The sequence below is a fragment of the Monodon monoceros genome, unplaced genomic scaffold (assembly GCF_005190385.1).
Source record: "Monodon monoceros isolate NGI ecotype Baffin Bay Population unplaced genomic scaffold, NGI_Narwhal_1 Super_Scaffold_13, whole genome shotgun sequence".
NCBI classification, from domain to species: domain Eukaryota; kingdom Metazoa; phylum Chordata; class Mammalia; order Artiodactyla; family Monodontidae; genus Monodon; species Monodon monoceros.
In genome coordinates this window covers 6,123,117-6,185,402 of record NW_021703769.1, presented here as the reverse complement: position 1 = coordinate 6,185,402, position 62,286 = coordinate 6,123,117, and the positions used below count along the sequence as shown (strand labels likewise).

Genomic DNA, 62,286 nt, shown 5'->3' with positions numbered 1-62,286 from the left:
TACTGGGCATGTCATTCCAGGAATGCCTAAATCTTGTTTTAGCCCAATCCACTCCTTCCCCTTAAGGTCCACCCACTACCAGAGGCGAAAGCAAATTAAAAGTCGGCTTTATTATTATTATTTTGGCCGGTGCTGCATGGCATGTGGGATCTTAGTTTCCTGACCAGGGATAGAACCCATGCCCCCTACAGTGGAAACATGAAGTCTTAACCACTGGACTACCAGGGAAGACCAGCTTCATTATTATTAACTGGACTTCTGGCAGAACTCTGGTGATAAAATGAACTCTAATTGTTGATAAATAGGGGGGTACCTCTTGGCTTAGATGTGAAGATGAAGAAAAAGGATAGCCTTTCATCTCCTGCCAACTACCAGTCAACTTCACCTGGCCACCGGGGGTGAATCACGCCAAGGGATGAGAAACAAGGATGTAGAACTTGAAAGCTAGAACTGCTGGGGTCAGGAGCTGCTGTTTTAAGTGACAGCGACCTGGCCCATTAGTAAATCATACTCAAGCGTCTTAGAATTTGACCCTATTAGATTTGTAAGTCTTCCTCCCTGAAGGGTAGGAGGGAGGAACTACAAGAGTTCAAGTTGAAAAATCCCAGGGAAGCGCTCTGATTGGCTCAGCTTGGGTCACATGGAAGAGACAAGGAGAGAGAACCCCAATATGCCCCCCTGCCAGAGAATTCTGGGTAAATAAACGATTATTCCAAATACCTCCTTACTCATTTTAAGATGCTGTGACATAATAAGAAATACATATTTTGTCTCTGCCCCCCATTTCCAGGCACAAAGCTCCTAAAACCCTTGGAATCTCAGGAGTGAAAAATGTCTTTTTGTATGCTAATGAGATGGCTGGTGACTAGGGCTCCTGGGTAGCCTCAGGATGGGAGGCTGGGGTGGGGTTGGTTGCCAAGGGGAACTAACCACCTGCTTAGAGGGATGGAACTTCCAGCTCCACCCACGGACCTTTGGGGAAGGGAGGGGGGCTGGAAGTTACTAGCTGGCTGCCAATGATTTACTTAATCGTACCTACATAATGGAACCTCCATAAAACCGGCTGAAGGATGGGATTCAGAGAGCTTCTGGGTTTGTGAACACCTGGGGGTGCTGGAAGTGTAGGATGCCTGGAGACGGCCATAAAAAATAATAATAAAAATATATTCTTTAAATATAGACTGACAGTTCCTGAAATGCTAGTTTCTGAAAAGGAGGGGTTAGGCATGGCGATGTACTTTAAATATGGGGGATTTGTCTTGAAGCAGTGTCTTCTGAGAAAGCACCCTCTTTATTTTGAGTGTATCCTTATTTGGATTGCCTTGCCATGGGGGTGCTGATGGAGATGGGGTGGGGGCGATAACCCCCAATAATAATAGCCAAACATCATGCGGCACATAGGACGTTTCCTATATACTTCATAAGTATAAATTCATTTAAACCTCAAAATGACCCTATGAGGTAGGTCCTTTGCAACCTTTCTAAGGCCGCACAGTTAGCAAGAGTCACAGGACCTTGAGCATCATGCCCTCCTTGCCTTCAGAGAGGCTTGGATTCTGGCTTTGCAGCTCCCGACCAGGCAAACTGGGGTGCTTACCATTCTTATTCTTTTTTTCCGTACGCGGGCCTCTCACGGTTGTGGCCTCTCCCGTTGCGGAGCACAGGCTCAGCGGCCATGGCTCACGGGCCCAGCCGCTCCGCGGCATGTGGGATATTCCTGGACCGGGGCACGAACCCATGTCCCCTGCATTGGCAGGCGGACTCTCAACCACTGCGCCACCAGGGAAGCCCCTGCGCCACCAGGGAAGCCCACTTACCATTCTTTAGCCTTGGTCCTCCAGCTGCAGAACAAGGGTAATTCTGGAGTAGGGCAGCGATGAAAGCACCTGGCTTCGGTGCACCCCAGAGGAAAGGGGTGATACTTATGCTGACCTACAGCTGCAGCGGGCCTGGTGCCAGGATCCGGGTTTGGTTGGTTGCATCTCCAGACTGAGCTGAGGTCTGTGCAGGGAGCAGCTGCCAGTGCCCTGCCCAGACACAGCGTGGCCGCATGTGGAAGGATGGAATAAGTCACTCTGGAAGCTTCTCCCCTTGAAACGCCTGACATTAAGGAATCTTCCTCCTTTGCTCTCTTTCTCTCCTCCCCTCCTTCCTTCCTCCCCCCCCTCACCCCAGCTTTTTTTTCTTTAAATTCCCAATGTCAGTTGATGCCTTTTCAAAAGAACCTAACTAAGCCCGACAAGCAGTGTGAGCACAGGCACTAGGCAGTATTAAGGGAAGATTAAGATCCTTTGTCAATTTCTCCTCTTCTCTGCAGAGACAAGACCTGAAGTGTTGCTAAAGAATCCCCCTGGTGGGCTTCCCTGGTGGCCCTGGTCCGGGAGGATCCCACGTGCCGCGGAGCGGCTGGGCCCGTGAGCCATGGCCACTGAGCCTGCGCGTCCGGAGCCTGCGCTCCGCAACGGGAGGGGCCACAGCAGTGAGAGGCCCGCGTACCGCAAAAAAAAAAAAAAAAAAAAATCCCCTGGAAACCACTTTCTCTGGGGCCTCCTTTGGATTGCCTCTGACTGGGTGGAGCTCCCACGTGTGCAGCCTTCACGCGGAGCGAGCTGCCAACCTCGGAGCGGGTGAGCCAGGGCGTTCGCCTTGGGTTGGGTCTCCATTCCGGGGCCAAGTCGACTCATCTCTGGGGCCAGTTGCTTCAGACCTCAGAGACAAGCCACGTCCTGCCAAGAGACGTCTGCTTCCCAAATGCAGGGCCCAAGGGTGCGGTCCTGCGGGCAGCCCCGCTTGCTCCTCCCTGGGTCCCCTTCTTCCTCCGTTTCTCCTGGCTTATGGAGGAAACATACAACCTGCTCTTCTGACCTAAGGCCGGTCCCCCATCTTGCTGCAGGTCCCACCCTTCGTGACTTTCTCCAGGATTTTAAGTCCTTAATTATTCCCTCCATTCTCCCAAATTTTCCATTTCTCTCTCCTCTGCATCCCATCAGCCTGCGGCACTGCTTCCTTATTAGAACGAGAACAGAACCCTCTGACCTCTGTGAGCCCCACCAGCGTCCACCCTCATTTATCTGTTTTCCTTCACAAACTTTTCTCCGTTTCCTCAGTTCCCACCCGTTCTCCAGACCTCTGCCCCACCCCCGGCTTCTCTCTCACCAAGGGCACCTCCAACCATGTTACAATATACAAAGGACCCGCTCATGTCCTCACGTGATGAGGCTTCTTAGCTGCACTCCACACAGCTGACCACTTTTTTCTTCCAGAAGCTCCCTCCTTTCTTTCCTTCCGTGACACACTCGCGGTTTCTCAGCCTCCACCTTCGGCCCGCTCCTCGCCGCCCTCAAGTGCTGGCCTCCGCACGGCTCGCCCTAGTCCTCTTCATCACTGGGCTCTCACGGGACGACCTCATCCACCGCCAAGGCTTTAAATGTGCCCTAGCGGCTGAGGGCTCCCACGCTTACCCTCGGGTCCCGCTGTCACCGCACAGATTGATCGCCTACCTGACACCCCTACTTGGATGTCTCGTGGGCTTTCCACACTGAACGTGTCCAAATGAAACCTCGCGTTGTCTTCTTCCCCACCTGTCTCCGCCCCAGGCCCCCTCAGCTCCAGGAATGGTACCGCTCTTCAAGCCAGACACCCGAGCCCATGACACCCTTGCTGCTACTGCTTCTTCCTCCCTTAAGCTCCCGTCCAGTCAGCCACCAGCTGGCCATTCCAAGGCCACTTTCATCGTCCTCACTGCCACCTGAGGCCAGGCCACAGTCAACGCCCTCCTGGGTGATGTGACAGCCTCCTGCGTGATCCCCAGCCCTCATTTCTCACACTGCTGCCCTTGGCATCTTTCTAGAACGAAAAGTCGAATCAGGTCAGTCCCCGCTTAAAACCATTTCATGCTCCCTAGAGCTCTGAGGGGAGGTCTAACTGCCTCAACTCAGTTTACACAACCCTTCAGAGCCTGGCCCCTCGCTGCCTCTCCCGACTCCAGGGCCAACCCCGCAGGGTGCACTCTGTGTCCCTGATATGCTGACAGGCTCTCAGGTTCCAGAATGTTCTTTCCACTCCAGGCCTTTGCACTTGCTGCTGCCTTCTTGGGCTACCCTTCCCTACCCTGCTCCCCGCCTCTGGTTAGCTCCGACTCATCCTTCTGGCTTGACTTAAATGTCCCTTCCTCCAGGAAGCCCTCCCTGTCTCATCCTCCCCAAACAAAACAAAATCAAATCAGACCTAAAAACTGAGTCATAAGCTCCTTTCTTCCCCGAGGAGGGATCACGAAAGCTGTGTTTACACAACAAGCACACCGCTTTTACTTGCCTTCCTTGTTACAGGTTCATAGAAATGGGGTCTCAATATCAACAGTTGCATAGCACTAGAAAAACACAAATCTTGGGACTTCCCTGATGGTCCAGTGGTTAAGAATCCACCTTCCAGTGCAGGGGACACGGGTTTGATCCCTGGTCTTGGAAATAGGGTGCCACGTGCCGTGGGGCAACTAAGCCCGCGCGCTGCAATGACTGAGCATGTGAGCCACAACTGGAGAGCCTGTGTGCCACAACTACAGAGCCGATGCGCTCTGGAGCCCACGCGCCACAGCTACTGAGCCCGTGCACCACAACTAGAGAGAAGCCTGCTCACTGCAGCTAAGCGCCGACGCAGCCAATAAATAAATAAATATTTAAAGCAAAACACAAATCTTTACCTGATGTGTGACTGACGTGATTAGCTGATTGGGACAGATCATCAGAAAGTGAAGTAAAAGCAGAGACTTGATTAATAAAAAGTATACCTTGCTCCCGTAAAAAGATACTTAACTGGGTTTTATAGAAACCAAGTTCTTTTCTTCCACATGGGTAGTCATTTATTCCAGTGATAGATTACAGAATTGGCTTCTGCCTTTCACGTATTAAATCACAACACCGTCTTCCAGAATTGTAAACACATCCTTGGCTAGTTTCATTTCATTCATATCATAATTATCACCATCGTCACTTAGGACGGCTTGAGAAATGGAGGAGGAGACTGGCTATAGCATATTTTGACCCCCCTTGACCTCACTATGAGCTGTATTCCAAGTGTTTGGCCCCTACTAGGGGCTGGTTCAATACCGATGAATGAATGAGTGAGTGAATGAATGGAATCGCACTCAAACCAGAGTTCCAGGTTCCATGTTGTTGGCCTCCAGCTGTTCATTTCAGCACACAAAGACCAAGCATGGCTCTCGCCCTCCAAATCATGGAACCATCGGATGACAGGATGGCAGGGTCCCCGGAGCACCCATGGCCCTTCTCCGAATGCATCAGTTGAGCTGGCTGAGCCATCGCACGGAGCAGGCAGGCTGCAGGCTGGGTGGAAGAAAGCGTAGGGGGAGGGCGCAGCGGCCAGGTCATACCTGGGCCTGTGGATTTTATTCTCCGTATGGTGAGAAGCCCTGGGGGAATCAAACACATCACCTGATCTGATTTCCTTTTTGTTTGCTTTGCTTTTTTAAAGATCGCTGCAAATCTCTGGAAAACCAGATCCAGGACTGGAGAAAGTAAAGGTAGGAGAGTGTAAACACACGATTGTGACACCAAAGGAGGCCCTCCCCACCCTTAATGGCAATGCCTAGAGTCAGATCGCCATCTTGTGGTCAAGGCTAGAAACTGCACCCTCCCGTCTTCGTTTCCGGTGCTCCTCGCAGTGGAGGGGCCCGGATTTGGACCCCCAGTGACTTGTCCTACCAGCGTCTGGGGTCTGAAAGCCTATGCTCAAGTCCTGGTTTGACCACCCCCAGCTGTATAACCAAAGAGGATTCAGGTTTCTTTGTTTTTTTAATATAGATTTATTTTATTTATTTATTTATTTGTTTTTTGGCTGTGTTGGGTCTTTGTTGCTGCACGCGGGCTCCCTCTAGTAGTGGTGAAGGGGGCTACTCTTCGTTGTGGTGGCTTCTCTTGTTGCGGAGCACGGGCTCTAGGCGCGCGGGCTTAAGTAGTTGTGGCACGTGGGCTCAGTAGTTGTGGCTCGCGGGCTCTGGAGCACAGGCTCAGTAGTTGTGGCGCACGGGCCTAGTTGCTCTGCAGCATGTGGGATCTTCCCAGACCAGGGCTCGAACCCGTGTCCCCTGCATTGGCAGGCGGATTCTTAACCACTGCGCCACCAGGGAAGCCCGGATTCAGGTTTCTTATCTGAATCGTGGAGATAGCAAAGCTCTCATCTCTGTGGGTAAAGGCCCAACAAGAAATGAGATTGTCGCTGTCACAGGCTTTTGTAAACTCTCCTATGTGTGCTTGATGGGTATTGCTTTCGGAGGGTGCAGTAAGAACGTCTTCCTTCAGGGTTACCTTAAAACGAGAACATAAGATGTCTGCGTGGTTTGGATGTTTTAGCCCTGGAAGGGGTTTGGGAATCATTAGGTGTGACCTCCTTGTTTCAAAGAGGAAGAAACTGAGGCTCAGGAGAAAAGAAAGCAGAAGCCGAGACTTTCCAAGGCTCATATTGTAGGACTCGGCCTTGCTGCTTCTTGGTTTAGCAGTGAGTCGAAAGCTCTGGCTTCAGACGAGGACCCTGGAGGACAGAAGGTCCCAGGTGGGCACCGCAGAACGGGGTTCAGGAATGTGGCCAGTGAGGACGGAAGTCGCAGCCCTTTAGAAGCGGCATCTTCAACGTGCTGATAAAGAGGCTCCCAGGGAACCTGGGAGTGGGGCTGGGGGCTCCGGGCAGCACCCGGGTGTGCAGAATTTCTGGCATTTAGTGAAGACCTTGGCTCAAACCCCGTTACTTTACAGAAGGGGAAACTACGACACAGCGGGAGGGGAGCGGCCCTGCCCTCGGCCGGGCAGCATTTTCAGTAGCTGCTCCATCCCAGCAAACTGTAGGGCTGCGGGCCCGGCCCTTTGTCTGATTCTGACCAAATACCTGTTCTCTTAGAGGGATCATGGAACTCTGCACTTTACTGCCTTATTATTCTGTTGGATCCTCCCAGCAGCCCTGCAGATAGGTTTCTTCCCATTTTGCTGATGGGGAAACCAGGGCTCAGGGAGATGGTGTGATGCGGGAGGTCCAGAGTTGAACCCGTCTCTGCTCAACTCAGGAAACTGGGTTCACAGCCACTAATGTGTACGGTGTCACCGGGAGCTGTGAGCTCTCGAGGGAGGGGGTGTGTTATAAAGAGGTGGTGAGGCAGATGTCTTCTCCTAGGAGGGCCGTCTTCAGAGATTACTTAGATCTCTGTGACTCAGAGCAAGCCATCTGCCCCCACTCACTGCTTTGTAAAAAATGAAATCAAGAACACCAAATGGTGGGCATCAGGCTCCTGCCTCAGTTCCTGACACACAGTCAGGACCCAAATAAAGGCATTTTCCTCCATGGATCCCACCCACCCCCAGCTGCTTTAGAACCCAGATGGGGCTTCGCTGGTGGCGCAGTGGTTAAGAATCCGCCTGCCAATGCAGGGGACACGGGTTCGAGCCCTGGTCCGGGAAGATCCCACATGCCGCAGAGCAACTAAGCCTGTGTGCCACAACTACTGAGCCTGCACTCTAGAGCCCGCAAGTCACAACTACTGAGCCCACGTGCCAAAACTACTGAGCCTGCGCTCTAGAGCCCGCAAGTCACAGCTACTGAGCCTGTGCTCTAGAGTCCATGCTCCGCAACAAGAGAAGCCACCGCAATGAGAAGCCCAGGCACCAAAGAAGTGTAGCCCCTGCTCACCGCAACTAGAGAAAGCCCATGTGCAGCAACGAAGACCCAACACAACCAAAAAAAAAGAACCCAGATGAATGAAACCTCCAAAGATGGGAAGGACTGAAGTGTGAATGCCTCTAGGGATTCTTCCTACCCGCTTAAGAGGATACCTATGTGAAGAAGAGAAGGGACATCCCTTGCTGGAAATACCCCAGCTCCCTGAGGGGCAATGGCAACCCCATCATTTAATGGAGAACAAAAACCTGCCCCAGGAGTTCTGAGTGGGGCAGGAGGGGCAGATGCCATCTGAGGCTCCCTGGGCCTGAACCCCCAACAGAGGCAGGTCCCAAACCTGAGCTGCTTGGTGGGCAGACCTTCCCGGAGCGTCCAGATGCTAGGCTACCTGGTGTCCCCAGCCTGGGCCTTGGGTCATCCTCACCATAGTGTCTTCGACCCTATGGACACGAAAGTCCCGGTTTGACTCTGCCGTTGTTTCTGCATTTCCTTCCAAGTATTTCTACCTAAGCCTGGGGATCAGAAACAGTAGGAACCCTTTCATAGATTGCAGACTGGACCTGGGAGGAAGATTCTCAAAGGATGAACAAATGAGGGGATGAAGAATGATGAATCTGGGTGCTTTCTTTCTGACCCCGCTGTCTCTAGGTTCTTTGGAACCCGGGGTCCTTTTATCCCCCACAGTACCTCGTGCCTGTCTTAGACTGGTTATCTATCTCGGGGGTCCAGTTGAAGGTCTTGTAGGGCCCAGGTAGCCAAACCGTACTCAGTGCCACCCCACAAACTAGAAATCACTTTAAAATGCGCCCTCCGCACACATTCAAAGATGTTCTGTGGTGTGAATGAAGAGAGATTTTACAACTGAGTTTTGCCAGGAACAAATTGCTCACTTTGTCCTTGTGATGCAGATTTCATTATGTTTAAGTCCAATGCTATATAAAGAAAATGCCGAATATCTTATATGTTTGTAAATTTAAAGACAAACCTGTAAATAATTCATGAGTGAAAGAAGAAAGGGCAAGGTAGGGGAAGGGATTAAGTGGTACAAACTACTATGTATGAAAAAAATAAGCCACAAGGATATATTGTACAACACAGGGAATATAGCCAATATTAAGTGGTACAAACTACTATGTATAAAAAAAATAAGCCACAAGGATATATTGTACAACACAGGGAATATAGCCAATATTTTATAACTTTAGAGTATAATCTATAAAAATATTGAATCACTTTGTTGTACACCTGAAACTAATATAATATTATAAATCAACTATACTTCAATTTTAAAAAAAGAAACTGGCAAAAAAACAGAGGAAGTCATAATATAAGTGAGAGAGTATTATAACTAAACAGCAATGAAAATCCTATCTAGTTAAACTTGTGGATTCAGCTATGGTAGTAACTATAGGGAAACATGGCCTTAAGTGCACATATATAATAAAGAAAAAAGGCTGAAATTAATAAGCTAAATATCCAATGCAACAAATTAGAGAAAGGATATCAGAATAAACCCAAGGAAAATGGGAGGAAGAAAAGGATAAAAATAATAAAAATGAATCAACTCAGAGTATCACAAACCAAAAATTGGCTATTCAAAAATAAAAACAAATAGGTAAAACCCTGATGATATTACTTATAGGGAAAGAAGAAGATACAAGTTTTAGGAATGAAAAGAAGTACACTACAGATACTGTAGAGGTTAAAAAGTAAGCCAACACTTAGAAGCAGATTTATACCAATAAATTAGAAAATTTAGAAGAAACTGTCAATTTTCTGGAAAAATATAACCTTACAAAATCACTTAAGAGGACCGCAGTAGACCTGTATTTGTTACATTGTATCAGTAGTTTAAAGTACAGTGAACAGAGACTCTGCAGGACTCTGATGACAGGAAAGTTCTTAAAAAGCCCAGATAATTCCTATATTGTTCCAGAGGATAAAAAATGAACGAAAACCACTCAATGCATTTTATGAGGCTAGGTTTACCAGAGACAAATGTGTGAAAAAGAAAAACCATTGTTGATATTTCTTGTGAACATAAATTCAAAACTCCATATACATAAAGTATCATCAAGTCAAATGGAAGTCAATATGCAGAATGTACCTGAGGACGGAGGCCCATGGAACAGGGTGGGGTAGCAGTCCAGCAGGGGGTTGCGTCTACCTAATGAGGGCGTCCTGAGAGCCAGTGGCCCAGCGGTTCAGGAGATTTGCTGAACACAGAACACAGGGGACTGAGAAAATAAGTAAATATGCTGAGAATAATGAGATCCATGTGTCTTACTTTAAGGGAGAGGAGGTCCAAATATGGAAGGAAGGAATACTGGAATGAATCCTATGGAACTGAATTAGAATTGGAAGGATTAATATGAATGCATGGTTTTCCAGTATAAATAAATATAGATGTATATCTGTGTACATGCACACACACACTCCCTGTCTTTGTCCACTAAGAGGTCCTGGGAGCAGTAACACCCCAATAGCAATGAGCACACCTAGCACCCAGATATTGGTTTCTAAATGCTGCTCTGCACTAAAAGAAGCCAGGACTCCATGGAGAACTGGCTGGTTCTAGGGCCGAGGCAGGAAAAGAACAAGATGATCCTAAACTTTCTTTTTATGCTAAGGAATCTCTCAAAGACTGATGCAATCATATCAAAAGCCACTAAACCTGTCTTGAACCGACTCCCACTTCCAAACCTGGGACAACAAGAACTTCAAAATAAGTAATGACAGAAATGGATTAAAACCCACTGAATAAAACAGGAATCCTTGAGTTCACCCTGACATAAATTTTAATTTATTTATTTTATTATTTACTTATTTTCGGCTGCATTGGGTCTTCATTGCTGTGCGTGGGCTTTTCTCTAGTTTCGGAGAGCAGGGGCTACTGTTCGTTGTGGTGCGCAGGCTTCTCATTGCAGTGGCTTCTCTTGTTGCGGAGCACGGGCTCTAGGCGTGCAGGTCTCAGTAGCTGTGGCTTGCGGGCTCCAGACGGCAGGCTCAGTAGTTGTGGTGCACGGGCTTAGTTGCTCTGCGGCACGTGGGATCTTCCCGGACCAGGGCTGGAACCCATGTCCCCTGCCTTGACAGCTGGATTCCCATCCACTGCGCCACCAGGGAAGCCCTGACATAAATTTTTAAATGAATAAATGATGAAAACAGGAAGCTCTTCCTAACACTACAATGCAAACTAATTAAATGTAGAGAGAATGATGGAATTAGAATATTACTCTTTGGCAGTCATCATAGAAATAATTCAGACAAGATACATCCATGGATGCTAAAATTAGTGGGTGAAAGTAGAATAGGAATGGGAAATTAAGTATCTCCCCCTGAAATACTTCTTATTAAATACAGAAGAAGAAAAGTAACTTTACTGTGGAGGAACTTGGCCAAAGCATCTTAATCAAGAGATCAGTGCTCACGTCCTCAGTCACGGGGCAAGTTGAAGTCATGTGCTACCTGACAGGAGACAAGGAGAGGAACACAGCATCCCTTCTGTGAAATTCCGGGCAGACATGTAACCAGAGTCTCATCATAGGAAACAGTGGATGAACTCAAATTGAGGGTCATTCCACAAAATACTTGTCCCATAATCTTCAAAGATGTTAAGGTCGCGCTTCCCTGGTGGCGCAGTGGTTGAGAGTCCGCCTGCCGATGCAGGGGACACGGGTTCGTGCCCCGGTCCGGGAAGATCCCACGTGCCGCGGAGCGGCTGGGCCCGTGAGCCATGGCCGCTGGGCTTGTGCGTCTGGAGCCTGTGCTCCACAACGGGAGAGGCCACGACAGTGAGAGGACCGCGTACCGCAAAAAAAGAAAACAAAAAAAAAAGATGTTAAGGTCATGAGAGTTGAGGAAAGACTGAAGAAATTCTCCAGATGGAAAAGACGGAAGAGATAAGAGAACTGGGTGTGAAGTGTGATCGAGTTTGGATCCTTTTGATATAAAGGACAGTATTATTAGGATGATTGGCAAAACTGAACGAAAAGTATATGTAGGCTAAGTCTAGCAAAAGAAGTGTAAAATCTTTATAAAAAGGAAGCATAAAACTTGACCAAAGGGCATAAACTTAGGCTTCAATCAGTGGGAAAATATCATGATCGTGTTGGCTTGGTAACGAGTTAATTTACCTCGACTGGACTTCATTTCCCACAGTTCCCTTCCCTATATGTTTATGGTTAGAATGGCCCTAGAGATTCTGGTTCAAGGCTCGGCAGAAAGCAGCAGCCTTATGTTTTTTTATGCTCATACAACTGGACCACAGTCACCAGGCTCTTCTGTAGCTCATGTACCTTGTCACTCACCTGCTGACATACCCCTGCCCTACTCAGCATGGGGCCAGCTCCCTCTGCCTATGTTGGGCTCATGTATGGGCTTCTTTGCTTACAGGTGCCCATTGGACTCTGACTTCCCAGAGGCCAGGGACCTCTTTGATTTTTCTCCAGGTGTTCAGCAGCAGGGCCTCTGGTCTTGGGCAAAGACCCTCGCACACAGTAAGTGGGCTTTTAGGATTGTCAGTTGAATATTAACTGAGCACCCAGAGTTGGCTCCATTCTTTTTTTTTTTTTTGCTGTACGCGGGCCTCGCACCGTCGTGGCCTCTCCCGTTGCGGAGCACAGGCTCTGGACGTGCAGGCTCAGCGGCCATGGCTCATGGGCCCAGCCGCTCCACGGCATGTGGGATCTTCCTAGACTGGGGCACGAACACGCATCCCCTGCATCAGCAGGCGGACTCTCAACCACTGCACCACCAGGGAAGCCCTGGCTCCATTCTTGAAGACTGTGTCAGGCACAGCTCTGAGTTCTGGCTCACCGAGCCCCGAGCCCACAGATCTCCAGTCCTAGGCTAGTGGTTCTCAAAAGTGTGGTCCTTAGACCTGCAGTGTCAGCACCACCAAATTCCTGCCCACCCCTCCCCCTCAAGAGCTACTGAATCAAAATCAGAAGCTCGTGGGTTATGCCCAGCAATCCACCATTTAACAATCCCTCCAGGCGATTCTCATGCACATTAACAATTGAGAATAGCATTGAGAACACGTGAGTTCTAGAGTTTTGGAAGACTGCCAATAAGGGTAGTTGGGTTAATTCCCCGGCAGGAAGAAGGAAGAGAGTTTTCTGAGGCCCACTATCATTCCCAAAGGGATCGTGCATTTCCAGTTGCCCACCTGAGGAGCTAGACCCTGCAGATGGTGCATTTAAGGCTCAAGTCAGATTTTCCCATTGTAAATCTCTGCTTTCTTGATTTATTTTTATTTTTCCAAGTAGGACTTCATATGATTTATTGGATAACCATTTCTTCTTTCGCTGATAGGAAAATGATACCCTTTATCATATACCAAATCTACATGTATATTTAGGTGTTCCCTATTTGAATTTTCATTTTATTTTATTTTTTTAAATTTTTTTTACTTCTTTATTAGAGTATAATTGCTTTACAATGGTGTGTTAGTTTCTGCTTTATAATAAAGTGAATCAATTATACATATACATATGTTCCCATATCTCTTCCCTCTTGCGTCTCCCTCCCTCCCACCCTCCCTATCCCACCCCTGAATTTTTAAATGTTTCAATCTATTGAATTTTTCATCTTTGAACTAGAATCATATTGTTTGTTTCAGAAAACAAATTGTTTTATTTTGTTTTCAGAAAAAATCTTTTTTGGAATAATGCTAAAAATGAGTATCATTTCAAAAGTATTTGAACATGTCAATTATATCTCAATAAAACTGGCAGAAAAAAAATTGTTTGACAACGTTGAAATAACAGCCAGTAATTTCCCACCCCTCCACCTTCTCAATCTCAGGCCCAGAGGCTAAGGTCTGGGTTAGGGTTCCCAGCAGGATTAGCGAACAAGAACCCAGTGAAGATGCCAGCATTTCAAAGACAGCAGCGTGCCCAGCCTGGGGACCAGAAATGGGGATGTTTGCATCTTTCCCCCAAACTTCCGGTGGTCCTGACCCTCTTCTTAGGAGGGTGGAACCTCTGGCGTTTGAAAGGGCACCTCCATCCTCCAACAATCCCACCGTGGCTGGTGTGGCTCCAGAACAGACGCTGCCTGCACTGCACGCACATCACACATCACGGTATCTGTCTCGGTGGTGTCTGGGAAGGTCACCAATCCCTATTTTAGAAAACAGTGTTGAGGGACTTCCCTGGTGGCTCAGTGGTTAAGAATCCGCCTGCCAATGCAGGAGACAGGGGTTCGAGCCTTGGTCCGGGAAGATCCCACATGCCGCGGTGCAACTAAGCCCGTGCGCCACAACTACGGAGCCCATGTGCCACAACTACTGGAGCCCGTGCGCCTAGAGCCTGTGCTCCACGACAAGAGAAGCCACCACAATGAAAAAACCCATGCACTGCAAGGAAGAGGTGCCCCCGCTCACCGCAACTAGAGAAAGTCCGTGCGCAACAATGAAGACCCAATGCAGCCATAAATAAATAAATAAAATTGAAAAAGAAAACAGTGTTGATACCTAGACTGAGCGAGAGGCACGTCCGGAACCTGAGAAGAAACAGCGACCGTGGAGAAGGAAGGTCGGACCCAAGGGGCCTCAGTTCCCTCAAGACCCCCTTCCCTCAGATCAGAGACAAACATGGCATGTATCCTTGGAAAGCATTTTTTCAGGATGTACAACTGGTTGTGTGAATTAAGAAATGAAGTGTCGGCAGGATGTGTTATGTACCAATGGCAGACAGTAGTGGTGTAAATGAGATTCACCTGGTTATCCCAGTAACTCATGCTTTCTAGTCTAGCCTGAGAAAACGAACAGGGAGCAGTTCCCCAGCTCCTCCATTTCTAACCTCACTGTTGAGATGTATTTATTAAGCACCTGCTCTGTGCCAGGCACTGCACTGGGCTCATTGCACAGTAGCTCTCCTTTTATCAGCACAGTAACTTTACAAGGCAGTTATCTGTATCATCCTTGGTTTTTTTTTTGTTTTTTTTTTTTTTGCGGTACGCGGGCCTCTCACCGTTGTGGCCTCTCCCGTTGCGGAGCACAGGCTCCGGACGCGCAGGCTCAGCGGCCATGGCTCACGGGCCCAGCCGCTCCACGGCATGTGGGATCTTCCCAGACCGGGGCACGAACCCGTGTCCCCTGCATCGGCAGGCGGACTCTCAACCACTGCGCCGCCAGGGAAGCCCTATCATCCTTGTTTTATAAATGGAAAGACTAAAGCTCAGAGGGTTACTTAGTAACTCAGCCAACATCACCCAGCCTGGAAGTGGCAGGGGAGGGATTCGAACCCAGGTAGTCTAGTTCCAGACTGTGTTCTAGCTCCTCTGCTGCTCTCTGCTGACCACTCTCACATAGTTTGTCTCTTGAATGTTTGGCGTATTTGTTTCTTATGGCTGCTGTAACAAATTATCATAAACTCAGGGACTTAAAACAGCACCTATGTATTCCCTTACAGTTCTGGAAGGCAGGAGTCTAAAACGGATGCAGAGCTGCATCCCCTCTGGAAGCTTTAGGGGAAAATCCATTCTTTGCCAGTTCCAGCTTCTAGAGGCAGCCTGCATCCCTTGGCTCAGGGCCCCTTCCTCCATCTTTGAAGCCATCACCCCAACCTCTGCCTCCATCATCACATCTCTTAACTTCTGACTCTCATCTCCTGTCTCCCTCTTATAAGAATCCTTGTGATGACGTTAGGTCCATCCCGACAATCCAGGATGCTTTCCCACCTCAAGACCCTTGATCACACCTGCAAAGCCCCTTTTGCCGTGTAAAGCGACATATTCACAGGTTCCGGAGATTTGGATGTGGGTATCTTTTGGAGGCCATTACTGTGCCTAGCACATTTGGTTACTTCCATTTTGTAGAATAACAGCACAAAGCATTTTTAACGCCTTCCTAGACCTTAATCCCACTGGTTTAATTCCGCCAGAAAAACCTGCCGATCGAGCAAAGCTGGTTTATTATACCTCCTGCAGTAAAGGAAAACACCACCTCAACAAAGTCTCAGATTAGGGAAATTAGGGAATGGTATTTATAGGGTTTTAGGGCCCTGGTTGGGTGATTTTAAAGCAGTTTTGCAAGGCAGCGAACTGGTTGGAATCGGGCCGTTTCTGACACAACAGCTTTGGAATGGTGGGCCCAGGGAGGTGAAGTTTTGAAAGCAGAGCTGAAGCATAATCTTATCTTCTAGAATCAGATATTTCGTGGAACCGGCAGCAAGTGATTTTTACCTGATCCCAGCATTGCTTAACACGGGGATTATGTGAGTTTTAGTTCTCACTAATTACAATAGTAATAGTTCGCATTTTTTGAAGCTCCTCCTACGGCCAGACAACTTGCGTACATTTTGGAAAGGACAACAACCCTAAAGGCAAGTATTTCAGCCTAATCTCAGGATAGCATAATAATCCCCCTCATGGATTTGGGAGTCAAAAAGTCCTGCATAAAAATCCTGCCTCTGCAAATACGGGTGGTTTCTTCATCTGTAAAATCAGGATAACGCTTCCTGCTCTGAGGGTGAAGGCGAGTATGCAGTGCTCCGGCCGGTATACACCGTGTGTTCACAAGAGCAGGGGTCAAGCATCCTTGTTCGCCCACAGGAGACCTGGGTCATGCCTGGTCTCCCAGCATCATTATTAAAAGTGTCCTTTTTTTTTTTTTTTTTTTTCCTGCACTGTGCAGCTTGCAGGATCTTAATTCCCCGACCAGGAATCAAACCCAGGCCCCCTGCAGTGGAAGCTGAGTCCTAACCACTGGACCGCCAGGGAATTCCCTAAAAGTGTCCTATAGATGAAAACTTATACGGGCACTGTTCAATACAGTGAAGCTATGGTTATTATTTCTACTCTGTAGGTGAAAGGGGGAGGTTCAGAGAGGTTAGGTGATCAGCTCAAGGCCACACTGCTGAGTGGGCAGAATTCGCCACGTCAGAGGTGCACGGCTGGCCAAATGCTGTTCCTTCTGCCTGGAGGACCACCCCCATCCTAAGCCCGACCCAATGCCACGCTTTGTGACTGTATATTTGTGCGATGTTTTAATTAAATCCATCCCCCCTAGTAGATCAGGAGCCCCATGGAAGCCAGATGGAGGTGAGTCTCGTGAGTGACCGTAAGGCAGCGCCTAGAACAGAGGGAGCGCCGTGGGTCCTCCGCAGGGGTTTGTCATTTGCATGCAGATGACCAGCCTGCTGCCTTGTGAGGATTCTGTAAGCAAGGCAGCTTTTCTCTTCCTGAGACCCAGGCTCAGGAGCCGCCCCAGAGTGCTGGGAAGGCCCATCACCCCAGCCGGAAGAATGCACTCAGTAGCGGACAAGACCTGTTCCCACTGTTAATCGGGGGCCTCCCTGTAGATACCCCAGAACTGGTGAATAACAGAGCTTTCACCATACTTCCACCTAAAACGGCTCTGATAACCATCCACCTTCCACAGTAGGGTAGACACAGGAAGTAGGAGAAACTGTGCCCATGCACTGGGCTCTCTTGAGTATGGTTTACACACTAGGCTGACCCCAAATGTCCCCAGTGAAAAGGATTGTTTTCCTGTAATTACTGTCCTTTGGGCTTGGCCCTCACAAAGACATCGCATGCAATTAGCTGGGATTTCTTGGCTCTGATAAAACAGTGTATCCTCTTAATAGTAACAGATGTCCAGGAACGCTTTAGACATTGGTCTTCCCTGCAGGGGAGGAAATTAACATACATATGTATATGTACTTATTTCGATTCAGGGAATATCTGATCATGGTATTAAAAGTTCCACCACTGGAGAAGAGTTTTAACAAGACAAATCTGAGCTGACCCCGTGACTCAGCAGTTTCAATTCCTGGGACCTCATCTTCAGAAACAAGCATCAGGATGCTCCTTTTATCTCTCTTTGTGACGACAGGAAAAACTGGAATAACCTAAGGGCCCATTAAGGGGGAAGAGGTTCAGCTTCAGCAGGGTGCATCCATACAATGGAATGTCTCCCAGGTGCTTAAAATAATGAGGCAGAAGCCAAAGATGACATCAAGGGCTGTGGAGAGAACAAAGCCAGTGTTAAGTTATATGTGTTTGTGAATGGATACTCAGATGAGAGCCTAGAAATGCAAATAGGTTCAGTCTGTTCCCCCTCCGGAATTTAAAAAAAGAAAAAAAAAGATTGTATTCAGGTATTACTCGGGTCATTTGAAAAACACACACAGCATTAAAACGAACAAGAAAGTAGCAACTTTTAACAGTGGACCTTAGCCCAGCACAATTCCACTGCAGGTAAATGCTGGTGTTAACAGCTCAGCTGCTTCCTTGGTAAAGTTAGACGGTTGTGCCAGAGACTGGCGGCGGGAGTACTAAATTAAAATTAAAATCTCACCCAGATCCCTCCAAAAAAAAGCTGAAAAATCAACCCCAACCCCACTCTGCATCAGATGAAAAGTCTTAACTAGGTCAGGGGTTCCCATTCTTGGCATTGCTGACATTTGGGGCAAGAGACCTCTTGGTGGTGGGGAGAGGGGGTGGTGTCTTATATACTGTAGGATGTTTAGCAGCATCCCTGGCCTCTACGCACTAGAAGCCTGCAGTAAACACCACCGCCCCCCAGCTGTGACAACCAAAAATGTCTCCAGACATTGCCCAATGTTCCCTGGGGGCGAAATCGCCCTCACCCCCGCCCCTGGCTGAGAGCCGCCTGACTAGGGTGATCTGTGTTCAGGTTTCCTTGAGATCTTTCTGATTGCCATCTCCTGAGCTGGGGGAATTACTAACATCGACCCCTTTGATTCTCAAAAACGCCCTGTCTGATAAAATATGTAGTCACCCTGGCTCTGACCCTTCTTCCCACAAAAATGCACCTATGCTTGTGACATCATCCTCCTGACGTTTGGCCCCCAGTCTCCTTGGGGGATAAAGAAATTAATACGTAACTAACACTTACTGTGAGCCTCAGTCAGAAGCATCTTTAGTTAGATTGCCACCTCACTCTTATTTCACGGTCCACTTGTATTTTTCAACTTTGCCTTAAGGCCAAAGTAAAATTGGGAAGCCGTGAGGAATGGACAAAGCCCTGTAACTTATTTGAATGAAGTTCCTTTGAGGATTTCAGCCAGTTCTAGGTTTTTACACTTCAAATACATTTTTTTTTTTTTTTTGAGACCTCAGCACTGCTAGAGGGTGAGGGTTCCTCTTGCAATTCTATGAATACAGAGTGATTGGTTGTGTCAGGCACAGAAGTAATCCCTAGGGGTACAGCAGTGGACCAAGGACAGGCCCCCTACGTCCTGGGGCTCTTATGCTGGAGTCAGGGCGTGGGGTGTTGATATTGACCAACAGGCAATAAAAGAAAACTGACAAATGAACAAAACACTGCAAATTGTGATAATTCAAATACCCCTCGGGAGGTTCCCCCGACCCTCCCACCTGCCTTATTCTCTTCCCTGGTGCTTGGCATCTCCTGACCTTCTCTATATTTGACTCATTAGTTTATTAGGTCCTTTCAGTGGAACGGAAGCCCCAGGAGGACAGGGTTTTTGGTCTGTTTTGTTCCCTGCTCTATCCTTAATGCCCAGAATAACGCTGGGCACGTAGTACATGCTCCATAAATAGTTATGAAATGAAAGGGAAGAGACAACTTGGGGCAGAGCTGGGAATCACAGGGTGGAGGGACGTCGTGGACCCAGGTGATGGGGGTGGGGTGGGGGAGGCCAGTTTGAGAAGATGATGGGTCTGACTCAACCCTGGTCCGAGAGGGGACCAGGTAGTCAGCGCTTCTCACGGGCCGATGCTACGGAACCGTACATGCTGAGCACACCCCAAAGCGAGTCCCCTTTTTTCTTTTTTTGGCTGCACTGGGTCTTCGTTGCTGCACGTGGGCTTTCTCTGGTTGTGGTGAGCGGGGGCTACTCTTCATTGCGGTGCGCGGACTTCTCATTGCGCCGACTTCTCTTGTTGTGGACCACGGGCTCTAGGCGTTCGGGCTCAGTAGTTGCAGCACGTGGGCTCAGTAGCTGTGGCGCACTGGCTTTGTTGCTACGCGGAGTGTGGGATCTTCCTGGACCAGGGATCGAACTCGTGTCCCCTGCATTGGCGGGCGGATTCTTAACCACTGCGCCACCAGGGAAGTCCCGTGAGTCCCTTTTTAAAGTCAAGGCTGCCACTTTGGACTCTCATTAGGGGCTTTGCACATACTGCTTCTCACCCCTCCCTTCCCCAAACCCCAAGAGGTTGAGCATGTTGTTTCTATTTTAGATGTGTGGAAACTGAGGCACGAGAGGTGAGGGAACTTGCTAGTGGGGGATGAAGATGGGACCCCAGGCCTCCCTCCCTGCATGGACCCGGGCAGCGTGTGGGCCCGATGGTCTGGTCCAGGCTCTCTCAGCCTCCTGCTGGCTCTGACACTGACCACGCCCCTGGCCTGACAGAGCAGAGCCTGGGAAGGTGGAGGTGAGGCACTCAGATAGGCAGACACAGCTGGCTGGGAGTCCTCATCTCCAGTGGAAGGGTCACGGCCACCCAGAAGCTCCGCTGACTTGTTGGCACCCCAGGCTGGGCACAGCTGGTCACCTCTGACTCCCTAATCCCGCTGGGAGCTCTAATCCAGACCTCTGGGAGGTGGAATTAGATAGGGAGTGGGAAATTGTACCCTTTATCTGTTGTTTCAAATTCATTTACCATAAACATATATCCTTTCTTTTTTAAAAAAATATTTATTTGGCTGCTTCGGGTCTTAGTTGCGGCACATAGGATCCTTGTTGCGGCATGTGGGACCTTTCCCTGTGACACGCGGGCTCACTAGTTGTAGCGCTCAGGCTTAGTTGCCCTGCTGCCTGTGGGATCTTAGTTCCCCGACCAGGGATTGAACCTGTGTCCCCTGCAATGGAAGGCAGATTCTTAACCACTGGACCACTAGGGAAGTCCCATGTATCTTTTCTTTTATAATACTGATGATTCCAGCCTTTAACCAAAAAGTAAAATAATCTAGTACTAGAAAAGCAGACAACTCAGTAGGAGTTTGAGAAATGGCAAAAGGTATCAGCTCCCATGAGCAGAGAAAGAATTGATTATTCAAAAAATATTAATCAAAGACTTAAAAAATTTATGCATCATTTTTTAGTCCCAAAGAAGGACAGATATAGCCAAGAAGATGTATAAGGTGAAGTCATAGTAAAAAATAGCAGAAAGAAAAGAGAAACGATGATTGAAACACCAGGACTATGAAGAAAAAGGTGGACACATTTTACTATGTAAGAATGTCAAATGTGAAACATTTCAAGCATGAAGCAAGAAGAGGGGATAATAAATACCATGGCTTCCTGCTCGGCTCCTGTCTCACAGAGGACAGCAGAGCGCATTGAAACCCCGGGTCGTCTTCCATAGCCACCCCACATGTGAACTGTCCCGAATTTGTAAGAGATGTTTTTTCCTCCCCTCCGGCCTCAGTAGTGGCTGACAGTGACGTACATTCGGTGCCAGCCTGTGTTAAGCTCCCCCACGTAGGTCACTTTATTTACTGGCCAAACGTGATGACATTGGGCACCTTGGTGCTGCCCATGTGACAGATGAAATGACCGAGGCCAAGCTGCCAATCTGGAGGGTCCTTATTAAGAGGCAGCCTTGGCCACTCACTCGTTAGTAATCTGCATTAAACACTTGTGTTTGGGTTGATCTTTCATAATTTTTTACTGCAGAGATTCGGGGAGAGTGGGTGCTGGCCTACATCCTGTCCTCAGTTGCACCCACTCCCCAGGTGGGTGCCTGGATTGACCGTGGGCAACCTCAAGGCAGGGAAGAGCCACAATTCAGGTTCTGGGTCAGAGCCCTCCTGCTGGGAATTAGCCCATTTACCTGAACTGGGGACCAGGTTTGTGCTGCCTTTTACCCAATACTTTTTTTTTTTTTTTTTTTTTTTGGCCGCGCAGAGCAGGGACCTTAGTTCCCCAACCAGAGATCGAACCCAGGCCTCCTGCCGTGGAAGTGCGGAGTCCTAACCACTGGAACACCGGGAAATCCCCATTACCCGATACTCTTGAATTGAACATTGACCACCTCAGATTCCTTTTAGCACAAGGCCTGCAACGTGGAGGTTCTTACTGAAATAAGGAAGAGAAGGAGATGGTCTCTGTACTCAGGGAGGCCAGAGTCTGGTGGGGAGACCCACAAGGAAAGAATCACAGAGGAGCCCCTCCCCCCTAGAGGGTGGGAGCTCCCCTGTGACTGAACATCCTGGGTGCAGAGGGCAAGGGTGGGCTGCGGTGGGAGGGGGCAGGGGGCAGAGCTGAGTCTTGTGCTAAGGCCATTCCTGTTGGGCCTTGATGTCCTTGCTTGTGTGTTCGGTCTTATTTTTTTTAAATATTTACTTATTTATTATTATTTATTTGGCTGTGCCAGGTCTTAGTTGCATCATGCGGGATCTTTAGTTGCGGCATGGCATGTGGGGTCTCTATACTTGCGGCATGCGAGATCTTTTTTTTTTTTTTTTTCAGTTGCAGCATGTGTACTCAGTTGTGGCATGCATGTGGGATCTAGTTCCCTGACCAGGGATCGAACCTGGGCCCCCTGCATTGGGAGCGTGGGTTCTTAACCACTGGACCATCAGGGAAGTCCCTGTTTGGTCTTATTTTTAATAAAATAATTTTTTCTTCCAGTTTTATTGAGATGCAATTGACATACAGCCCTGTATAAGTTTCAGGTCCACAGCATCATGATTTGACTTACATCCATCATGAAATGATTTACCATGAGAAGTCTCGTTACCATCTGTCACCATACAGAGAGGTTCCATTATTAATGACTGTCTTCCCCCCATGCTGTGTAGCATCCCCAGGACTCATTTATTTTGTAACTGGAAGTTTGTACCTCTTAAATAAAAACCAAAATAATTGGGTTTTAATTATAAAAGTAAGACATGCCCATGATCCAAATAAGTCAATGTACAAGACCACACAAAGACAGAAAACAAAAAGTAGACACTTTCATGCCCGTGTCACTCACCTCCCGATTTTATTTCCTATGGTTTTGTAAATTTTCAAGTATTTGATTCGCAGTTAATTTGCAAAACAGATGACCACATGCCATGCTTATCCCCATGCCTGGGGCAAGCCCCCTTTGGAAAGCTGTGGTCTAATGTTCCATCAAGGCTCTAGAAAGCGCCTCAGAAATATACCTTGCAGTTGTCCCCCTGCCCCACACACCATCCATCATCAAATAAAAATTCATGCATTGCATTGGCCTTAGTCTCTGTAACCTAGAACAGTCTCCCATCCAGTACCTCCCACACCTGGCTAGGGACCCTTACAATGGGCTACACTGTGCTTGTCTCATTGGTCCCTGGTGGTGTCTTTAACTCAGTCCCTCTCTTTTCTGTAAACTGGAAGTTGGGTTTACAGGCTTAATTAGATTCAGGCTAAACTTTTTTGTCAAGCATTGTTCATAGGTGGGGTTGACAGAGATATCAAATAAAAATATAGGCTGCCCTACATTTCAATTTCAGGTAAACAAGGAATACTTTTTTTAGTGTAAGCTATGCACCATGCTATATATATATATATATATTTTTTTTTTTTTTGGCTGCATTGGGTCTTTGTTGCTGAATGCAGGCTTTCTCTAGTTGCAGTGAGCGGGGGCTACTCTTCGTTGCGGTGCACGGGCTTCTCACTGCAGTGGCTTCTCTTGTTGTAGAGCACAGGCTCCAGGCGTGCGGGCTTCAGTAGTTATGGCACGTGGGCTCTAGAGCACAGGCTCAGTAGTTGTGGCATGCGGGCTCAGTAGTTGTGGCTCACGGGCTCTAGAGCACAGGCTCAGTAGTTGTGGCGCACGGGCTCAGTTGCTCCGCGGCATGTGGGATCTTCCCGGACCAGAGCTTGAACCCGTGTCCCCTGCATTGGCAGGCGGATTCTGAACCACTGCACCACCAGGAAGTACCCCCATGCAATATTTGTAGAATTACTTATACTTCGAAAAAGGTATTTGTTGTTTATCCGCAATTCAAAATTAACTGGGCATCCTGTATTTTATCTGGCAAACCTGTTAAAATCACGATGCCACTGTATGCTTTGTAGGGCCTCTCTGGGTACCACGGTTACTGACGGCGGATGTGGTCACCAGGTTACAATGGTGACTTTCAGACCTCTTGACTACTTGGAATTGACCATGTCAGGTATGGCATCTTGGTACTCCCCATTTGACAGATGAAATGACCGAGGCCAAGGTGCCGATCTGGAGAATCCTTTTGCCCCGGGAACGGACCTCCTGGGGTGTCTCTGGCTGCTTTCAATTCTCCTCTCTCCACCCTGCACATACGTGGAGCTCCACCAATGTCCAGGTTTTTGCTGACTTTCCCGGGGTACGCATGGAGGGTTAGCAGAAAGATCACAGACTCTGGAGACTGACAGGTCTGCTTTCTATTCTGACACTGATGTCTCCCGGCAGGGTGGACTTGGAAAAGCTAAATGGTCTCTCTGAGCCCCATCTGTCCACTTTACAGATGAAAAAGCCAATGTCTGAGCCGTTGGGTTGCTTTGAAGATGAAAACAGAATTCATTCAATAAATATTTTTAGGCTCCTTGATTATATCTGTGGATGCAGAAAAGCCATTCGATAAAATTCCATACAATTTCAAGTTTAAGCAAACCAACAACCTTTTTTCTATAAGAGCAATTGAGCCTGATAAAGGGTATCCACCACAAATCTAGAGAAAACACATTTTTGTTTGTTTGTTTGGGGTTGGGGGGGCTGCAGAGTGCAGCTTGTGGGACCTCAGTTCCCCGACCAGGGATGGAACCTGTGCCCCCTGCAGCAGAAGCACACTGACCACTGGACCTCCAGGGAATTCTTAATGGTGAAAATGTTTCAGTAAAGTTAGGAATCAGACACAACCTTCTCTGTTACCGCTTGTATGCAACGCTGCACCAGAGGTCCTGGCAGGGTCCTTTCTGTGCTCTTGTACACTGATTTATGTGGATCACGGGTATATCTTTTTAAAAATAATTAAAAACCAATCATTTTATTAAAAATACAGCCAAACACACAAGCAAAGGCCTAAAAGTCCAAGAGAAATGGCGTTAGTACAAGCCTTAGCTCTCCTTACTTCCCAGTTCCAAGCCAAGCCCACCCCTGCTGAGAAAAAAAGAAAAAAGAAGGAAGAGATTATAAGGATTAAAAGGAAAGAAACAAAAATGTCATTATTCAACGATAACATGACTATATCAAAAATCCAAGAGAGGGCTTCCCTGGTGGCTCAGTGATTAAGAATCCGCCTGCCAATGCAGGGGACACGGGTTCGAGATGCAGGGGACACGGGTTCGAGCCCTGGTCAGGGAGGATCCCACATGCCGCGGAGCAGCTAAACCCATGTGCCACAACTACTGAGCCTGCACTCTAGAGCACGTGTGCCACAACTACTGAAGCCCGTGCACCTAGAGCCTGTGCTCCGCAAGAAGAGAAGCCACTGTAGTGAGGAGCCCGCGCACCGCAATGAAGAGTAGCCCCCGCTCACCACAACTAGAGAAAGCCCACATGCAGCAACGAAGACCCAACGCAGCCAAAAAATAAATAAATTAATAAATAAATTAATTAAAAAAACAATCCAGGAGATTCAACAAACCATTACAACAAGTAAAAGAGATGCATAAGATTACTGGAAAAATGATTAATATTTTAAAAATCTATAGAATTTCTATACACAAGGAAATAAGAACTAGACACATAGTTAAAAATAATGATATAACAAAAAATGATAGAGCAACAAAAACAGTTAGGAATAAATCTAATAAAAGGCATGTAAAGGGCTTCCCTGGTGGTGCAGTGGTTGAGAGTCCGCCTGCCAATCAATGCAGGGGACACGGGTTCGTGCCCTGGTCTGGGAAGATCCCACATGCCGTGGAGCGGCTGGGCCCGTGAGCCATGGCCGCTGAGCCTGCGCATCCGGAGCCTGTGCTCCGCAACGGGAGAGGCCACAACAGTGAGAGGCCTGCGTACCACAAAAAAAAAAAAAAGAAAGAAAGAAAAGGCATGTAAAAATTTTTGGAGAAATTTATAATACTTTGCTAAAAAACTCAAAGGAAGTTTTACATAAAGATCAGTTTTCCTCAAAATAACTTCCAAATTCAAGGGAAGCCAATAAAAATACATTAGTAAATTGGCCCAAAAACTTGGCAAGGGTGATTTTAAATGCATAAGTTCTTTATGGATTTTAGACTCTAGAGTCTGGATTTTAGCCTTTGGAATTTTGTTACTTTGTAAAAGATCAAAGAAGAGTCAAGGCAATTTTGCAAAATAAAACAAGAAAGAACATATCTTAAAAGATTTTAAACTTCCTCTAAAGCTAAGTGGGAAGTACAACAGGCGGTATCAGACTAATGTACTAGCATGGAACTCAGAGAAGACCCACACTTCTGTGGGAACCTGTATATGACAGGGGTGAATGGACAGCTTGGTAGAGAGGAAATGGATTAGCTGGCAAACCGTTATGTGTAACTGGCTATTATAAAAAGATAAATTAGATTCCTGTTATTAGATCATTCACTAAATAAATTTCAGGTGGATTAAAGAACTAAATATGCAAATGCAGCACTGAAAACTTTTAGAAGAAAACAGAAAATATGATATTAGGGTAAGGAAGGATTCTTAATCAAGATAAAAACAACAAAACTATAAATAGAATGTTGACACACTCAATTGCATTAAACAGGGTTTCTTTTTTTTTTAATTAATTAGTTAGTTTATTTTTGGCTGCGGTTGGGTCTTCATTGCTGCGTGCGGGCTTCTCATTGTGGTGACTTCTCTTGTTGCGGAGCACGGGCTCTAGGCACGTAAGCTTTAGTAGTTGTGGCATGCGGGCTCTAGAGCGCAGGCTCAGTAGTTGTGGCACACGGGCTTAGTTGCTCCACGGCATGTGGGATCTTCCTGGGCCAGGGCTCAAACCCACGTCCCCTGCATCGGCAGGCGGATTCTTAACCACTGCGCCACCAGGGAAGTCCCTAAGCAGGGTTTGTTATGGCAAAAAACCAAGATACTTGATATGAAAAGTCCATAATATGTGCAGTGCTTCAGAATACAGGATATAAATCCTAGAAAACAAAAAGAAAAAAGTCAAGCAAAAAGCAGCAGAAAGTAGAAAAACAGGCAAAAGATGTGAACAGGCAATTCATAGAAAAGAAAACCCAGATGAGTGGGCCATTTGTTTTGCAAATTAACAAAATATTTCAAAATTTAAAAACAATATGTGAAAATTAGGAGGTGAATGGCTAGGGGAATAGAGAAATTAATCTTTATTTTCTGCCCTTCTGTCCTATTCTTGTTTTCTGAGCCATGCGTATGCCTCGTTTATTTTTTTATATGTCTCATTTTAATCATTAAAAACTACTTATTTTAGTATGCGTAAGTGTAAATATATTAGCACTGGCATTTCAGACCAGAGGGAATTGTAAGTCTATGGTCTCCCACTGGATATGGGGTTCCATATCCAACCCCATTTCCTGTTCCCTACACCCCAGTTGGACTCAGTGAAGGTCAAAGTCCCGCTGTCAGAGCTGGGCTCCTGAGTGGACTTCTTTGCTTACAGGCCTCCCCACTGGACCCGACCTCCAGGGGCCCCATGCAAAGACCCAAGCACAGGGTGGACGTTTAGGAAATGCCTGTTTAAGGGATCATTAGCAATACTTCTTGAGCACCTACTGCTGGCTCACCTCATGAGGACTGGCTTAATAAGCGCCTGTGAGACTCACACACAGCTGAGCCAAGGCTAAAAGCAAGAGGCCGGGGATCTCACATTCCAGACAGAGGTTCGCAGCCTTGACCTTACATCAGCGTCTCCAGGGAGATCCCGAGGCCCACGCCGTTTCTGATTCAGGAGTTCTAGGGCGGGACCCGACAATTTGCATTTCTACTGTTTTCTCAGGTCACGCAGATGCCGCCTGTGGGGGAACCAGGCTTTGAGAACCACTGTTCTAGAGTTTAGGAAGTTGGCCAATTAGGGTAAATGGGCTAAATCCCAGCAGGAGAGGGGAAGGGCCATTCCGGAGGCACAGCCTGCATTTCGGCTCTTTCCTGGGCTGCAGCTGCCCACTGTCATGCCCACAGGGGATCTGCATTTTCAATTGCTCCCTGGGGAGCCAGCCCTGCTGAGGACAGTGTTTGGGCCAGCATCCATTTCGGGGGTTTGTTCCCCTCTTCCTGTGGGTTCTCCAGAGTCCCTCTGCTGAGACCTTGGCCTCAGTTACCGCATCTGTTAAATGGGGATAAACTGAACTCCCAGCATGATTGGGTTGAGGCAAGAATTAAGGGTAACGCCGTAGGGAATGGAGCCCAGAGCTGGGCACTGAACACTCAACCATTGTCAGCTACCGCTGCAGCTTTGCATTTTCCTGTAACAGAGCTACCTACCTGTGCCAACACAGATGGAGCTCCAAGATATATCCTTGAGGGGAAAAATGCAGGTTGCAGAAGGATACAGAGTTTTATTCCCATATATGATTCATGGAGCCCTATATGGCAAATAAAAGAATAAAAGCCAGCAAAGAAGGAAATACACCAACTTCTTTTCGCCTGGGTGATAACTTGCTCTATTGTTTTCCTTCCTACACTGGGAGGGGAGCACACAGGGGGTTATGCTTCCATTTTTTAATATCTAAAATACTTCATTTGAAATTTTTAGGTAGTAAATTTCATCAATGTTTTTTCTTTACATCTTGGTGTTTTGTTTTTTTTTTTTTTGCGGTACGTGGGCCTCTCACTGTTGAGGCCTCTCCCGTTGCGGAGCACAGGCTCCGGACGTGCAGGCTCAGTGGCCATGGCTCACAGGCCCAGCTGCTCCGCGGCATGTGGGATCTTCCTGGACCGGGGCACGAACCCGCGTCCCCTGCATCAGCAGGTGGACTCTCAACCACTGCGCCACCAGGGAAGCCCTATGTCTTGGTGTTTTAAGTCATATCCATGACTAAACTTTTTCTTACGTCTTTAACGCTTTATACATTTAACTCTTTGCTATAAGTGTACTCTTTTTTGGAATAAGGAGTTAAGTTTTTCCCCAAAATCCTTCTCCTTAATGTCATTTATTGAATAATAGGTTCTTTCTCCACTGGTGTGAAATGATACCTTTTACCATTTACCAAAGCCCCATATATATGTGGGTAGGGTATTAAGTGACTTATTCAGTTCCATTAACTTTTCTGATTGTCCTTGTACCAATACCAGATCATTTAAGAAAAAATTAAATTGGCATTTTTGTTAATAGAGCACATGTTCATGGTAAACGATGTCGGCACAACACACGAAGAGGGTAGTTTCCCACCATCCCCAATCCCACCTCCCAGCGATAAAGGTCTGGGTTAGGGTTCATGGCAAGATTAGGGACAAGAGCCCAGACGGGGTGCCAGCAATTCAAAGGCAGCCATTCCCAGCCCCTTATCAGCAGGCAGGGGTGGGAGTTCCACTCATTTGCTAAGATTCTCGGGGGTCCTCATTCATTAGCTGGAAATGGTGCACCTTTGGGGCTAGCAACAGGATCAGCTGTGACTGTTATTTCTTTAACCGATGACGAAAATGAAGTCCTAAGCCATTAACTGTCTTGTCCAAATTCATGCTGCCAGTTGGTAGGTGACATTTTCAGGTTAGAGCTGCATAGTAGGACACGTACTATTCCTTTCGCCTGGACCATCTCTCCTCCAGCACGCTTTCACACTTTGTAATTCTGTATATTGGATTGAGGCCAGAAGCCCACGGGGGCAGACACAGGTCTGTTGGGTTCACTGCTCTCTGCCCAACGCCTGCAATCCTGGGAGATGCCGGAGATGCGTAGCAGGTGGTCAGTGGATATTTGCTGATTGACAGGGTAATGCTTAGCCTACTGCCTGGAGCCTAGGAAAGGCTTAAGACATGCTAATAATTACGGGCTAAAGGGCATTTGTCTACAGACAGGCACGGTCTCCAAGTGGCTGGTACAGATGTTCTCAGGCTGCTCAGAATGCCAGCAGCACGGGACGCATTTCATAACGGACAAGCCTGTTTCTGCCACTCATCTGTGCAGGCGCAACCGTGCTATTTCTCTGAGTGATGCTGAGCCTGTGAGTAACAGAGCCTGCATCATTTTGGTTGCTTTTATCTAAACTTTGGTCACAAGCCACCTTTCACAGTCAGCTGGACCCAGGAAGTGGAAAGAAATCATGGTCACCCACCGGGCTTTCTCCGACGTAGTTCTTGTGCCAAGGCTGTTTGGTTCTCATGCTGGACATCCAGGCTCACGGGACTTCCCTTAATCACCGCACTTATGGGGAGGGGGTGCCTCCCAGATTCACTGCCCTCTGATAAGATGAAAGTTCTAGATTCTTCTAAAATATTTTCTGTTACTAGAATAACAAACCCTTCCGGTCTCGGTCATCCTCCAGACATCCTCTACCCCAGGAGAAAAAGTATTGGTTGTATGTATTGAATAATTTGAATTCCACAAAGTGGACCCTTCTGCAGGTATTTTACAAAATGAAACGTATTGATAGATAGTAATGCAGAAGCATGGCCAAGAATATTGCTGGGCGGTAAATTTGTGTCAAATAGCAAATAGGGCTTCCCTGGCGGCACAGTGGTTAAGAATCCACCTGCCAATGCAGGGGACACGGGTTCAAGCCCTGGTCTGGGAAGATCCCACATGCTGCGGAGCAACTAAGCCCGTGTACCACAACTACTGAGCCTGCGCTCTAGAGCCCCGTGTACCACAACTACTGAGCCCTCACACCTAGAGCCCATGCTCCGCAGCAAAAGAAACCACCGCAATGAGAAGCCCACCGCAACGAAGAGTAGCCCCCGCTCGCCGCCAACTAGAGAAAGCCCACGTGCAGCAACGAAGACCCAATGCAACCAATAAATAAATAAATAGCAAAGAATAAGATCTTTATAAAAGCTGTTTGCAGAGATATATACTTCAGTATATAGAAAAAGGACTCCAAGAATTTATCAGTCATCTGGGGGTTAAACTCAGGAAGAAGATTTACTTCTAGGAGAAAGCCAGGGAGATGGACATTTATATGTTCTGTAGCTGTACAGTTAGACATATTTCATGAATGTTTTATAACCAAAATATATTCATGCATTAGTGGGTAATTTAAAAAAAATACATTGAAACAAACAAACAAACCCAACAGAAAGTTATAAAGTGGGAATAATGCAAATCCCTGTCCCACCCAGTCACCTACCCTCCACCCTCCCAGGTGGCCACCACAAACAGCAGTTCTTTAGATCTGTAATCGTTCCTTTTGTGAGTAAATATTTGTGTTCAGAGAAAATGTTAATAGCCGTGAAGTTGGATGGTTATGCCTTGGGTGCGGCCCCAGGAGGAGAAAGGAATTAAACCACACCTCCCACAAAAAGGAAAAAAAAAAAAGAAAAGAAGGAAAGAAGCCATAAATGGAACACTTCTTTCTGAATGTGATCTCCCGTGCACGTGACGGAGAGACAGCTGTCAACCTCCGTCTTTTAAATAATAACGATGTTAATTAGAATCGTACTGGCAGCTATTGTGTGCTGGACCCTGTTTCAACTGCAGCTAAACTGCCTTCTCTTGAAAATGGAGCTCACATCTTATTTCCTTTTTTTTTTTTTTTTTTTTTTGCAGTAGGCGGGCCTCTCACTATTGCGGCCTCTCCCACTGCGGAGCACAGGCTCCGGACGCGCAGGCTCAGCGGCCATGGCTCACGGGCCCAGCCGCTCCGCGGCATGTGGGATCTTCCTGGACCAGGGCACGAACCCGTGTCCCCTGCATCGGCAGGCGGACTCTCAACCACTGCGCCACCAGGGAAGCCCTTATTTCCATTTTATTTGTTATTATTATAGAACGTTTTCAAACCCATCCAAAAGTAGAGAGAATTGTACAGCGACCCACCCTTCACCCGGACTCATCACTGTTTCAGTCACCACCACTTTCTGCCCCTTGCTTTTCGTCCATCTCTCTCCTCCACTCCCTCCATCAGTATTTTAAAACGAACCCAGACTTTGTATCATTTTACCCAGAAATACTTCAGTGTGTGTCTCTAACAGATAAAGACTTTCTGCTTGTTTGTTGTTATTCTAACCACGTAACCCCAACGTGGTTATTACTCCCGATAGAAGTTAATAGTAATTTCTTGCCATCTAATAACCAGTCGCTCTTCAATGTTGTGTTTTTTAGTCTGGCCAGAGGAAGACCTGAACAGTTTTGAGAAATTGCCCAACACCATAAGGCATTTAAACAAAAATAGTAAGTGAGATCCCTGAATGAGGGCCACCACATCCCCGGGATCTTGTTAGAAATGGAAGAATCCCAAACCCAGGCCCATGTATTGATAAACCAAACCTCCAGTTTAAGGAAAACCATGGGTGATTAAAGTCTCTGTCTGTACTGCAGAGCAGGTAGTGGCCAAACCACTCTGGATTAATCCACTTTTTCCCTGACATCTGGATCTTGCTTGGCTAGAAGAGATGTCTCCTTCAAGTCTTAATACCCACAGTAAGAGCCCGGCATGCCGCAGGCATCAACCAGGTTCTTGGGGACAGAGAGGTCCCCACTGTTCCGAAGCTCTCACTCTAGTGGAAGAGACGGACAGCAAATTTATAATTAAGTAAAATAATTGCAAGTTGTGATTGCTCCTATATCAGCTGGATGAGGTCTCTTCTGACATCCTGTTTGTTTATTTTATTTTTATTGAAGTATAGTTGATTTACAATGTTGTGTTAATTTCTGCTGTACAGCAAAGTGACTCAGTTACATATATATGTACATTCTTTTTTATGTTCTTTTCCATTATGACACCCTGTTTAAATTGCACCGGCTCCTAAGGCCTTGTCCCGCCAGCCCAGCTCCCCGCCCACCTCGCTCCTTCTGCTTCACTTTGCCCAGTTGTCCTCACCTCCAGATGTTGGACCTGGATCTTTCCTATTTATGTGTTCATTGTTTTTCTCTTTGGCTAGGGTGTGAGGTGTAGGATAAATATTTGCTGAATGAAAGTCTACTAAAAGTTTTTGAACCATGAAGGAAAGCACTTACTAGTGATCAATAAGAGTCAGCTATTCTTTTTTATTTTTTTTGCGGTACGCGGGCCTCTCACTGTTGTGGCCTCTCCCGTTGCTGAGCACAGGCTCCGGACGCGCAGGCTCAGCGGCCATGGCTCACGGGCCCAGCCGCTCTGCGGCACGTGGGATCTTCCCATACCGGGGCACGAACCCGTGTCCCCTGCATCGGCAGGCCGACTCTCAACCACTGTGCCACCAGGGAAGCCCAAGAGTCAGCTATTCTTTTAAAAATAAATCTATTTCATTCCTACCCACAAAAGAGCTCCTATGAGGAAGGAGGCTGATACAAACAGCACCTACAGAAAATGACTTGCACTGGACCCTGCAGTGGGTGCATGCCTCCACCCCATGCTGTGTCCTTCGGAAGAAATCCAGGAAGCCTGAGGCCAGGGCGCAGGTGGGTCACTGAGGACTCTATGCCCTTGTGGCCGTCCTCCAGGTCACCCGTCTGGATTTGTATTTTTTTCACCCGAGGGCTCTGCATCAAGAGGCTGGTGTTTTATTGTCCCTCCTAGACATAAAAGGGACCTAATCTCAGCCTCATCAGTATAAAGATCTCAGATGTCTCAAGATGTGTCTGTACATTCAGAGTAATTCTAAAATTCAAGCGAGAGTTTTGGGGGGAGGAGGGAAGAGCGTAGGGTTGAGGCTGGAGCAAAGCAAATACTGATAGATTCTGAAGCGCTCATGGAGGATGAGGGCAGTGAGGCAGGTGTAGAAACAAGGCTGAGAGCTTTCGCGCTCCATCTGGGAACCGGGGTAGGAACAGAGTGTTTAACTAACACGCAGAACAGCGACAGCCGCACCCACGCCTGTAAGGGAATCTAGGAAATGACAAAGGCGGCACTTCAAATGGAAGGGATTTAAAAATAAATGCTAATGGATATGTTTTTGTTTGTTTTTTATATTTTTTTGGCCACGCCGTGAGACTTGTGGGATCTCAGTTCCCTGACCAGGGCTCAAACCCGCGCCCCTTGCATTGGAAGCTGGGAATCTTAACCACTGGACTGCCAGGGACGTCTGCTAATGGACATGTTTATCCATTTGCAAACGGTAGCATGAGTCTTCCCCCTTCAACCTCAAACACACACAAATATACACACCACCAATTCCATATGGGTTCAAAACCCAAACCTAAAACACAAATTCAGGGAGAATCCTTGAAACAAGACAGGTAAAAAGATAGTGTGATGGAAATGGGAGCAAATAGCATGGAATACAAGTGGTCAGTCATTATGGGAAAAGTTGGTCACCACCGTTTTGACCCTCAGATTGTGCAGAAGCTAAAAAATGAGACAGAGGGCTTCCCTTGTGGTGCAGTGGTTGAGAGTCCGCCTGCCGATGCAGGGGACACGGGTTCGTGCCCCAGTCCGGGAAGATCCCACATGCCGCGGAGCGGCTGGGCCCGTGAGCCATGGCCGCTGAGCCTGCGCGTCCGGAGCCTGTGCTCCGCAACGGGAGAGGCCACAGCAGTGAGAGGCCCACGTACTGCAAAAAAAAAAAAAAAAAAAAAATGAGACAGAGCTCCAGGTAATAATGCAGAAGAATAGCCAAGAATATTGCTACATGGAAAATTCATGTCAAACAGCAAAGATTAAGATCTCCTTTGTAAGTTGTGTGCAGAATATGGGCTTAAACAAATAGAAAAAGGATTCAAAGGACACTTCCCAAACTTCTTAATCATGGTTACTTGGGAGAAGCTAGGGCGTTCATTCTCATTCTAATGTACAAACGTGACCTTGTGAGGACGTGGGCCTTCTCGACACGATGGGGGTGTGTAATCGGTTGCATTTTAGAAACTAAATGTAGCATTAGTTACAAACTCTTCTTGCGTTTCCCCTACAGAATGTACCTGTATGATTCAGCAAATCCCACAGATCCTATGGGCAGTTGCTCCATTACATTCTACAGCACAGAAGAGTCTCCCAATTCCTCATGGCAGCCAGGCCTTAAACAGCCTGTGGGTGGCTTTTGTTTGGGCCATGGGCTCTTTGAAAAGGTGACTCAATCAGGTAAGTGGTTTGGCACCTGATGTCAAACGTCTCACACTGGAGCACACAGAACCTGCCCGGCCTGGAAGGGCAAGTCTTGAACCTCTGTGGGCCTGGGGTCCCTCCTGTGTGCGGTGGAGTCACCTCCACAGGTGCAGGTCCCACCCCTCTAAGACACCACACCCCATCACTTCCTACCCCTGCCTTTCCTTCTAATACCTGACCCATCTTAGTTATGAGGTTCGTGGTGGTCCCCATGGTAAGCTCTGGGGAGCAGGACTTGGCTGCTTTCCTTCCCCACCATCCCCCAGCCTGACCTGGTACCCGGAGGTACTCATAGTACATCTGCTTCAGGGATGTGGGACCCCCCCTCATCCACCACCCGGGCAGCCTCAGAAGAGCACCTTATTTACAAAACACCCGCTGGTAGGGCAACGCTCAGTGGAGCTCTGGAGATAACAGGAGGAATGTCTGTGAAGACTGAACGATGGAGCTCCTAACCCCACCTTAGCTCCCAGCCTGTGCTGTCCCAGGGCCTTGCCCTCACTCCCCTTGCCTCTGCTTCCCCTAAAGGTCTGCTGTCTGACCTTCTGGCGCCTCTTGATTTCAGCATCGCCTCCTCTGGGAACCTGCTTCACCTCCAGCACAGGCCAGGCTGCCTTAAACCCACAGCACCCCTGTCTCTCCGTGGTGTCGCCGCCTCTGTAAAGGTTGGGTTAGCTGTGTAGTCGTTTGCCAAGATTTTGTCTCCCACCAGCGATGCGAGGCCCCAAAGACAGGGGTTGGAGCCTCTTTTGTTGTCTGTGAGCTGCCCAGCACGGGGCCTGGAACACTGTAGGCGCTCCATAAATATTTGTGGAATGAAAGATGGAAAAGAGACAACTCCCGACAGAGATAGGGAATCGCAGGGTGGAGGGACATCGTGGAGCCGGGTGACAGGAGAGAGGCCGGTTTGTGAAGGTGACACGTCTGACTCAGCCCCGGTCCAGGAGGGGACCAGTTAGTCAGGCCTTCGCAGGTGCCGATGCCCCAGAAACACAAGGACACTGAACACACCACAGAGCGACCTTTTAAGGTCAAGGCTACCACTTCAGACACTCCCCACGGGCTTTGCACATACTGCTTTTCGCTTCTCTGTCTCCAAACCCCAAGAGGTTGTGAACGCGTGGCCCATAGCACCCAGAGGTTTCTGCTCTCATGGGTGCAGCTCTGCCCTGTCTCCCTCCCTCTGCTGGTGTCTGTTTTAAGACCTTGGTGGAATTTAGCACCCAAGCTCCCTGGGCTCCATCACCGTTAGGGCTCTGTCAATTTCCAGTGCTTAGAAATTAACACTGTATCCCACCCCTCCCCCACCCAAACCCCATCCATGGAGAAAACTTTTGGGGTGTCAGGCCAGTGGAGATTTGATTTGATTTATTTATTTTGCATATTTACTTCCAGTTTTATTTTTTATTTCTTTATATTTATTTCTTTTTTTTTTTTTTGCGGTACGTGGGCCTCTCACTGCTGTGGCCTCTTCCATTGCAGAGCACAGGCTCCGGACACGCAGGCTCAGCGGCTCACGGGCCCAGCCGCTCCGCGGCATGTGGGATCCTCCCAGACCGGGGCATGAACCCGTGTCTCCTACATCGGCCGGTGGACTCTCAACCACTGCGCCACCAGGGGAGCTCCAGTTTTACTTTTTAATGAAAATTACTTAAAAACTTATACATGCTCATTATAAGGAATATAGACACTATAGCAAATACAACAATAAATGTTTTAAAAGCTCCCCAAATCCTACTATCTAAACATTATTACCGCTAATATTAGGAAAATATTATTAGATACATTTTTCTTTGCATTTACAGAGAGGAGGATGGACGGACAGGTGAAAAATGATATCTCAGTATAATTTTAATTTGTATTTCTCTTATTAGGAGAGAAGTACAGAATCTTCTCATATGTTTAAAAGTCATCTGTACTTCAATACCTGTGTTTTATTTATATTTCTTGCCCAATTTTCTATTGGGGTTGTTGACTTCTTATTTATTTGTAGTAGATCTTTTTATACTACATAAAAGATCTTTATATAAGGTAAATTAGCTCTTTGTTATGGATTCATTTAATAATGTGCTGGATTTAACTTTTAGTGAGTGGATTCATTTTTTTAAATTAATATTTATTGCAGTATAGTTGCTTTACAATGTTTGCGTTAAGTTTCTACTGTACAGCAAAGTGAATCAGCATATATCCCCTCTTTTTTGGATTTCCTTCCCATTTAGGTCATCACAGAGCATTGAGTAGAGTTCCCTGTGCTACACAGTAGGTTCTCATTAGTCATCTATTTTATACATAGTATCAATAGTGTACATACGTCAATCCCAATCTCCCAATTCATCCCACCACCCGCCTTCCCCAGAAGATTTTAGAAGTTCCCTGAAGGATACAGGATGGCTGTAGGGTCCTGGATGTGTGGTGGATGCTCTGCAGTATTGGGTTTTAACACTGATGGCTGCCACCATCAGCCCGGCACTGGAAGGCTGACCCCAATTCCCCCTGCCCACTCCCTTCTCCCACCACTGCCAGCCTTCTCAGAGGTGCAGAGGCAGACCCCTTGGCCTCCCCAGAGACTGTCCCTGAACCATCCATTCCCCTTCCGTCGGATAGAAGGAGAAACTCAAATCTAGAGATGGGACCGTGGGGGCAGGTGGGAGGGGATGGGTAACCTGCTCAGAAAACCTCTGGCCGCCTACCCACAGGAGATGCAAAATAACAACCAATCCAGAAGGTTTCTATCGTATTCATAGCCCACGCTTCCTTCCCCAGTGCCAGGTACTCTGCTCAATGCTCTTATGAAGGGAAGCTAAGCAGAACATTCTCATGGGGACCTACAACTGTCTCGTTTACAAAGGAAGAAGCTCTACCTGTCAAGAGGGACAGGGCTGTCCTTGCCCGCCTCCCCGCTTTCTTCTGGGGACGCTTAGAGCAGTAGATCTCTTATCCTCTAATGTACCCCAAAATGTAATTTTTTTTTTTTTTTTTTTTGTGGTACGTGGGCCTCTCACTGTTGTGGCCTCTCCCGTTGTGGAGCACAGGCTCCGGACGCGCAGGCTCAGCGGCCATGGCTCACGGGCCCAGCCGCTCCGCGGCACGTGGGATCCTCCTGGACCGGGGCACGAACTCGTGTCGCCTGCATTGGCAGGCAGACTCTCAACCACTGCGCCACCAGGGAAGCCCAAAATGTAATTCTTTTTAAAAATTAATTTATCAATTTTAAAATTGAGATGTAATTGACATACATTACATTAGTTTCAAGAGTACAACATAATGATTTCATATTTGTATATATTGCAAACTGATCACCACAATAAGTCCAGTTAACATCTGTCACCATAGTTACAGAATTATTTTTTTTCTTATGATGAGAACTTTTAAGATCTACTCTCTTAGCAACTTCCAAATATGCAATACGATATTATTACTATTTTTTAAAATTAATTAATTAATTTATTTATTTATTGGCTGCATTGGGTCTTCATTGCTGTGCACAGGCTTTCTCTAGTTGCGGCGAGCAGGGGCTACTCTTTTTTGTGTTGCGTGGGCTTCTCATTGCGGTGGCTTCTCTGGTTGCAGAGCACGGGCTCTAGGCACGCGGGCTCAGTAGTTGTGGCACGTGGGCTCAGTAGTTGTGGCTCACAGGCTCTAGAGCACAGGCTCAGTAGTTGTGGCGCACTGGCTTAGTTGTTCTGCGGTATGTGGGATCTTCCTGGATCAGGGCTTGAACCCGTGTCCCCTGCACTGGCAGGCAGATTCTTAACCACTGCACCACCAGGAAGTCCCAATACGATATTAATAACTATAGTCCTCATGCTGTACACTACATCCCTGAGACTTATTTTTTTTTTATAGCTGGAAATTTTGACTCCCTTTACCCATTTTGCCTGCCCCCCCCACCTCTGTCAACCATCAATCTGTTTTCACATGTATGAACTTGGTGTTTTGACTTTGTTTTTGTTTTTAAGATTCCACATAGAGGGACTTCCCTGGCGGTCTGGTGGTTAAGACTCCTCGCTTCCAATGCAGGGGGTGCAGGTTCAATCCCTGGCTGGGGAACTAAGATCCCACACACCACTCAGCCCAAAAAAAAGATTCCACGTATAAGTGAGATCATATGGTATTTTTCTTTCTCTGTCTGACTCATTTCTAGCATAATGCCTTGTGTGTTGTTGCATATGGCAAGATTTCATTCTTTTTCATGGTGGGATAGTATTCCATTTACTTACCCACTTATTTGTCCCTTCATATATCTATTTAATCATGCAGTAAATGAGCATCTCCTTGGTGACGAGATACCAAGGGCACCAAAGGGCAGAGATTCTCCAAGTTTCGGTCTAAGGACCTCTTTACATTGAAAAAAATTACTGAAATTCTCAGAAAGCTTTTGATTATGTGGGTTAGCAATAGTTACTGTATCAGAAATTACTGAGACATTTAAAACATTTATTTGAAAGTAACAATAATACACACCCATGACATATTAACCTAAAAACATATTTTATGAAAAAAGTAACCATATTTTCTAAAATTAAAAAAAAAATGTAGTGAGAACAGTGGTTGGGATTTGTCTGTTGGTTTGTTTTTACATGTTACAGCTCCCTTTAATGCCTGGCGTAATAGAAGGCAACTGGGTTCTCCTGCCTGCTTCCGCCTCCAATCTGTTGTGATAGTACACATCACGTAGCCTCTGGAAAATTCCACCGAACCGAGGGAAGGAGGCAAATGACATGCTGTTATGAAATAGTTGTGCTCTCATGACCCTCTGAAAGAGTCTTATGGACTCCACTGCCACAAGGACACACCAGCCAAAGGCAGTAGGACCAGACAGGGCTGGGGGTCACCAAGCAGCCTGTAGCGGCCCTGTAGGCATGGCAGCCCTCTTCTCCCTCTCCCTTGACCTCCTCCCTTTGTTTCCTTCCATCTCTTCCCGTATTCCTCTCCAAACTTCCCCTGCCTGTTCCCCTGCTTGGCTAGGTAACTCCCTCTGGAAGCTCAGCGTCTCTGCTCACCTTAGGCTTTTCAGACTCTGAAGCCTGTAGCCCTGCTTTTTATTTGGTGTGTGGCCTTGGGCAAGTTATGTAGCTTCTCTGACCCTCATCCACTCCCTCTTCAAGGTGAGGAAACTAAGACCTGACGCACAGAATCATTCTGTAGAGTCAAGGAGATTTTATAGTTATAACCAATGTTAATGCTGCGGCCTCTCTCTGCTGGCAAGTTCTATAGGCAGGGAATGGAACAGACACACGCTGAGGCCCTCAAGGATTCTACGTCTTAGAGAAAAGGTGCATTTTTGTTCATAAAACAAATAAGTATCGAGTACCTCCGATATGCCTGACACTGGATGACATATGTAAAGCACCAGAGTTCAGGTTATGAAATCCTATGCAGCCGTTTTCAAAATGAGGTATTAGAATATGGTTAGAACTTGAAGGTACATTATTAAGTAGAAAATGCAAGTTGCAGAATGATATAGGAATATGTAGTACCATTTATTTATAAGCATGCAAACACATCTATTTTGTTCTCTTAAATATCTAATGTTTAGGGGCTTCCCTGGCGGCGCAGTGGTTAAGAATCCGCCTGCCAATGCAGGGGACACGGGTTCGAGCCCTGGTCTGGGAAGATCCCAAGTTGCCCTGGAGCAACTAAGACCGTGCGCCATAACTACTGAGCCTGCGCTCTGGAGTCCGCGAGCCACAACTACTGAGCCAGCGTGCCACAACTACTAAAGCCCGCATGCCCTAGAGCCCATGCTGCACAACAAGAGAAGCCACCGCAATGAGAAGCCCGTGCACCTCAACGAAGAGTAGCCCCTGCTCGCTGCAACTAGAGAAAGCCCACGTGCAGCAATGAAGACCCAACGCAGCCAAAAATAAATAAATAAAATTGTTTTAAAAAAATCTAATGTTTAGCTATTAATTACAAATCTAATTTCCCTTATATAAAGAAATCATGTATTTTTACCTGATACATCTAAACATCATTTGCAAGTATAAAGACCTGAAATAACTTAAAATGAATTTACAATATATGTTATTTAAAATATATTATTACAGGGGCTTCCCTGGTGGCGCAGTGGTTGAGTCCGCCTGCCGATGCAGGGGACACGGGTTCGTGCCCCGGTCCGGGGAGATCCCACATGCCGCGGAGCGGCTGGGCCCGTGAGACATGGCCGCTGAGCCTGCGTGTCCGGAGCCTGTGCTCCGCGGTGGGAGAGGCCACAGCAGTGAGAGGCCCGCGTACCGCAAAAAATAAATAAAAAATAATAATGACATTGCCTGATATAGTACCTGGCACAGGTATATGAAATATATACACGAGAAGACATGTAAAGGTAATTTCCTCTTCCAGCCATGATGAAGCATCGAATACTGGCCTTGTCTTCCTGCTGTAAACAACTGGAAAAGTGAATAAGATAATAGGAAACAATTGTTTTCAGACACCGGACAAGCAGCATCGCAGGACTGTGGTCCCTGGAAGAAGGGTGACGTGTGCCCTCTGATCGCCCAGCCTTCCACCTGGAGCTCCTGTCTGGCCAGACCGGCTTCCTGGGCGTGTGACCTGTGCACTTACAAGTGTCGCAATCTTGAAGGGCCTTGTGCTTGGGTTAATGCTCTGCTGTGACTGTCCTGGAATTCTTAACTTTTGAACAAGGATCCGGATTGTCATTTTGCTCCGGACCTTGCAAATTGCCTTGTGATTCCCACCCTTAGGAGTGCACCTAAGAGGCGGGGACCCGTGCAGACAGCTTCAGCCTCAGCCGGGGCAGGGCCAGGAGCCGCGGCGCTGCCTGGGCCCCGCCCTGAGCTGCTGAGCAGCCTCCTGCAGCAGCGGGAGCAGCCCTAGGCCAGAGCTGCAGTGAGTCACGGAACATGCGCTGCCTTGGTGGCCATTCTCCAGCCACCGACTGGATTTTGACGAATAAACCAAGATAACGCAGGGTTTCTCAACCTCGATGCTGTTGACATTTTGGACCGGGTTGTGGGGGCACCCTGTGCACTGTGGGATGTTAAGCAGCATCCTTGGCCTCCACCCGAGAGATGCCAGGAGTGCCCACCCCGGAGCTGTGACAACCAGCAATATCTCCAGACTTCGCCAAATGTCCCCTGGGGGAGAAATCACCCTGTTGAGAGCAGTAGCTTTAATCGAGAGCTCAGCCCCAGGCCTGGCTTTTTCCTGTCTCTTGGAGACCTAAAAGACATCTAATCTCAGCCTTATTAGTACAAAGATACTGGATCTTTCTAGCTATACATTCTGAGTAATTCCACTCGAAATGGAAGCAAGATGTGTGTGTGTGTGAGTGAGTGTCAGGGGTGGGAAGAGCCTGACACATTGATTCCAAGACTTTTCTGGAAGTCTTGAATCAGGGAGATGAGGCAGATATGGAAACACGGCAAAAGCTACAGTCACCAAAACACATCTTGGGGGACTTCCCTGGTGGCCCAGTGGTTAAGACTCTGCGCTTCCACTGCAGGGGGCACGGGTTCGATCCCTGCTTGGGGAACTAAGATCCTGCATGCCACACGGGGTGGCCAAAAATAAATAAAATACTTAAAAAAAACAACAACACAGGGACTTCCCTGGTGGCGCAGTGGTTAAGAATCCGCCTGCCAATGCAGGGGACACGGGTTCGAGCCCTGGTCCGGAAAGATCCCACATGCCACGGAGCAACTAGCCCGCGAGCCACAACTACTGAGCCCGTGTGCCACAACTACTGAAGCCCGCGTGCCTAGAGCCCGTGCTCCGCAACAAGAGAAGCCTGCGCACCGCAACAAAGAGTAGCCCCCGCTCGCCGCAACTAGAGAAAGTCTGCATGCAGCAATGAAGACCCAATGCAGCCAAAAAACAAACAAACAAACAAAAAAAAACAAAAAATCCCACAGCTTAGCACTGGCATAGGAATAAACTATTAAAGAAGGCAGATGGGAGGGCAGAAAAATACACATGGACAGAGGTCAACTTGTACGATTAAAGGGACGTTTCAGTCTGCCCATCTGCACTGTTAGGGCCATCGGCTATCATCTCTCCATTTGGGAAAAATAAAAATTATGTCTATCTACCTTAGACCATGAATACATCTCCCTTCCCACTTACCCCCCCCATACCAGCTGCATTAAAGATCGAAACATTAACAAGAATGTATGAAAATCATTGAAAAATATCGTTCCAGTTTTAGTACATGTGCTGCCGAAGCGAGGACTGAAAAAATATTGAAGAAAACGTACCTTGATAGAAAAATGGGCAAGTAGCACACATGGTTTGCAGAAGTCACACATATGACCAGCAAATATTTGAAAACATGCAAATCAAATGTACCCTTTTTCTTTTGAGCTAATAGCTGATCGCCAAAAATTAGGGATCGGTAAAATCACCTCTTTCCACTTTGTAATTGGGAGGAAATGGACACGTTCTCTACACTGCTAATGTAGATCGTGCTGCTCTCCTAGGCTCTGGTGCCCAAATCCCACTTCTAGGCATCACACCTGGAAAAGGTACGTCTGCATTTCTGCAGGCTCTCAAAGTCCCTCGTAGACTCACCCTGGCAAGCCCAAGGCCTTGAAGAGCCTGCGGCCGTGTTTTGTTTGTCCCACAGGCTATTTTAAAAGACAACTTGACTCAACTTGTTAGGGTGTGAGTTTAGTCTTCAGCAGACAGGTTAGTACGTAGTGTCGTATTTACCCATTTCTGCCACCTCCCTTGCTCTGAAGGGCAAGTTACTAAAGCACTGTGTTCCTGGGTTCCTGCACATGCAGAATAGGAAGAGTAATAGTTCCCCTTCATGGGGTTCCTGCAGGATTAAATGAGATAATACATGCAAAGGCCCTGGAACAGTAAGCCACACATGGTAAGTGTCAAAGCAGGTCAGCTAGGATGCATAGGAAAAAGGCAAGTAAAAGCAAAAAATTCTAATGTGACAGCTATCATAAACATTAAACTTAAAACCAGCAAAAGAGAAAAAAAAAAAAAAGGGAAGGAAGGAAGAAGAAAAACCAGGGAGGAAAGCAAAAAAAAAAAAAAGAAGCGAATCTACACATATCAGCATGCAAAGATGTCTCCACTCTACAGCTAAGTGCAAAAAGCAAATTGCAGAAGATAAACTACTCTCGCTAGTGTTATTAAAACTTTATGTTTAAAATGTAGATCTAATGTAACACATATCTTCTGTATCACATGTAATATAGATTATGGATGGAAAATGTGTAGAATTATACTTCTGTGTTTTAATGGTGTTTATCTCTGGGAATGGGAAAACTGGGGACTTTCTAGTTTATTTATTTCCTTTTGCACTTGAATTGGAAACAACTCCATCATTCAAGTCCCTGCTCAGAGATCACTTCCTTTACATGATCACCTCTTTGAAACACCCCATCTCCCCACAGTTCCCAGCCCCTGCCCTTGCCTCCAGTGCCATCTGATGCTGTATATGTCCGTGGTACTTACTGTCTGTCTCCGGAGACCCTGAGCTTCTCGAGGGCAGGGACTTGGCCCTTTGCCACTGTCCCCTGACACAGGAGAGGCTTTGGCAAGCTGCCTGCCCAGTGAATGAAGAAGCCGGCCACCTGGTGAGATTATCCAAGAGGGGAACAGCACTTCTTCTCTAGACATCTACTCTGGGCGGAATCCCCCAGAGCTAATAGGAGCAGTGTGTCCAGAGGGCCTCCTTCCATTCTTCTCTGGGCCAAAGTCGGCTCTTCAGCACCGCCTGCCCGAGCCACAGGCTAGTCAGCTCCCCCTGGCCTGTTAGGCAGCCTGGCCTCTGTTCTAGCATTTCTCCTCTTAGCATTTCCTCCCCTCCTCCCTTCTTCCCTTCCTTCCTTCCTCCCCTCCTTCCTTCCTCCCCTCCTTCCTTCCTCCCTCCCTCCCTTTATAATAGTTTACTTAATACTATTGCCCCAGCCAGTATAAGCTTCATTGGTTTGGGGATTTTGTCAGTTTTGTGAACGTTCTGTATCCCCAGAACCCACAATAGAGTTTGGCATGTAGGAGGCCCTCAAAACATTGTTGGAGGGATGCGCGGCCCCTCCTTCTAGAATAGGGGTTACCGGAGGGCGGGTTCCTAACCTGGTGACAGCCTGGCAGAGATGCTCATAACTAACAGTTGGAGGAACGAAGGAACGAATGTCTCCAAGCGCCTCTCACTTGCTGATTAGCCCGAGGGCTACCGACGTGGCAGGTGCACTTAGGAGGTGAAGTTGGGCAAATGAGGGGTTCAGGGAGGCGGCTGAGTGTGGGCGGGAGCGGGGGTGTGGGTCGGCGGTCAGCCTGAGAAGCAGGTTGAGCCACGGATAGAGAGCAGCCTGTGCTCCGAGGGTAAAGAGAACGCAGCAGCGATGACATTGCAGCAGACACTGTGTAACACTTACGTTGCCCAGGCGAGCTTTTAAACCCTCTGCGTACACGATCTCATTTCATCCTCACCCCTACGAGGTAGGCACTATTATCTCCATTTTGCAGATGGAGACGCTGAGGCACTAAGAGTTGAAGCAGAGTCAGGACCTGGAGCAGACACAGTGGCGCCCAAGCCTGTAGTCTTCATCAGGGAGTAAGAGGTGAGGGTGTGGCACATTCCGGGAAATGCAGACACCATCAGCCTTCCACCTGTCATAAATGCGATAGGAAATGGCAGGCATTCGGACCCCTTGTTTTCTAGTGTTTGGTACCGTGGGGGCACTGACCTCCCCTAGTGCTCTGCCAGACAAGGTAAGGCAGCGCTGGAGCCTGGGGCCAAGGACATCGTGAACCCCTGGATACACATCAAATAGCCTCCCAACCGGAAAAACTTAATAAAAGCTCTGCAATCAAAAATCACGGCTCTAGCCCAAGCCCCTCCTTGCTCAGTCTGTTCACTCACCACTGTCAACTTGCGTCAGCCCACCTGGTAGGGGCCACAAGGGGCTTGGGACTGCGGGCTGATGGAACATATCTCTCCATTGCACAGTAACACAGGGTCATAAAACAACCGCAGCCTGTCTTCATTTAAAATTTTGATATTTTGTTCATCAGGGAGTTTTTGTGTGTGTTCATTTTGATTTTTAAAAACTAGTGCATAAAAATATTGTCTTGATTACTGCGTTTTGGGGTGTCCTCTGAAATTCTGCTTCCTCAGTCTAATTCCAGCCCTGGTCCTTTCCCTCCTGTTATTGACCTTGGGGGTAACTGACTTGCCCTTCTTTTGGGAGTCATCAGGGCAGGCTGGTGGTCCAGGTGAGGGGAACCTGTAGATTCAGACCTGTCCTAAGGGTGTGGGTCCAAAAGGAGAACCGGGTGACTTGCTTGTTTGGATAGGATGGGGCTGAGGAAGTCTTGGTTTCAGGTCATCACCTCTTTGGGGGCCTCAGAATTTTCCTGAATATAATTGAAATATGGATTTATAATCTAATCCTTTGGGTGGGGGAGGGGACATAGGAAGAAAGAATCAAATTCTTTTTTTTAAAAAAATCATGTTCGACTTAAACTTCCTTGCCTCCTCTTCCTCTAACCCCCCAATCCATATAAATGATAGAATTTTTATAACCTTGTATACAAGAATGAAAAACTGTTTCTTTAAAGTAAAACATAGAGGGACTTCCCTGGTGGTGCAGTGGTTAAGAGTTCGCCTGCCAATGCAGGGCACACCGGTTCGATCCCTGGTCCGGGAAGATCCCACATGCCGCGGAGCAACTAAGCCCGTGCACCACAACTACTGAAGCCCGTGTGCCTAGAGCCCGTGTTCCGCAACAAGAGAAGCCACCGCAATGAGAAGCTCGCGCACCGCAACGAAGAGTAGCCCCGGCTCGCAGCAGTTAGAGAAAGCCCAAGTGCAGCAACGAAGACCCAACGCAGCCAAAAATAAATAGATAGGCCCAGACTCCCCAGCTCCTCCACCGGAGCCAACAAGAGGTTTATTTAAAGGGAAAGAAAGAGACTATGGCACCGTTTCCTCCATTAATTGTGAAAGGACGGTGCAAGTTTGGGGGCTGGATAAATGTCATTAGTGGGCCCGGCCCACTGGCTGTAAAGGATGTAGGCACACCAATTGCTGCTAAAAGAACAGGCTTTTATTTTTTTATATATATTTTATTTTAAAAATATATTTATTTTAAAAAAACCAAAAATAGATAGATAAAATAAATAAATTTATATTAAAAAAAGCATAGAAAACAAGCTGTGGTTACCAGGGGGTGTGGGGGGTGTGTGGAGGGATAAACTGGGAGATTGGGATTGACATAAACACACTACTCTATATAAAACAGATAACTAAAAGAGACCTACTTTATAGCACAGGGAACTCTACTCAGTCATCTGTGGTGACCTAAATGGGAAGGAAATCTAAAAAAGAGTGGATATATGTATAACTGTTTCACTTTGTTGTACACCTGAAACTAACACAACCCTGTAAATCAACTATAGTCCAATAAAAATTTTTTTTAAAAAGTCTAAATGCGTGGTTTTGAGCAGGCTAAATTGCTTGTTTAAAAGGCCAATTTGTGATAAGATTAAAGAGTATCCTTTCAATACAGAAAGAGTTTGGGTGACCTGGACCACAAAGAGGGATAGAGGAATCCCTTAAGCTGTGCAGTTATGGTTTTGGAACATGTGCATTTGATTCATTACACACAGTTTCAGAGTCTCATATATGAACACCTGAATCTATGTATTAGTCTTTAAGATTTTTTGGTTGGTGTTCCTGGTATTTAAAAAGGGTTTGGAAACTGATATTTATCTTACGTTAAGAGTGGCTATAAAGAATAATTTCTTTCTTTTAGGTTCTGGTTCTAATTTGGTGTTGATTTTTGCTGGCTACGTTTTCCCCTCTGGATCCTTGGGTTGCCATGGTACCATTCTGGTTTTTTTAATGTTGTTGTTTCTGGGCTGAGAGCCCCACTGAAATGAGTTCTTACATGCAGAACTCAGGAGCTTGGCACCATGTGCAGGGAAGAAAACGTTTGTGTGCCATGTGAGGAAGATGCTAGCGGTAAACTGGAGCTGCTGCAGCCTGGCTTGTAGAATTTAAAAGAGTGGGCAGGGACTTCCCTGGTGGCCCAGTGGCTAAGACTCCGCACTCCCAATGCAGGGGGCCCAGGTTCGATCCCCGGTCAGGGAACTAGATTTCACATGCCGCAACTAAAGATCCCGCATGCCACAACTAAAGATCCGGCACGCGGCAAGGAAGATCCCGCGTGCGGCAACTAAGACCCGGCGCAGCCAAAATAAATGAATAAATGAATAAATAAATAAATATTAAAAATAAATAAATAAAAGAGTGGGCAGAGGAGAAAGGACACGGGTGGCTGCCTGGGGGCTGGGAGCTCTCCCCCTGCGGGCTCTTGCTCCAGCCTCCTTGCAGACCCCACTAGTGGCAGCTGTCTAAAGAGACCCTGGGGAGCTTGACACCTTGTCCAGGTGCCAATATTTCATAATTATGTGTTGTGGCAGTACAAGATGTTTCAGTTTCTGAGGTCAAATAAATACATTTAGGCATTAACAGTGGTCGTTGCCTTTTAAAAAAAATTATAAAAGTAAGATGCAATCAGAGCAGCAACAACAAAAGAAGACCAGAAACATAACAGCAACAACAATAACAAAATCTTCGTTTCTGGATTAAATTGTGAAATAAAACCAGGATGTTAACAGCGATTAGTGTGTTCATTTAAAAAAATAATTAACACAAGACACATCAGTTGTAACCCCTCCCCACCACAAATGAAAACAAAACCCCATCCATAATGAAGTAAAAAAATCACCTTTCTCTCCATACCCTCCCCCCACCCCGAGTCCCATCCTATTGCCTGAGTGTAGCTACACCTCAAAATTTGGCCTGTGTCCTTTTCACTATTCCTATAGTGGGACCAAAAGGCATAGCATGTTTCGATCTTAGAATAGAACCGTATTGATGATCAAAATCCTACCTTCCACCTTCAGCTAAGCTATTTTCCCTGTAGTTGTGTATTTTAATCCACTTTACACTAAGTTGTGGCTTGCTTACACCACTTTTTGTTTTTGAGAAACGTAAAAATGTACATTTCACTACATGGATGGTTCTGTCATAGAAATTTCTTGGTGCCTTTTAAAAACTGTACCTTTGAAGACTACTGGGGACAGAGAATCTCTGGGAGAGTTTCCCAGTAGGTGGGGCTGAAACCTGCAGTTTTCCTGCCATTTCTTTTTTTCTTTCTTCTAAAGCATATGTAGAGTAATCTTGAGTAAGTTTTCAACTCACCTCTCTGGAAAAGAAGCTGTTTGGTTGCCTGGGCAGGTTCTGTATGAAAACTATCAAGGACTCAGGTACTGAAGGGCAGCTTCTGTACAAAGCTAATTTCTCCTCCTGGTGACCTGGGTGGTCACAGTGGGTCCCCTGTGGTACGGTCAACAAATGGCATTTATTTTTGTGTTTACAGTCTTCCTTAAGACTGCATTTTACTGGGCTGTCAGCTGTGTGTGTGTGTGTGTGTTTCCTTTCTTTTTTTAAGTAACCTAGGTTCTTTGCCTCTTTCCTTCAGGCAAAGAGCATGTGATAACCAAGGTGTAAACAAGTCTCTCTGGCACTTAAGGAAGACCCCAAACCCACCCACCTCCTTCTCCTCCAAGGAATTCAGTGCCCCTGGTTCAATTTTAGCTGGACCTGGAAACCTGCGAGGTGCCTGGAGGCAGATCAAAGCCAGAAATGAGGGCGGGGAATTCACGGAAATGTTAATAGATCTGGCTGTGGAGACAGAACACGTTTAAAATGTCCTCTGCCTGCAAGACGTAGAATACATTTAAAATAGTTTTGTGATGGAAGGAGCCCTACCTACTGCTGGTTATAAACAGATGTAAAGATCAGTCAAAAGGCCGGGAAGACCCTTTTCAATTGGCGAGTTTACAGTTTCCAAGGGGAGGAGGGCAGGGGAGGAGTAACCAGGACCTTCAGGTGTGTCTTCCAATCGCGATAGCCCGTTTTGGCTGTGAATTGTACCCCCCCATCCCCCTTCCGTTAATTAAATAAACGCTCGGAGCACTTTACAGCACACGACGCGGCCCTTGGGGACCTGTTCCTGCGTTGCTCCCATTCTTGAAAACCTCAACTCACAGAGGGTTGAAGAGCTGGCGACATGAATTTCCAGTTCCTAAAGGTGAGAAGAGAGGTGTTGGGTGGAGGACAGATCCGAGGACCGGCAGGGAAAGAGAGGGGTGCTGGAGACCTGGCTGCCGGAGGGGGTGTGTGCCCGCTGGGTGGGATGGGCGCCGGTGCGGGGTGCACGGTGGCCCCTGGACGCTGCGCACTTCTGGCGCAGGAAGCCGAGTCCGCGCCGCTGGGCGCCTGGCCACAGTGGGCCTCCTCGCCTGGCGGCGACCAGATAAATAGGTGAAGGCCTCCAGGCTTAGCTGGCCTGGAGGTGCCTGGTGTTCTAGGACGCCGCGCCGCGAAGGCCTCCGGGGACACTGGGCTCGCGCCTTGGCCCTCCTGCCTGCGCTCGGAGCGGTTAGGCTGCACCCGGATGGGCCCAGGGATGTTAGTGGGTGGAGAGGTGACAGGCACTCTGAGGGCGGGGGTCCCCCGGGGCAGGGAGGCGAGAGCCGGCTTGTCTCTAATAGGTGCCCGAGAGCCGCTAGGAAGGTGGCCTTGAAGTACAGGCAGGCTGGTGGCTTTGAGGTAGTTGGACGACTGAAAATTCGCCTGCTGACAAGTGGGGCGATGGTCGTCAAGCTAGAGACTCTACCACGACCGCTGCGCTCGGCGAGCGCTCCGCAAATGAGAGCCTCTCCGTAGCTTGGGTCCTACAGGCTCCCCCAGCTCCGCGCTTCGCGTTTTCTGGTTTGCGAGGATGCTTGCAAAGGAAGAGCTAAAGGCTGCGAAACCCCTTTGAGGACCCGGCCTGGCGCGGAGCGCTTACAAGTGAGCAGTAGAAAGAGTTGGGCTGGACCCTGGGCTGAGACGAGAAGCATCTGTGCGTGTGTGTAGCCGCCAATTTGAGCATCAGGAAAACAACTATTTTGATATTATTGCTGCTATTTTGGAGTGACTGTGAATTATTTAATACATGTGGCGCCCCGGACGTGCACCTTAGTGGGCTTAGACAGTTCGGATGCTCTTGGACGCCAAGTGTCCGTTCAGTGGGTGCCGGTGCTGCGAGGGAGGGCGTGGGGTAGCGCGTGAATGGGCGCCCTCCCGGACTGCTGTAGGCCCCGGCTTTTCGGCTCTGCTTCGCCGGGCCCCGCCTCTTAACTGCGGTCCCAGCCGGAGCCCAAGCTGTTCCGCGGGGCGACACAGACACCTCGCTTGGTGCACGGCGCCCGCGAGGGCGCTTCGGAGCCTCCACCTGCCGCTCGGGCGCCCCCTCCCCGGGACGGGAAGCTGAGTCGCAGGCCTGCTCCAGTCCAGCTCTACCCGCCCCGCCGCCTTCCTGGGCTTGCCATGGGTGTGGAGGCGGCGGAAGCCTGCCGCCCGGGTCTGGGAGCCTTGTTTCCAGAGGCAGCTGCCCGCGCATCTTTGGAGGTGGCGCACTGTTGTAGCGCTGCTGTCCTCGCGCTGCTGTCCTCGCAGACGCCTTGCCGCCTCCGGTCTCTGGTTTCTAGCGCCATCCGAGCGGGCTGGGGGCCGGGGTCCAGGGTTTCAAGCGTGTGGGTTGAGTGCAGGCTCCCTAGGGGGCGACAGAGGGAAGCCGCTGACAACCGTCCAGCCCCATATCCTTGATTGTGCGAGGCGAGCGGCGAGGCTGCTCCCCGGGATCCCCACGTTCTGTTTACACTTGGCGTCTGCGAAGCCGCGGAGGGTCGGAGGGGGCACCCTTCCCAGGCCGTGGCTGCGTAAGGGCGCGGCCACGCAGTCATGCGTCTTCGCGCGGCGAGGGGTGGGGGCCTTGCGGGAGGTCTGTCTTGAGTGTGGGAGCCATCGGCTCTCTGCTCTCGCTTTCGGCTCAGAGCAGAAAAGTTGAGCTCAAGGAAGGGCTGAGATTTCCGGCATCCGGACCAGGGCGCGCGCGTGCCTGGGTTGCGTGCCTGGGTTCCGTCCCTGAATCAGAAGCCGTGCGTGTTTGGGTGGAGTCGGCCTGGCCGGGAAGGTTGAGGATTCGTTTGTGCCGCCTTCCCCATCCAGGGCGCAGAAGTTGCGCTCTAGCTTGAGCGCGTGTCCCTTGGAGGGGGGCAGCGTCCAGGTCCAGGGCGCTGGCTTGGGGATCAATGGCCTTTGCCGAGCGGTTCCGAAACCTCTGTGCCCTTGGGGCTCCCTAAACGGAGGTGCGCAAACCCTCGGGGCCCATCGGCTCCCTTTGCCTCCGCCATAGAGGCCCCGGGGCTGCGAGGGATTTCCGTCCCTCCGGGTGACTTTGGCGAGCGCTGCTGAGGAAAGGAAGGGCAGCCAGGACCTGGGGCGGGGGGTTGGTACCTTGTTGCCCAGCCCTGGACCCAACATGACCGGCGGTAAAGTTGCAGGCGTGGACAAGTTGTTCAAGCTGCATCCCCGGCCGGGTCTTGGAGTCAAAGCCGGGGCTAGAAGGCCCAGCGTGGAGGAGAGCCCCTGCGTCACTGGTCTGGATGTCTGGGGGCGCCCAGAGGCTCCGCAGCCTCCCTCGAAAGTACCTGGGACCCCAATATTCCACGCCCAGGGCGCCAGCATGCCTACCGCACCGGGTCCGATACCTGCCCTGAGCAGGTGCCCTCTGCCCCCACTCCCGAGTACCAGGAGCGCTGCTTCTGCGGTTTTCTCTTTTACCCCCCGCCCCCCCCCCCACGGTGTCTTGAAAGCTAGGTGTCAGGGGTCGTGTGTGCACTGTCTTTGTCCATATCCTAGTGCAGAGCCCGCAGACAAGCCCGAAAAGCCCCCAGTGGTTTCGTCTCCAGGTTTTGTTCTCACAACTGGTCGGAATATCACCTGGATTCTGTCTACTCTCTAGGGCGAGGAAGAACCTTTCGCTTGGAAGACGCCTATTTTTATTTTGGTTATTTTATTTTAGGCCCATCTCGGTTTAAAGAAATGCTAAAGTTCAAACAAACCCGAGCGGGAGTAGGGAAGCAGTGGGTGCATTCATTCTGTGAATTGGGTGCAGCGTCCACTCCAGGCCCGGGGCAGTAAACTGATAGGTATTGATTATTGCAAAATCGGATTCGGAATCAAATCGAAAGATTCCTTCTCTGATTCCCTGAGAATGTTTAAATTCAGCTCCCGAGAATTAGCGACTTTCCCCTTGAAGCAAAAAAAAAAAGGTCAATTACAATAATCGGGCCAATGGATTTCGTTTCTTTAAAATGTTTCAGCATTGCGCTTTGCTTTCAAGGTTGGGGGGCAAATGCATATTGGGGGGAGAGGCAACGTTTATGTGGAAGGAAGTTTCGTTTTCTGCCTGTATCTGCGGACCCCGGGTGCTCATCTCTCCAGCGGGGGTCCCTCCACGGCCCCTCCTCCTCCCCCCACCTCTTCTCTCGTCCCCGCCTGTGACGCTAGGGTTGCATTCAGCCCCACACCTCTTTTCAAGGTTGAGTTGAGGCTTCTGAGTGCCTGGCCCGTCGGAGGAAGCTGCCGAGCCGGCGCCTGGCAGGGCAGGGCCGGGCGAGGGTAGGCGGGTGCCCCCCACCCGTCTCCCGGCCGCAGCCCAGCCTTGGAGATGGAGCTTCGGGCGATGGCGGCGAAACGCAGTTGTCCGACACTTCGGGGCCGGTGGAGCGGCCCGCCCGCTCGGTGGCGCTTGGGGCCGACTCCCCAGAAGGCCTTCCCACCCCCGCCTCCTCGGAGGACCCCGAGCGCACTGTGCCCACGCCGTGCGGGGGAGGGCGTTGTCCCTCGGAGGGATTGGGACTCCAGCGGTCTGATTCCAGTTTAAACCTTAAATCTCCTTGGAGCGGGTGTTTGGGACGTTTTAGGAGATAGGGGGACCTCAGCTGTTGAGACGTCTTTTGGAGGGTGGGGGAAGCCGCTGTCGGTGAAAGAGGGGGGCTCTTGGATTCGGATCCCGGTCCCCAGCTCTGCCAACCTCAGGTGTGTGCTTGGTGAGGGTGACTGATGGATGGCGTGATGAGGGACGCTGGCTTCATAGGTTTGCGGCTGTCAGCGAGGTGCGGCCCACTCGACTCCTCTCCTAAGCCCCCCGAGGCGTGGGTCTCCGCGCGGCGCCGGGCCAGGATGCGGGGCGGAGCTAGGCTGGGACTGGCTGGGGGCCGCCCCGCCCGGCGCCGGGGCCTTCGCGCCGGCCCCCGGGGAGGAGTTATGATAATTTCTTCTCATTAAGGCGCCCGGATCCCCCGGCTATCGCCTGGACACACAGTGCGGGCGCGGCTTCCCCGGTCCCCGGCCGCGGCCTCTACACCCGCGGCGGCACCATCTACAATCGCGGAGCCGCCGATGCGCGTCCAGTGACCGGGACGGCTAGGCCCGCGCGCGGCGGGGGCAGCGGCAGACGCCTGGCCACCGTGACCCCAATTTTGGATTTACCGCTCGGGGGGTGGGGGGAACCTGGATTTAACTGGCGACTGTTTTGGGGGACGCCGGACGCCATGTTGTGGAAAATAACCGATAATGTCAAGTATGAAGAGGACTGCGAGGTGAGCTGGGCACAAGGGCGCAGCCTGGCCCCGCCCGAGTACAGTCCCGGAGGCGCGGGCCACTGGACCGAGGTCGGGGGCGAGGGCGCAGGAGCAGTGAACAGGCACCCACCGCTCGCCCTTCGATGGGACAGGGTCCACTTTTCCGGACATTCCCTAGTGCGTTTCTCCGGGGTCCCCTTCCTGAATCGGGCCTTTACCTAAATATCCAGTCTCGGGAATGGGGCCTGTAAAGACCGTAACAGATCCCACCCACAAAGCTTACCGGCCGGTTTCTTGCGAAGCAAAACAGCCCTTTTCCCCGTTTTCTCGGAAGAGCGCTGGGTCTGCAACTTTTAGAGGTGTCTTTTACGCACGAAACCTCCGTCCAAAGGAGTCAGACGAGGTGACCTGCCGGCGACACCTTTGCGGAGTCTCCTCCGAGGCGGGCTTGTCACCTGCCCCGCTACCCCCTCGGGGAAACAAGAAAACAACCGAAGTTTGGCTTTCCAGAGAAGGGGGGGCGGGGGGGGGCGCTGAGGCCAGATGGGGCCGTAAGCGCTCGGGAGTGCTCCAGCCTGTCGGACAGGTTGAGCTAGAGTTTCGGAGGGTGGGAGGGAGGGAGGCGGCGAGCGGAAAGAGGAAGAAGACGCAGGCGGCGCGAGGCGTGAGCCTGGGCCCCGGGAGAGGGGAGCGGTGGCGGCGGGGACGCGGGAGAGCCGTGCGCCCGCGGGACCTAGAGGGGCTGCCCCTGTTTGTAGGCCCGGGCACTTCAGCTAGGGGGCGACGGTGTCATAGCTCTCCTGGTCCCCCGCCACCCCTGTGACCCCGGGAACACATGGCGACACGTCCTTTGAGAATTAAGTCGGACAGCCGTGGGGCGAGGGAACGTGCCCAGGCAAGGTTGCCCAATTTTCGGGGTCCTTCGTTCTCCGTGCCCGATTTGTGGGGAGACTGACGGTGGCTGGGCAGGACAGCGTTACTTGGTCGGACACAGCTATCAGGGAGCGCACCCCTGGCTGCGGCGGGCTCCTCCCCGAGTCCCTTGGGCGGTGCTGGGTGGCTGCCCCCGCTAGGGAGGGTCTCTCGCCCGGAGGTCTTTGTCCTGAGGGCGTGGAAGGGAGGGTCCCTGGGGCGGGGAAACGGCGCACTTCCTGCGCGGCGCGCATTATTCGCGCCCACCGCTTCCCCACTTTGGGCCGACGACGCCAGCATGTGCGGGCTCGTGAGCGACCGCGCTCTGCGCTGCCTGCAGGCTTTCTCCCCGGACCCCTGCCCCAGCTTCTTCCGGCCCAAGGCCTGGCATTCGGACTTGGAGCCGCAGAATACCTCGGGCGTCAGACCTTCGCCGCGGGGTCCGGAGGGCGCGTTCCTCCAGGTCTTTCTCCAGTTTCCCCTTCCTCTGCGGACTAGCGGTTGACAACGAAACCCCCGGGGCACGTTGCTCCCCGGGGCCTTTTGGCCCGAGGGCAGGCCCCGCGAGGGTCGGTCCGGGGTGGTGCGGTGGGTCCCCGGGGGTCACAAGGCTCAGCGCGGTGGCCGCGGGCCGTGCGCAGTAGCGGGGTTTCGTACTAACCGGGTCTCCGTTTCTCTGCCCCAGGATCGCCACGACGCGAGCAGCAATGGGAACCCGCGCCTGCCTCACCTCTCCTCCGCCGGGCAGCATCTCTACAGCCCCGCGCCGCCCCTCTCCCATGCTGGAGTCGCCGAATACCAGCCACCACCCTACTTTCCGCCTCCTTACCAGCAGCTGGCTTACTCGCAGGCAGCCGACCCCTACTCGCATCTGGGAGAAGCGTACGCCGCCGCCATCAACCCCCTGCACCAGCCGGCGCCTACCGGCAGCCAGCAGCAGGCCTGGCCGGGCCGCCAGAGCCAGGAGGGGGCTGGGCTGCCCTCGCACCACGCGCGCCCGGCCGGCTTGTTGCCCCACCTCTCCGGGCTGGACGGCGGCGCCGTGAGCGCCCGCAGGGACGCCTACCGCCGCTCGGACCTGCTGCTGCCCCACTCGCACGCTCTGGACGCCGCGGGCCTGGCCGAGAACCTGGGGCTCCACGACATGGCGCACCAGATGGAGGAGGTGCAGGTGAGCGCCTCGGCCCTGCCCGGACCCGCTCGCCCCACTGCCTCTCTCCTACCCCGTCCAGGCTCCCCCGAACTTAAAGGAAACTTTGTCATTTCTCCCCCAGAATGTCGACGACCAGCACCTACTTCTGCATGATCAGACGGTTATTCGCAAAGGTACGGAGTGAGAACGAGTTCTTTTCTTCCTCTGGCGTCACACACCCTGTAGTGGTTCTTAGCAGTAACTGGGAAGTTATTAACTTATTGGTGAGGTAGGGCTTTTGGTATCCGACTTGGGACATTTGTGGTGGAAGGGAGTGACAGGGACTCGAGGCAGATAGGTTTTAGGAGTGAGAAGACGGGGCATTTCTTTAAGATCTAAATGGAAAAGGATGCTCTCAGGAGCTGCCCCTCAATCTCCGGATTTGTTACTCCATAGTTTTCCCTTGGTGGGTGTTACTTCTTGAATTCGAGAGTGTTTTTACAATGCTCCAGGAAAGAATCCCAGAGTGAGTTAGGGCTGTGACTTAATTTGGAAAACAAGTCACCACATACCCTTAGTGGAGTGATTGGTTCTGTGACAATTTTAATTGTTGAACGGGTTGATGTGATTTTATTTCTGATTTCAAATATGCACGGGGGTAAGGAGCCTTAATTCTGACCTGCAAGAAGAAGGTGGGACACAGTTTGGCCTACAAAACAGACAGCCCTAAAAGCATCAGGCTGGGTGATCTGTCGGGTTTATGCAGGGATGCGGTGGGCGGGGGTTTGGAAAATTGGATTACTTGGGCGAGTGAGTGGCTCATGAAATTAAGTTACGTACTGCCAGGATTCCCAGTTTAGCTCTGTTGGGAAATGGGGTAATCCTAAATGAAATGTAGCTATGGTCTGTTACTTGAGGTTAAACTGTTTGAAATCAACTGAGGAACAGTGAGTTTGGGGGGGAAAAAAAAAAAGAAAGAAAACCTCAGAAAATAAACTGAATTTCCCAGTAAACTTAGGACAGGTGTGTTTGTATTTTAAAATTTACTGTGATCAGTTGCACTGAAAGATTTTGCCAGATGATTATGTCCTGTGATTTTGGATATTCGTTGAGTGAGGGGGGAAAAAGAAATCTTCATTTATTTAGTTATGAAGTAGTCTCTTGAAAACAAACGTTCTAATGAAACAGATTTTAACAGTGGTCAGAAAATGCAAACCCTCCACGCTTGGGATCTTGACTAATTAACTTCCCAAGGTGTTAAATTGTGAAATTCAGATTGGATTATCTTTGAAGAATATGGCTTTAAAAAAATCTGTTTGCAATTTATAGTCCAACACGCAGTGTTAGTTGTTCAAAGAGCTCTTTCAGCTTTGGTTAGTGGTTTGCTTAGGAATGCCACTTCTGATCTTCACTCACAGGTCCTATTTCAATGACGAAGAACCCCTTGAGTCTCCCTTGTCAGAAGGAGCTGGTGGAGGCTGTGATGAATCCCAGCGAGGTCTTCTGCTCGGTCCCTGGAAGATTGTCCCTCCTCAGCTCTACATCTAAATACAAAGTGACAGTTGCCGAAGTCCAGAGGCGACTGTCCCCGCCTGAGTGCTTAAATGCCTCATTACTGGGAGGTGTCCTCAGAAGGTACATGGGGACACGTTCTGGGCATGGCGGTTGAATGGTTGGGGATGAGTAATATAAAAGGACCAGGGAGATAGTTTTAACATTTATGGAACTTTTGTACCTAACACTGAATTCTCATTGGCTCAGGGAGTTTTAGTACACATCTTCTCTTTTAGAAAGTGCTAAATGTAGAAGGAAGTGTTAAAACAGCGCTAACAAATTCTCATTTGGTTAGAATTTGATTCCTTGTATGAAGTGGTAGCATCTGTATTCAGAGTAGAGGAGCTCCATGGGTCTGGTTCCCCCAGGGAGTTGTTTTTTTGGGGGCTGCTGCAGTTTCTACACGTGAAAATTTGTCTGCTCTGTACAACTTGCAATGTTCTGTGATTAAAAAAAAATAATAATGTTGGCGATGCTGAGAAAGATTTTTGAATTTTACAGGGATTAACTAATAAATAAGGATTCTCCGTGTCACTTGACTATGAGCCACGTAATGTAGGTTGTTTCTGACAGATTTCTGTTTTGTAAGCAGCACGTTAGGCATTTAGAATTTTAAAGTGGTTTCTTGAGAAAAGAATTTTTTATTTTATTTTATTATTATTTTGCTCAGAGCCAAATCTAAAAATGGTGGCCGATCCTTGCGGGAGAAGTTGGACAAGATTGGGTTGAATCTTCCAGCGGGGAGACGGAAAGCTGCTCACGTCACTCTCCTGACATCTTTAGTAGAAGGTCAGTGGAGTTGTGTTTTTGTTTTGCGGTGTTTTTAGTTAGTGCTGTGTTGAGTCTTTAACATTTCTCTAAAGAAAACGTTAGGGACTTCCTGGCGATCCAGTGGTTGAGACTTCGCCTTCCAATGCAGGGGGCGTGGGTTCGACCCGATCGGGGAGCTAAGATCCCACATGCCGTAGGGTGCAGCACCCGCCCCCGCCCCCCAAAAAAAGGTATAAGAAAAGGTTAAAAACAACTCTTAGTCACAAAAGAGAGATGCAAGCGATTTTGCCATGCGTTCATTACAATGAATCACAGTCATTTAATCAAATAAGTTAACATTTAACGATCTGTCTGCTGAAGTATTCTGTTCTGGGTCTCCCAGAAAATCATTGTTAAAAAGAAACTGGTTTTCCTAAGACATCACATTATCAGATGAACCAGTTTTTGAAGGATGCAATCGATCATTCGGTACACCTTGTTTTAAAAAAAGCTGGTTACTGGTGGGCAGCAGGACCGTTTCTAGTTTTTGTAGCTGTGGAATATTGGGACTGTGGTCAGTGAAGAGAAAAGCCCTTGTATACAATGAGACTAGCCCAATTCACAGTTCCTTTGTTCATTTCCCCCATCAAAAAAAAAAAAAGTAATGGGGCGCACAGATGAGCCCCTCTCCCCAGTCCTAAGGTAGTTAGGATGTGACATTTTAGTTTCTTGAATGGACCTGCGCCCCGAACCTGGAAAGTAGCCAAGAATGCAATACGGCCTTTTACAAAGTGGGCGAGGGAAAAGTGAAATAATTATTTTTCAAAACAAAACAAGCTCGTTGTTACTGCGCACAGGAAAATGAGTTGATGAACACGGAGGGGCTTATCCTTAAGCCTGGAGCGGCCGCCAGCACCTCGCCCAATCAGCAGGGCGCTGGGCCCCGGCTCGGGGGCCGGGGGAGCCAATGAGGGGTGGTCTCCTGGTAGTCAGGCAATCTTTTGAACACTTTCTTTCCCTGGTCTAAATGGCGCGACTGCGGTGCTAAAAGAGACTTGGCAGGGCCCTGCTCTACCTTTTTACGAGTGTCTTTGGAGGTCAGGGCAAGGAGAAAGGAGCTGCCTGTTCGATGCTGTTGGGGACCAGCTGTCCTGCATGGAGAATGGTGGATTCTGCGTGCGTGGAGCATAAATGCGGCTCCCCTAGGTTTCCTTACCGGCCAGGCAGGGGTGCTTGAATGAGAAAGCGTGTGCCTGAACAATGGTTCTCAGATGTTGATTTAGTGAGTCGGGGAGGGAAGTGGGGATGGTGGGTGAGGTCCACCATCTGGGTTTGTAAAAGCTCTAGCAGACCCAAATCTTGGAACCAGAAAGAACCCAGCGCCTCGGGTCGGAAATGACACCCTCCCCTTGTTTTTCTCCCTCTGCCCCTCAATACCTGAGACCAGAGAGTAGGTAGGGCTCCTAACATTTCCAGTAGGAAACACTCCTGCTTCTCTTTCTTAAAGCAACATTCTAGAGACTTACCTCCACCAGTAATGGGGTGCCCTCATTTAGAAACAAAGTTCCGTGTCAAAGACTTTTGTCCCAGTTTCATAAAGAAAAGTGACAGTTTGCTTCTTTGTCAGTCATGCTCACCCCCCGTAAGTTTTCCGACTTCTGCACTACCGACGGATGCTGGATGCTGTTTTGGCAGCGAGAGGAGCATCTGCTCAGCTTGGGCAGAGGACTGGGGTAACATCGCTTAAGTACAGTTAAAATTTTCAGGCTTTTTTTTTTTTTTTTTCCTTACATTGTATGATTTCACCCTAGGGGAGAGTACCCACTGCAAGTACCCAGGAAGTTCTGCTTACTGGCTGGATTGTTGTCCCCTTGTATGATTGCATTTTAGAATGCAGAATGACTGCTAGACCAATACCGATAGTGCTGGAAAAGGAGGGAAGGGACAGTTTGCCTTGGGGACCACAGTGGCCCTAAAGTCTGTTGCCATTGCCGATTATTCTAGGTGAGGCTGTTCATTTGGCTCGGGACTTTGCCTATGTCTGTGAAGCAGAATTTCCTAGTAAATCCGTGGCCGAGTATTTAACCAGACCTCATCTCGGAGGACGCAATGAGATGGCAACTAGGAAGAATATGCTGCTGGCTGCACAGTAAGTATCCAGGCTTGAGAATTTGATGCCCTAATGCCCTGACCTTGCAGCTGAGGGGCCAGCACAGTCCCTGGTGCTCAAGAACGAAAGGCTCCTGAAGTAAGTTAGGGTGTTGAGCAAGAGGAAATGGCAAGGAGCATCTTTTACAGAGTCAAATTAGAGTAACTTTCTGTAGGATTTAGAAGAATTAGAGCAGTGAGTGTATTGCTCAGAATGAGTGTTTTTGAGCCGTTTAGTTATTCAGCTCAAACTAGTTAAGCTACTCTTTCATTATCTTATTTGCATGTCTTACAAAAATGTGTTGAAGACAATTTATTTTATCACATCCAGTCAAGATCCTGCGCCTTCTGCCTCCTGATAACAAGATGTTTTTGATTTTTAAAATGTAATGATCCGGGTTGTGTGTGTAGGAGACGAGGGCAAATGAGATGTCTCAAAACGACTTAATGCAGCTGAGGGATTTCTCATAGAAACCAAGAGTAAATGGATTTTAAAATCATGGTAAATGAAGCAGAACTAGTCAAGTGGGAAATAGGGCAAAAGAGAGCACAGTGAACCAGCCTGTATCGAAAGAGTGAGTTTCAGGGAAATGAATTCAGGGATCTTGACAGAATTGGTTTAAGGAACCAATCTGCATCAAGTAAAGCTAGCCCTTACTCTCCTGGGCTGGAATTCTGACTCCACCTCTTACCAGTCCTGGTGACCTTGGCCAGTTGATTCTGGCATTAATCCTTTTATCTTTTCTAATTGCAGTGAGGATTAAATAAGATAGTACTTAAAAGAGTTTAGTTCAGGGCTTCCCTGGGGGCGCAGTGGTCAAGAATCCGCCTGCCAATGCAGGGGACACGGGTTCAAGCCCTGGCCCGGGAAGATCCCACGTGCCGCAGAGCAACTAAGCCCGTGCGCCACAGCTACTGAGCCTGCGCTCTAGAGCCCTAGAGCCCAAGAGCCACAACTACTGAAGCCCACGTGCCGCAACTACTGAAGCCCGCGTGCCGAGAGCCCGTGCTCCGCAACGAGAGAAGCCACCGTGATGAGAGGCCCACGCACCGCAACGAAGAGTAGCCCCCGCTCGCCGCAACTAGAAGAAAGCCCGCACGCAGCAACGAAGACCCAATACGGCCAAACATAAATAAAAAGAGTTTAGTTCAGGGCCCAGCACAGAATAGGTGCTAAGCGCGGCAGCTGGCTTTGCTATTAGTTTAAAATCTACTTCCTTGGCCAGCCCCAAATTCTCGTTGCCTCTAGGTGTCATCCCCACACTAGTTTGTGCTCTTTACCTGTCACGGCCTAGATTGAACTCAGTGGTGTGTGTTGACTGTCTTTCACAGGCAAGTGTGTAAAGAATTCACAGACCTCCTCAATCAAGACCGAACTCCCAATGGGAACAACCGGCCCACTCCGGTCCTGGAGACCAGCATTCAGAACTGCTTGTCTCATTTCAGCCTGATTACCCACGGGTTTGGCAGCCAGGCCATCTGTGCTGCTGTGTCTGCCGTGCAGAACTACATAAAAGAAGCCCTGATGGTCATAGACAAATCCTACATGAACCCCGGAGACCAGAGTCCAGCCGATTCTAGCAAAACCCTGGAAAAGATGGAGAAGCACAGGAAGTAAAACGGGTGAACAGAGGGCCG

The 62,286-nt window shown here is 48.9% G+C and overlaps 1 protein-coding gene and 1 long non-coding RNA gene across 2 annotated transcripts in view; both read left to right on the top strand.

Moving 5' to 3' along the window:
* The first annotated feature begins 1,730 nt into the window (after nucleotides 1-1,730).
* LOC114894122 lies at nucleotides 1,731-35,850 on the top strand. Its single transcript, XR_003793124.1, has 4 exons — nucleotides 1,731-2,627; nucleotides 5,491-5,539; nucleotides 34,492-34,658; nucleotides 35,248-35,850. It is a non-coding gene; the product is annotated as an uncharacterized LOC114894122 (long non-coding RNA).
* An 18,039-nt stretch (nucleotides 35,851-53,889) lies between these two features.
* TFAP2C (transcription factor AP-2 gamma) overlaps nucleotides 53,890-62,286 on the top strand; it is a 9,616-nt gene continuing 1,219 nt past the window's right edge. Inside the window, exons 1-7 of the mRNA XM_029221338.1 lie at nucleotides 53,890-54,170; nucleotides 55,750-56,235; nucleotides 56,339-56,390; nucleotides 57,615-57,831; nucleotides 58,421-58,539; nucleotides 60,505-60,649; nucleotides 61,981-62,286. The exon at nucleotides 61,981-62,286 is cut by the window's right edge and continues 1,219 nt beyond it. Coding sequence (XP_029077171.1) covers nucleotides 54,123-54,170; nucleotides 55,750-56,235; nucleotides 56,339-56,390; nucleotides 57,615-57,831; nucleotides 58,421-58,539; nucleotides 60,505-60,649; nucleotides 61,981-62,266 — 1,353 coding nt within the window. The 5' untranslated portion in view covers nucleotides 53,890-54,122 and the 3' untranslated portion in view covers nucleotides 62,267-62,286. The remainder of the gene's footprint in view (nucleotides 54,171-55,749; nucleotides 56,236-56,338; nucleotides 56,391-57,614; nucleotides 57,832-58,420; nucleotides 58,540-60,504; nucleotides 60,650-61,980) is intronic.